Raw genomic sequence first — 72,089 nt, 5'->3', positions numbered from 1 at the left:
TGGTATGTCAACATGCAGGAGAAGGCTGAGAAGTGAGTAGCTTGCCTGACTATCCATGGAATCCTTGTAGCTGAAAAGTAAAGGTAGTGTGGATCTTCACAAATTGAAATGTAGCCTGTGTTGTTTTAAAACGAATAGCTATCTATAATTGAATCTCAGGGGATCTTTAGAAGAATAACTACAAGGAATAGGAGGCTGGGGAAAAGAGGGCAAGTGTTTGCAGAAATAACAAAGGGTGTGCTTAAAGAATTAGTATAGCAAAATCTTAAAACTATAAATTTTAATCTTAAAATTCTACCAATAAGATAAATACTACAATACCTTTCTGTCTTAAGTTATAACTTCTGAATGCATTGAACCGTATTGACCAACTGAAAAGGAAAACAGAAGAATCAGATGGAACCAAACCATATGGAAGGGAGGTGCCAAACCTTTGTTAACACCTTTATGATCTTACATACTGATCTGAAGAACTGTTATGTAGCTGTTTTTATTTAAACTCTCCTCGAGGCCTATGAAATTGGAGTTGTTATGGATAATCCCTGAGTGGTAAAAGAAAGGGATAAAATGTTAAATGATTTGCCTAAGATCAGACGGTAATTGGCAAGCCAGGCCTAAATTCCAGTGCTTGTACTATGCTTTCACCTTTTGTTAGAACTCTTTATCAAATTGTGTATAACTCATCATTTATATCATTTATTTGTGTATTCACTTTTTTTTTTTACTTAAGACCTTTTTGGTTGAGGGTCAGTGTACAGACATTTCAAATCATATAAAATTCCTAACACATACCCCCCCACACACATGTATACACACATACACACACAAACACACACACACACGTATGCATACATACACACATACACATATTCTTTTTATTATTTTGTGTATGGGTATGTTTTGCTGGCAAGCATATATGTGTGCCACATATGTGCCTGATTCCTGTGAAAATCAGAATAGGGCATCAGATCCCTTTGCTGGGACATTCTCTGGAAAAATAAGGTCTCTGGAAAAATAAGGTCATGTAGGAATGTATTGATTAATAGTTATGGGGTAATAACTGAGAGAGAGCTGGCCAGTAAGAAGCCAGAGCCATTGGCCAGTTTCTAATTTGGGGCTGAAGGGCAACAGAAACAAGCAAAAATAAATTGTCTTCAAATGGCGCCCAAATGTGAGACAAGAATTTCCACATAAAACCTGACAGAAGCTTAAAAACAGATTCTAAACACAAAAGAACAGAGAGAAGCATGGCTTCGGGTGCACTCTGTTTGCTAGAGGCAAGCAGAGGCTCAGCTTCTTTACAAGAGACTTTCTGACTTAGGGTTAGCAGCAGAAACAGCATGTCTCTTTTAAGAAACCCAGCCACCAAACAATTAAGTGATGTTTATGAACAACAGATGGCATGCTTCTTGGTGGTGACATGGACCTAGAAACTCTTTAGAGTTTCTAGCATGAAGCTAGAAATAAAGCTAGGCTCTCAGAAAGCCAAGTAATAGAATGGGCCCTGCCACTGCTTTAATCTTAGTTTTGCTGTTTAGCAGATAAAACACTCATGGTGAGAAAAAGATAGAGATATACCATAAAGGCAGATTCATATGGGAAAAGAAAAACTTATAAACAATATATAGTATCTTTAAAAATATATATAAGCTTGGAAGAGAAAAGACAAATGATATAGAAAGTCCTTATAAAATAAATAGAGTATCTGGTTGTGGTGGCACACAGCATTAATCCCAACATTCAGAGGCAGAGACAGTTGGATCTCTGATTTCAAGGCCAGCCTGGTTTACAGAGTGAATTCTAGGACAGGTTAAAAAAAAAAAAAGCAACAAAAACAGAAAAAAAAATAAAAGAAAAAGAAATAGGGTAATAAAAAAAGCCAGGTAAAAATGAAAAATATACAGAAAATCTGTATACTGTATGTTACTATGTCGTCTTTGAATTGTTTGCTGAGAAAGGAGCAACAGCTGCTAGTGGACATTTGATTATAAATGCTGTTGGATTAGTCCAATTTATATATTTTAAAAATGCCTTGACTTCAAAATTTAATTTTAAGGACATGTTACTTTGGAAAAGAGATTCTGCTTTTGTGTTTATAGAAGATTAAAAGCTGTGGATTCCTTCCAGACTAATATGGTTTGATCAAGTAAGGTCAAACTTGAAGCATTGGCCCAGATGATCAAACATTTAAAACACCTGAAACAATGCAGCTCCAACTACTACACTAGGATTTGATCAGGTTTCTAGGTTTTCTCAGGATCCCCATGGTATTTACAGTGCCCCCAAATAGCAGGACACAGTTTGGAGAGGACAACACCCAAATTCCCAAACATTGTTTTTAAATATTTCCTTTCACTTAAACAGGGTTGATTATAAATGATTAATGATCACAGTGAATCTCCTAAAGAAATAAAAAGGGCAATATGATATAGAAATGAATACTTGCCATTGGTATAGATTTTATTAATTAATTCAAATTTAAGGTCAAATTTGTTATAGGTATATTTCTATTCTTGTTTAGATATGGTGTTTATACAGCTCATTTTAAAATGTAATGCATAATTAAATACAGAGTATAGATAATCACCTATAATAGTCAAAGCTTAACAGTTAGTTAGATTTTCTACATACACAGTGATATATTTCAACTGAAGAAGTAGTCTTCAAATCCTTTCTAAGATCAACAGTTTATGGCATTTAAAATGATTTATTAGGGATTTTCATGACAATGAGACACAACTGCTCCTGGCAATACCACGTATGTCAGAGTACATACCATGTTCCTCTTTTTTTGCCTGGGTTACCTCATTCAGGATGGTTTATTCAAGTTCCATCCATTTGCTGCAAATTTCACAATTCCATTGTTGTTGTTGTATTATTCCATTGCATAAATGTGCCACATATTCTGTCTCCACTCTTCAGTTGAGGGGCATCTAAGTTGCTTCCAGGTTCTTGCTATTAAAAATAATGCCGCTATGAACAAAGTTGAGCACATGTCTTTGTTGCATGGATGTGGATCATTTGGGCACATCCCTAATAGGGGGATTGCTGGGTCTTGTGGTAGACTGATTCCCATTTTCCTGAGGAACGGCCATACTGATGTCCAAAATGGCTGTACAAGTTTGTACTCCCACCAGCAATAGAGGAGTGTTCCTTTTTCTCCACTTCCTCTGCAGCATAAGTCCTCATTGGTGCTTCTAATTTTAGGCATTCTGGCAGGGGTAAGATGGTATCTCAAAGTTGTTTTGATTTGCATTTCTCTGATAGCTAAGGATGTTGAGCACTTTCTTAAGTGTCTTTCAGCCTTTTTGATATCTTCTATTGAAAATTCTCTATTTCGTTCTGTACCCCATGTTTTAATAGGGTTATTTGGTGTTTGTTGACTAGTTTCTTGAGTTCTTTGTATATTTTGGAGATCAGCCCTCTGTCAGATGGAGGACTGGTAAAGATCTTTTCCCAGGCTGTGGGCTGCCGTTTGGTCTTGTCAACTGTGTCCTTTGCCTTAAAGAAGCTTCTAAGTTTGAGGAGATCCCATTTATTAATTTTCTATCTCAGTGTCTGTGCTACTGGAGTTATGTTCAGGAAGCTGTCTTCTGTACCAGTTTGTTCAAGGGTACCTCCCACTTTCTCTTATAAGAGGTTCAGTGTGGCTGGATTTATATTGAGGTCTTTGATCCATTTGGACTTGAGTTTTGTGTATGGTGATATACATTGGTCAATCTGCAGTCTTCTACACACTTTTATCCATTTGTGCCAGCACCATTTGTTGAAGATGCTTTCCTCCTCCCATTGCATACTTTTAGCTGTTTTGTCAAAAATAAGATGTTTATTGGTGTGTGGGTTAATATCAGGATTTTTGATTCAATTCCATTGGTCTACTTGTCAATTTTTGTGCCAATACCAAGCAGTTTTCAGAACTATAACTCTGTAGTAGAGCTTAAAGTTGGAGATGGTGATGTGTCCAGATGATCCTTTATTGTACAGGGTTGTTTTGGCTATTCTTGGTCTTTTGTTTTTCCATATAAAGTTGATTATTATCCTTTCAAGGTTAGTGAGGAATTGTGCATGGATTTTAGTGGGGATTGCATTGAATCTGTAGATTGCTTTTGGCAAGATTGCCATTTTTACTATGTTTATCCTACTTATCCAAGAGCATGGGAGATCTTTCCCTTTTTCTGGTATCTTCTTTAATTTCTTTCTTTAAAGACACAAAGTTATTATATAGATCTTTCATCCTTTTGTTTATTTTAAACAGTTAGTATACTCATGTTCTTGTTTCAAATTTGTCCACAAAGTTTCCTTAAAAAAGATCTCAGATAACTGTCAAATGCTTATAATCTTTACATTTTTCGTTTCAGTTTTATATCACACACATCATATACTTAAATTTCTTTCTTGTAGAACATTATCAAAATTGTTAGGAAAATCAAGTACTATAACACATAATTGTGAAATGGAAAGAAGCAACAAGTTTTTTGTTTTGTTTTGTTTTTCTTTGAAAATGTTCCTACTGAAAGCATGAGACCAGGAGTATTTCAAAATAATCTAGACAGAATTGCATGACTAGATTGAATTGTAGGTTAGTATGGTTTAGTACTGAAGATTATAAAACTAATCCCCTTTTGACTCTCAGACAATGGCACTCTCACTTGAATCATTATTTTCCTATCTTCTGGATATATTTAAAAAAAAAAACAGTGAATGGCTTCACCTCTTAAAATTATTTACCCTTAAAGATTGGGATGGGATGGGATTTCCCCCTTTAAAAAAATGTTTCTAGAGCTCCTAAGAAACTCACATTTAAAAATAAACATTCCCCTGACATGTAGAAAAAGGAAGATAAGACATCATGAGAAACATGACAGATGATCAGTTGGGCTTGACTTCTTTCTGTCTGCTGTAGAGGCTGAACTCTACTTTTCAGTGTCTTCATTTTAAGCAGATAAATCTTCTTTAGTTCCTAGGTTAGTCATTCCAGCCTGTTTGCTGCCCTTTTCCCTTTTGTTTGCATTTTTTTTAATCTGATGACTTATTCTGAGCCACATACTATATTGTAAGATTATGTTGACTATGCTGCCACAATTAATCCCTTGATTAATATATAAGTAGCTAAAACAATCAATTTTGAGTTTTTTTCATTTAGGTGTTTCCAGAATATTTCTTGATGTTCCTTGTCAGGAATGGCTTTGGCTTTATAGCATTGTAAGGTGGCACTTAGTATCCTCCTTTACTCTTTCAAACTGTCCTTTCTCGTGGTCATCATGGGGTTCGGAAAGCCTGAGTGGCTGGAGAACTATGTGGAACTGGAATAGAGTCATGTCTGTGACCCTTAGTTTGCTTACCCCACTGGCCAGATAACCCAGCCTTTCACAAAACTGACCCTTTCTTTATTTAAAGGCTGTACTTTCGTATAGTCATTACTTCATGCATATATCTATCAAGAAATATATTTCATAACATTGTCCTCTATGTGTTACACATAGACAGTTAAACAAACAATAAATTCAGAGGTTGAAAAGTAAGCAGAAATTACAACATAGTATTATAATATATGCATATATAATAACATTTTCATATATATATATATATATATATAACAACATGGTTATATATACATAGAGAGAGAAAGAGAGAGGTAAAATATGAGATAAGCTATATAATTATAACTATTTCACCAAATTAGGGCATCTTAACTCACTAAGACTAACAATTTTTCTGATATCTTGTTATGAACTAAATATTTAATTTATATTGAGAGTGATGAATATTTTAAAATTATGTTTGGTATTTGGTGAATTAAAATAATAATACTTCTCAGATATTGTGGTCTGGATACATACATACATACATACATATATACATACATACATACATACATACCACACACACACACACACACACACACACACACACAAACACACATATGTTCAAGGGGGTTGTGTGTGTTTACCTAAGTACTCTCTGGAACATGACATTTCTGTCAAGTTGTTATTTCTAAATTGTACTAATCCTACCAAAAGCAATGAAATCATACTAATCAAAGGACAAGTCTAAAGTGAATAAAGACCGAAGTAAAAATATAAGGTAATTTTAAGACTATTAAACTAAGTATAAATAGACGAATTGTGTAAAAGTCTTTTTTTTAATATGGGACACTGGAGAGATATCTCAGCACCAATATGATGGCTCACAACATCTGAAATGCCACCTCTAAGGGATCTAATGTCCTCTTTTGGTCTCCTTGGACACCAGACATGCACATAATACAAATGCATATAGGCAAATAATCTATGCACATATGACATATAGGTTTACTAGAGTTTTTAGGCACTAATGTAAACAAAAGAAACTAAGGCATATGTTCTCTATTGAACATATTTGTTAGGAGAGCATACCCTAAATCTGTGTAGGCCATTAGATCTTTCAATGGGAATAATCTTACATCCTGCACAGAATCCATTCATCTATAGAAGAAAAATTAATTGATTTGTGAGAAATATACTGCTAGACACTATAATGTATGCCTATCTGTATGTAATTGGTGCTAAACTTCATACTATGATTTCAAAGAAAAACTACACATTGATTAGATAACGAGAGAAGGTGTTACTACATATATTGGTGAGTGGAATTTTTATAAAAAAAAAGAGAAAATTATCTCAGGCTTTGACTTATAACTGTTTAAAACAAATTTAATGGGCAATTAGAGGCTATTTTGACAGGATTAGTTGTAGAGAGATAGGGTCTCACATGTATCTCTTGCTGTGTAGACGGAAATAACCTCAAACTCCTAGTAATCTACCTGCCTCTACTTCCTGAGTACTAGGATTAATGGTGTGCACTACCACTAATTGTTAATATATTACTTTTCAGAAAGGCAGGATCTAGTTTATAGAGCAGTGGTTCTCAACCCTCTAGTACTGTGATTCATTAATATAGTTCTTCATGTTGTGGTGATCCCGAACTATAAAATTTTTTCATTGCTACTTCATAACTCTAGTTTTACTACTCTTATGATTTGTAAATATTTATGGAACTAGAGATTTGCCAAAAGGGACATAACCCACAATTTATGTACTAGGCTAGGTAAACAAATGGAAGAGTTTGGACCTGACTGAGAAACAATATTGAGGAGAATTCATTTTTAGAGAAGTATAAACCTTTAAGTGCTTCACACAAAACACATGCAAACACACACACACATATACACACACACTCATGCATCCACACTCACACTCACGCAAGCACACATGCACGCATGTACACACACACACACACACACACACACACACCACACACACCACACACACACCTCAGATGAATGAAGACTAGAGAAGCAACAGTCAGAGTTGAAGAAACACATTGAACCTTGGCAGCAGAAGCACCACCAAGAGACAACCTGAAGTAGACAGCTTGGCTTCGGGTGATGTGCATAGTACGATACCTGTGTCATTAAGGAAATAATTTTGTTTAAAACAACATTCTCATCTTTAGAGGCTTGTCCCTATATGTCCAGGTGAGGTATTGACTAGAGTAGATATTGACATTTCCTTCCTTTGTTTCATCTTCTCCAGGAAGAAGGCAATCACTGATGACATCTCTTACCCTTACCATTATGACCTCTGGAGAGGCAGCTGATCTTTAAAAATCCTAGCCCAAGCCTCATAGTCCTTTCCTTTGTGGTTCCCACTAACAGCCGGAATAGGCTTAATTCTTTCTAAAGAGATTGATTAAATATTAAAGAAGAACAAGGAGAAATTAAAAAAAAAAAAAACAAGAAGTCTTGCCAGATTTTTTTAGCATCTTTGACATTACTGTCTACAGTGAAGCTATCCTCACCCCTTACTTCTTTTCCCACAGTTGCTTAATGATATCCTCTTAAAATCCAAATTAAGCCACACTATGACCACCCCACTTAACTCTTTCAAGTCATCATTTGTACATGCATGGATTCCCCTTTACTGTATCAACTTTTTCCTAATACCTTCCCAGAATAATTTCACTTGAATGGTCAGGAGACATCTGGGACTTCAAACTCTTGGTTCCTGAGGACAGCATATGCAGATGAATTCATGGTGAAATCCCAGTGAGAGGGATTTCTGGGGTAATTGTGTACCCTAATTTAGCTTGAAGAGTTAACCTTTTTTGACACATATTAATTATATAATAGTGGATGTTATTATGATAATTATATTTATGTATATAGTGCATTTTGATCATATTCACCCCCATTACCCTCCTTTGTTTCCCTCCCACTTCTCCAATCCTGTCCTCCTTCCCATTCATTCATTCATGCATGCATGCATGCATGCATTTCTATTTTGTTTGGTGTTTTTCTTAGGAGCTCACAAGACCAGATCTTTCCCTGTATAAGATTATTTTGAGGAACCTCAACTGATTTCAAAGGAAGATGAAATGATAAGAATACTCTAAATAGTCAAACCCTGGGAAATGTTGCTCATAATAAAATGTCAAATAAGTTGATATAGTTTTTGCTACATTTGTCATTACTTGTCTAAAAATATTAGATAATTTGATCTTATGTGCATGAATGTATATGTTCCATGTACCTGTGGAAGTCAGAAGAAGTAGTCTGATCTTCAGAAACTAGAGTTAAGGATAGTTGTGAGCCATTCTGTGGGTTCTACTTACCAAAACCTAGGTCCTATGTAAGAGCAAGAAGTGTTGTTTAATATTGAGCTATCTCTCCAGCCCATCATTGTCATTTTTAAGTATCTGAAAAGTTTGGTGAAAAGGAAATTTACATAGGCTTATGTCAGAATTTTACAATTTTTTTAAACAGAGAGTCTCTGTTTTGAATCACATACTTTTAACACCATACAGGGGACACAGAGTATACTTTGTGAATAATTTAAAATAGAAAATGGTTTAATTGGTGCCACACAACTAGGTATCAAGTTCAGTAATTTGTCCTTGATTTCCTCTACTGAGTTTCAATTAAATTTCTTAGTGGACTGACAGATCATATCTTTTCACCACACATACACATGCACGCACGCACACACACACACACACACACACACACACACACACACACACACACACACACCTGCATTCAGCTCTTTGTAACACATCAAGGGCTTAACAAATGACTAGCTTCATGGTATATACTGGTAAGAAATTTAAGCATTAATTATACACATTTGCTTCTGCATATGTTGTGTGTTTATGTTTTTTCCACCTATAGAGCAGAATTTTTGTTTCACTGTGCAATTGCAAGTTTTATATTTCCTTTGTTTCTCTTACACTTTTGTTGTCAGGATTCCATGGTCCCTGACTCAAGATGTTTATTGGAAATAATTGCTTTGCCTCAAGGAAAATTTGATTAGGGGCACTGCTGTTTGACACCATTTAGGAAAATGTTGCACAGTAAAGGGTATTGCACTTGTCATAGACTGCTAAAGAAGAAAAGGCACAGACAGGCAAGTTAATAATATGCTAGCCTGGTTATTAACATCCAACCTTTGGCATTGTGCCTGTCATCTGATGCTGATAAGGCTTTCCTAAAAGATAAGCATGTGGCCAATTTGGGTGAATTTTATTTGGAAAGGGCAAAAACTAATATCAGATAAGGAAGGTCATAGTTAAGTTGACATAGACAGTCCATGCTTTCAAGAATAATTTCTATTCTCTGAGGTTAGGTATTTGTGATCGAGAAAATAGTTTTTGTCAGAGAGCAAGATTAGAATGCATTGAAATGAAATGCTCACACTGACTACATCAGCTGTAATGGAGCTTATCTGATGTAGTGACTCAGCCTCTGTGAATCTGACTGTGTATGTGCTTTATTTTGTATAGAGAATCACCATCCAGGACCTGCCAGAAGCCACAAGAAAAAATGGGGAGGGGTAAGTTTCTCTTTCTTTTTCAAATGATTTAGATTCCCTTAACAGTAATTTAGTGTACCAGGAAAATTGAGAAAAGAAGTATGTTTGTAGACACCTAAATTTTGTTTTTTCTTGATGATGGAAAATTTGGTTTGGTCAACTCTGTGCAGAAAAAGACCAACGTATTATGTGTTGCACACGGATTCTTTTTATCTTCTGATATTTGGTTTTGGTGTGGTGGTGGTGGTGGTGGTGGTGTGTGTGTGTGTGAGTGTGTGTGTATGTGTGTGTGTGTATGTGTGTGTGTCTATACATCTCCCAGTACAGGGAGAAATATCTCAAATTTGATACTACACAAATCTTTCCAAAATACCCATATGCCTTTATATTATCTAGTTTTTGTTAATAATAACACAAACCTGGCCCACTAATTAAAGAGCTCTTAGTTTACTTATTGCTCCTTCAAGGACTTGGTTTTGGTTCCCTATACCAACACCAGGCACCTCAAAACTGACTCTAACTTGTTTTAGGTTTTCCAACACCTTGTGGCCTCTGTAGGCATGTGTGTGCATATTGAACTCAAAAATTCATTCAGGCACACACATATACACATAGATAAAGATAAATTGCTAAATATTTTTAAAAATTTAAAAGATAATAACAAAAATAAAAGTGTTTCTGGTTTCATTTAAAGTGAAAGAGTCAACACTAAGAATCATTACATGAATAGTTTGTGCTTATTTTTGCTTTTTCATGAAGTTATTAGGGTCAGTGGACAAAAGAGAGTTTTAAGATCATTTCATTACTAATATGGACCATCCATAACAATGAATTCAGTCAACATAAATCATAAAAACAACATCCTAAGCTAGGCTGTGGTGGCACACACCTTTAATCCCAGCACTTGAGAGGCAGAGGCAGGGAGGAGGATCAATGAGTTTGAAGCCATTGTGCTCTACAAAGTGAATTCCAGGACAACCAGGGCTTCCCACAGAAACCCTGTCTTGGAACCTCTCCTCCCCCTAACACACACACACACACACACACACACACACACACACACACACACACACACACACACAAAAGGAATGTACTATGAAGAGTATGGAGTACTATGCTAAGAAACATATGAATGCAAATTTTAAAGGCTTTAATTCAAGTTCCATCACCACTACTTCAGTTAAATCTCAGTTTCCCTACATCAGAGTTTTTTCATCTCTGAGGTAGAATTAATGCATCCTATGACAATATAAGTGAGTGTATAGAACTGTAAAGTCTAATAGCATACATGAGTGATAACAGGTTATTGCTACCATTGCTACCTTAATTGAATAAATGTATCTTTATTGGTTCTTGTAATGGGTAAAATGATGTTATTTCATCAGATGCTTTTGAAAGCAACAGAACTTGTAGTAGAGTTGTATAGTTTACTAAGAGTTCTGCCTTAAGTTACTGGCTCCACCATAATATGTATCTTTACAGGCAGCCACCAATGCATAAATCACTCATAGGAATGCTTTCTGTATCTTCTGGCTTCTATGTGCTCTGGAGCATCCTTTGGAACCTGATTTGTCTTAGAGATACTGGTTCTTTCCAGACTTTTATAGAAGGTGCCAATCTCTAACATTTTACAATTTTTAAATGAGTAAAATTTATAAATACATTAAGACATATTCATAGGATTAATCCATACTTGATGTATCGTAAAATCAGGTGCCAGTGGAAACTTTCAGTGTCAAATATTGCTTGGTCCTCACCCAATCCACAAAGACACAGACAAATTTACAGAATCCCCTAGATGTTGGCCTCCATTGTTACCATATGAAAAAAGAGCTGGGCTAAGTCAAGGAACCTATTCCATTTTGTTTCTTCTTTTATTTTCATACTGATCAGCAATTGCCAACAAAGAGATTGTTAGGTGCCTCCTTTAAAAGATGGTGAAACAAATAATAATTCAATGCCCAGGCAAGTAACATAACAGGGCATAAGTAATATAGTCCGCAAAGATGGGCATATTTCCAACCTAGAGATTGAAAACAGGAAATGTTTCACATAATGCTGTTTTTACAAATACAGGAAGCTTGCAATACCTGCTTTTTGATTGCTAGTAGTGGCCATTTTTAAAGCACTCTGGTAAATGTCAAAGAGACATTCTTTTTTTCTTGAATCTTTTCTTAGGTATGCTTGATGATATTGGTTAATTGCTGATATTTTTAGTGAAAAAAAGATGTTACTATGTGTGCTTATATTTTCATTTTTGGTGTTATATAATGAAATTTTCACTATTTTTGGTAAATTCTCACAAAATAACAATATGTCATACAACAGGACACAAGTCACCACATTTGTGTGAGAAATTAAAACTGAATTTAATTTATTTTATTAGACTTTAATAAGAACAAATCAATATTTCATAAATATATTAAACTTTTATTAATGGGACATGAATGACCATAAAGCTTAAATCTTTAAAAGGAAGAGCAGGGACTATATAGTACAGTTGTAGAGTGCTTACCTAGCACGTACAAAGCCCTGGATTTAGTCCCTAGCATTGAGTGAATAGTTGGTATATATAGGTACTTCTAACACTTGGGAAATGAAGGCAGTGAGACCAGGTATTCTGGGTTAAACTTGAATATATAGCAAGTCTGAAACCAGCCTGTAACATGAGAACTTATCACAATAAAATGCGAGGGCAGGTAAAGGAAACGATGTGTATATTTAATTTGTTATTTGACTATAGTCAGTGTTTATAGTCTTTATTATTGAAATTGCTTTTACTCCATTTTTATACTTTATAAAGTATTTAAGGACATAGTATTTAAGACTCAAGAATTTGTGGTTATTTTTATATAAATAAGTATTTTCAGCACGTTGTAATTTGCAGATGTTTCCTCTGCCATTTATTTATCTTATGTTGTAAGAAAACTCTTATTATAAAATAAGGATAATCATTACCTTTTATATACTTATATATAAACTGAAACTGATTTAGAAAATATCATGTATAGTGAATAGCCTATAACCGTTTACATATTAGAGAGCCAAAATGCAGAAACTGGGTCTTATTTCATCATAAGTTTTCATTTCTTCTGATAATCTCTGAATATTCTAAGTATTAATAATGTATAAAATTAATTACATCATAGGAACCATCCGTTGCTGAGAAAAGTTTGGGGGAATTATATTTTCAGGATTGTAGTGATTTTCTAATATCATAGGGGAATAGGGATATATTCAAAGTGAAACAGCGCACTGTCCCCTACCATTTTTGCTGACAACAAAATCACACAAGTGGTTCGGATAGTGAAGTGCCACAAATAAAAATCAACAGTTGCCTGTGCCTGCAGTAATTCATAGGTTGGCAGCATTTGTCAAAGATCATAGCAGATGTCAAGACATTTCACTTCACAAGCTTTGTTCTGAACATTCCACAGGGGAAAGCACCTTAAATAAAAGCAACAATGTATGAGTATATGTAAACTTCTAGTAGAAAATTAGCATTTTCAGACTCGCATCATGGCCAAGGAGACTAGAAAGAGGAATCCAGATATGGCTCATCCCTCACCCTCCTTCACCATGGAGAAAACCTAGCTGATATAGAAGCCAAGTTGGCCAAGCAGGCCGAGCACTACGAAGACATTGCACTTGCATGAAAGCCATGATGGAGCAGGATGCCGAGCTGTCCAACGAGAAGTGCAATCTGCTGTCAGTGGCCTACAGGAACGTGTTCGGGGGCTGCAGGTACACCTGGAGGGTAAACTTTAGCATCATGCAGAAGACCTACACCTCCTAAAAGAAGTTGCAGCTGATCAGGGACTATTGGAAGAAAGTGGAGTCATAGCTGAGGTTCATCTGTACCACAGTCCAGCAATTGTCGGATAAATATTTAATAGCCAATGTAACTAATCCAGAGAGTAAAGTCTTCTATGTGAAGATTAAGAGAGATTATTTCCGGGCTCAGACAGAATATCCCCACTTTATATTTTTTCTCTCTTTATTTCTTCCTATAGCTTTCATTTGAAGAGGATTCCTTGGCTAGTTAACTTTAAGATATCAGTCAGCACTTGCTTAAATGAATCTCAGAAAATGTTTTTTTTCATTTTAGATCCTGTGATGTATGAACACTAAGTTGCATCTACTGAATCGTTTCAGTGTGCAAAGAGAAAAAACGGTATCCACAATTTTGCTGATCAATTTGGCTTTAATGATTATTAGATTGTATCTTAGTAAATATTTGTAGTATACATTTGTTAAAGGCTTATAAGATATAGGCCTCTACATTCTCTACTAGCTTGGTCACAACTAAGGTCTTAGACCATACTTTCCTACATGTAGACTTTTAACAATATCTAGACTAGAAAGGTGGCTTAGCAGTTAAGAGTACAGGCTGGTCTTCCAGAGGACCTGGAATTGATTCCCAGCACAGCATGGTGGCTCATAACCCAATAACTCTAGATCCAGGGGATCTGTTAACCTCTTCTGGCATCTTTCAGCACCAGGCTTACATGTGGTACACAGATATACATGCAGGCAAAAACACCTATGTATATAAAATAAAAATTAATCTTTTGGTATATACTTGTTATGTGACTTGTAAATCCCCTGAAATCTCATTGTTTTTTTACCCTTTTAGATAGTATCACAATGTCTTATATGAAAAATATGTCTGAGACATGTGACAAAATTCTAGCAATGATATTTCTCTAAATCCTCTAGTTAGTTGAAAATGACAAGCAATACTCAAGTCAGTAGCTGTACAAAGGGCCATGTAAGCTTAATACTGACCCATCCCTCTTAAGAATAATGTGTTTAAGCTGAAATTCTATGCTATCATTTTTAGAGCAAATTAACATGTAAGAGCTAATTTCACCACTGAAATCATCCCTGAAATACATGTTGTAAAAGAACCAAGAACATACTCGTTACTGAAATTCCACTTCCCTGATTTGTTTTGGATGCTATTTGTAGGTTAGAAAGAAGTATAGCTGAATGATTTCATGGTATCTATGAAATGTGACATTTTGATTAAATATATTATGTGTCTTACTAGGACAGTTAATCACTATTAGAGTCTAAACTACAGCTGTCAAATAGAATGCATATTATACTGTCTATGTTGATGGACAGTAAAGCAAGTAAAGCAACCACTGTGTCATAAATCTATGTGTTCAGAACTGTACCTCAGATTTAGTTATCTATAAATATGGCTGCCATTTGCCTTCCCCCCCCCACAAGTAAAGGTAAATAGTTCTTCCATCTGGGATAGAAAAATAATCAGTATAGACAAGACCCACAAATCCAAAAAGAAATGTTGTTGTGGTAGTGTGTGTAAGTACTAAGACTACATAAATACTTTGTTGACATAACTGAGACATTAGTTACAAGAGAAATAGCCATCATATAATAGTGTTTTGATAACACAACACTATTGTGTATTTAATTTTGCCAAATTAAACCATTGAAATTTTATATTTGATTTCTTTAGGCAAGCTATTTTCCCTAGTGTAGAAATATCATTGCTAAAATACCGTAAATTAAAGAAATTTGACAGAATTGTTAGTGTTATTATCATCTGCCCTTTCATAAGGAGTTTTTTTTTTTTAAAGATTACACATTTAAAACTCCTTCAAAGGAAATTCAGCAGCTATTTACCTTCCTTTGTGGGAGAAAATATTAGACAAATCCTCTTTATCTCATTTTTCTTTATGCAACATAAAATCTTTAGACAAAAGTCATCTGAATATCTGACCTAAAATTTAGCTTTTATAAACCCTTATTGAAGTAGTTAGTCGCTGATGATGAACTATGCTTATTTTGCTTTTAAAGAATATTGACTTTTTAGATATCCATTACATCTTGTCTTTTTTGTTATTCAAATCAATTCCTGGCATATAATCTGGACTTATTCCAGGGAAATTTGCCTGTTTTCTGGTATTTTATTTTATGCCTCCTGCATTACAATGATAATTTTTGAAGTCTTGGGTAGTCATCATACCCATCGTGTCCTTAGGAACCAGCTTTGAGACATTAAAGACTTTAGTAACATTTTTTCTCTCATATTTTTTTGACATTTTGGGTTTATGAGCTCCATTCTACAACTTCAAGGTAGTTTTAAAATCCCTGAACTCTTGAATAAGTTTATGACAAACTGATTAGGTATAACAAGAAATTTTAAATTGTAGGTACACCAGTCATGTAAATCCCAATCTATAAATAGGTTATTGTTTTTAAAATAACTGAAAAATACTGTTTTTCTACAATGTAAATATTTCAGCAAAGGCTTCACCATCTCCAAAACCAACAATATATGTATATGGAAGGAATATAAACAAAAGTATCATCCCTATTTAATTCTGTGTTTAGAGTAGCCAGAACTGGTGTTGATAGTGAGGTATGGTGTTGCATGCCTTTAACCTCAGCACTTGGGGGCAGAGGCAGGCATGTTTCTGAGTTAGAGGCCAGACTAGGCTACATATAAAGTTCCAGGACAGCCCAGGCTACATAGAGAAGCCCGGTCTAAAAACACCAATAACAACAACAAAGCAACTTATAAAGTGTCACACATTTTGTGCAAAAAGTTCTAAATTGGATTGTATAAATGTATTGTCATTAAGAACATTATCCTGAACATGATATGGTCCTTTATTGGTGACTCATATTCACCATGATAAAAATAGTGATGGCTACTACTTTGAAACATGTCAGTGTGAGAAAATTTAGATGCTTCTCTAAATAAACCTTGAAGGACTTTATTTTTACCTGCAGTAGATTAATTGGCTTCCCCTTCTTATTCTTGTCAACATATTGATCTAGTTCAGTTTACTTCTTCCTGCTGTACTTATCAGTGTTATTGTTCAATGTATCTTTCAAGTCTCATTGTTTGTTTTGAGGATGTGGTTAGATTTAAAGGACTCTTGATTTGTCTAACAGACAAATCTTAAATGTATTATAGCATATTTGTATATGACCCCTTATTTAACTTCTTGAGAGTGGATTTATTTAAGTACTTCTAAATAATTGAGATATTATAATTAATGCCCAAAATTAGCACATAGAATATTTGGATACTGAGTTATCCACCTAAATTCAACCAAACCTAATTAGTCTACTATGATTTTCTTGTAATTCTATATGACTCTCAAAGATTACATACCAGTTGCATATTTGTTTTTACTTTCATAATAGGTACTTAGTGTGGGCTGTTGTTAAAATTCTAAAGATGAGTCTATTAACAAACAGCTAACAAAGAACCAGTGCTTAGGATTTTGCTTTTTTTGCAGGGGTTTGCTATGACTCTTTGTCTTTTGTTCACCATTTAACAACTATGAGGAATTAGTTTGATCATTTTAGTTAACTGAACAGTTGTATGCTTGCCATAATGAAAAAAATTAATTCTTTTCTTTCTATTTCAACAATATTCCTATAGAAAACCCTTGACGTCTAGAGTTATGCATTAAGCCTATAGGGGTAGGCCTTCTCCTTTTCAACAGTTTATTTGTAGAATGTTCTCTTTCTATGTTAATCTGAATTTTCTTGTTGGTGGTGCTGGTAGGCATTTTGTAACCTGCCTATGTGACAGGGACCTTTCTGAGTCTTTCCCCTTCCATTTTCTCCTTCCCTTACCCTTAATATCTTGTGTTTATGTATCTGGGTTTCTAGTATTAGACTAATACACCTTGAATGACTATCAAATACTTCAAATAGGGTAGCCTAACATTAATTGCCTCATCAATACAGCAATTTTCTAGTATTCCACTTTCATTTCCTAGCAATCTTCTAATAAACCCTACCCATGAGCTCACTGTGAATCCTTACAGCTTGTTTGCTCACTTCCAAGCCCTTCTTGTTCCACTTCTCTGTTTTCCAAGGTTATCTTTAATTACCATCTTCATGTACCCTCATCCTGCCACTTCTTACAAACCAGCTCACATACTTTTCAAGGGTCCTTCTCCCACCTCCAAAGCATATGCCTGTGCACACGCATGCGTGCGCGCGCACACACACACACATACACACACACACACACGGTGGAAATGTGCCTGTTTTCTGACCATCAACAGACACTATTGTGTTAAGTCTTGTAGTGCAGTTCATTATGTATTTCTTTAATCTTTCTCCTTGAGGGCAGACGTCACATGCTACTCATCTTCATTTGCCACACTCTCATTGTGAATACTTTTGTTCAGTAAATATGCCCCAAAGCAAAGAATGTTGTTCACTTTATAATATAAGTGTTAGAGACTGGCTCCTTCAGTAAAATCAGATCCAAGATCAAAAAAGCAATTAGGTAACTGGAGTAGAGATATTTTTCAGATGTGGGTTATATGTAGAGGGCCTAGGTCAGTCCCATGCAGGATCTATGGTTGTCAGTTCAGTCTCTGTGAGCCCCTATAAGCCCAGATTAGTTAATTCTGTGAGTTTTCTTGTGGTGTCCTTGACCCCTATGTCTCCCACAATTCTTCTAACCCCTTTATCACAGGATTCTCTGAAGTCTGCCTAAGTTTTGGCTGTTGGTCTCTGATGATATTTGGGCTAGGCACCCATCTATGAGTATAGCAGAATATCATTAGGAAACATTTCATTGATTGACTTTTTTGACAGTTGTATTTGGTTCTATCCTAGGACTCTGGGATATCCTTCCTCTGGGCCCTGTCCCTCCAGGCAGAGTCAGGGGTAAGCTCCCTCTCATTGTATATGTCAGTCATTGGTTGGCCACTCCCACAATTTCTTTGCCACTTTTACATTTTGTAAGTTGTAGGTGAAATGTTTTGTGGCTGGGTTGGTGTCCCTATCCCTGCACTGAAAGAAAGCCTTGCCTGGAGATGGCCAGTTCAGGCTCCATATCCCCCATTGCTAGGAGTCCTATCTAGGGTCACCCTCTATAGATCCTTAGGGGTTTTCATTGCACTAGATTTCTTCCCAGAGATGCCTCCAAATTCTACTTGTCTCTCTCAGTACTCTCTGTTGCAAGAGGATCTTGTCCCTTCTGGTCCCACCATTCTTGGTCCCCATATAAACACACAGATGCGATATTATTTATAAAACTGTTAGCTGGTGGCTTGGACTTCTTATCAGCTAGCTCTATCTTAATTATTAAACCATTTCTATTAATGTATTTCCATTGGTCTTGGCTTACTGGAGAAGGGTCTGGACTTGTACTCCTTTGGTGGGCTACATGGCGACTGTGTCTGCCTATGTTTCCCAGAATTCTCAACTCCTAGCCCTGCCTATCTCCCTTCCTCTATTAGCCACAATGTTTTATTCATCAGCCAATAAGAGAAACACATATACAGAAGGACAACCCACACCAACGCTCTTCCTCCATCCTCCCCCGCCACCCCCACCTGGTCCTCCCACCTGATCTCTCCTATTCCCATGCTCCCTCCACATATACCCCTCCCCCATGTACCAGTGATGTCTGTTTCCCCTTCCCAGTGAGATTCTTGTGCCAATACCCCCAAACCCTCCATTTTACTTAACTTTCTCTGGGTCTGTGGAGTATAGCATAGTTATCCTTATGGCTCATATCGACTTGTAACTGAGTATATACCACATTTATCTTTATGTGTCTGGGTTACCTTACTAAGCATAATCTTTTCTAGTTTCATCCATTTGCATAAATATACTACATTTCCATAATCCATTCTTTGAGTGAGGGACATCTATACTGTTTCCAATTTCTAGCTGTTACTAATGAAGCTGCTATCAATATACTTGAACAGGTGTTTTTGTAGTATGATTGTGCATCCTTTGGGTATATGTCCAGGAATGGTATAACTGGGTCTTAAGGTAGACTGATTCACAACTTTCTCAGAAAATGCCATATTGATTTCAAAGGAGGTCTTACAAGTTTGAACTCTCACCAGCAATGGAGGAGTGTTCCCTTTGCTCCATTCCTCTCAAGCAGGAGCTGACACTTACATATTTGATCCTAGCTATGCTGATGAATATAAGATGGAATCTCAGAGTCATTTTGATTTGCATTTCCCTGATGGATAATAATGTTGAGTATTAAGTTTTTCTCAGCCATTTAAGATTCTTTTGTTGATATTCCTGTTTAGATCTGTACCACATATTTTTATTGAATTATTTGGTATTTTGATGTCTGGTTTCTTGAGTTGGAAATTAGCCATCTGAGAGATTTGGAGTTTATGAAGATATTTTCCCATTCTGTAGGCTGCCATTTGTCCTATTGACAGTGTCCTTTGCCTTTACAGAAATTTTTCTGTTTCATGAGGTATTGATCTTAGTTACTGCACTATTGCTATGTACTTTAGGAAGTTGTCTCCTGTGCCAATGTATTCAAGGCTATTATTCCCTACTTTCTCTTCTATCAGGTTCAGTGTATCTGGTTTTTTGTTGAGTTCTTTGAGCTACTTGGACTTGAGTTGTGTGCAGAGTGATAAATATGGATCTACTTGCATTCTTCTCTATGCTAACATTGATTATTCTAGTAAAATTTGTTAAAGGGGCTTTCTTTTTTTCCCATTGTGTAATTCTGCCTTCTTCACTAAAAATGTAAGTGTTCATAGGTTTGTGAATTTATGTCTGGTTCTTCTATTTCTTTGATAAACCTGTCTATGTTATTCTAATACCATGGAGTTCTTATTACTATGGCTCTGTAGTACAACTTGATATGAGAGATGGTAATATCTCCAAAAGTTCTTTCAATGTACAGGATTATTTTAACTATCCTGGGTATTTTTTCTTTCCAGATGAACCTGAGTAATTGTTCTTTCACAGTCTGTAAAGAATTGTGTTGGAATTTTTGTGGGGATTGCATTGAATCTGTAGATTGATTTTGACAGGATGGCCATTTTCATAATATCAATCCTACTGATCGAAGAGCATGGGAGATCTTTCCAACTTCTCTGGATTTCCTCAGTGTCTGTTTTTATGCCCCCATTTCTGATTTTGTTAATTGGATAGTCTCCCTCTGCTTTTTAGTTACTTTGGATAGGGGTTAGTCTTTCTTGCTGATTTTCTCAAAGAACCAATTCTGTTTCCTTGATTTTTTTGTATTATCCTCTTTGTTACTAATTTAGTGATTTAAGCCAGCAGTTTGATTATTTCTTGCCATCTACTTGTCTTAGGTGTGCTTACTTCTTTTTGTTTTAGGACTTTAATTTGCTAGAATGAGAGCTCCTCAAAAATTTTTAGTCATGTGTTTGTTGGTTTATTATGTGTGCAGTGTTCTGCCCGTATTCATGCCTTCAGACAGAAGGCACAAAATCTTAGTATAGATGGTTGCTGGGATTTCAACTCAGCACCTCTGGAAGAACAGTCCATGCTCTTAATCTCTCCAACCCCTCAAATATTTTATGAAGTGGTATGATCTTTCCTCTAGCATGGCTTTTATTGTGTCCCATAATTTGGATATGTTATATATTCATTTTTATTTAATTTTAGGATGTCTTTGATTTCTTGATTTCCCCTTGATCTAGTGGTAATTCAGTAGAAAGTTTTTCAGTTTCCATGAATTTGTAGATTTTCTGTTGTTTTTGTTTGCACTGAAAGCCAACTTTAATGCATGATGGTTTGATAAGATGCAGGGGCTTTTTATCAATCTAGGACTTTCTGTATTGCTGGAATTGTAGATATATTTGTTTAAGTTTTACTTCATCATGAAATATCTTGTTTTCTCCATCTATGATAATTTACAGTTTTGCTGAGTATAGTAGTCTGGGTTGGCTCTGTGGTCTCTTAGAGTCTGCAATACATTAGTTCAAGCCCTTCTGGATTTTAGAGTTGGTTGTAATTCTAAGAGGCCTGCATTTTTATATGTTACTTGTCCTTATTCCCCTGTAGCTTTTAATATTTTTTCTTTGTTCTGTGTATTTAGTGTTTTGATTATTATGTGACACAGTGATTTTCTTTTATGATCCAATCTGTTTGGTGTTCTGTAAACTTCTTGTACATTTTTAGGCATCTCCTTCTTTAGGTTAGGGACATTTTCTTCTACTATTTTCTTAAATATGTTTTCTTGGTTTTTCATCAGGGATTCTTCTCCTTCTATTCCAATTCTTAGGTTTGGTCTTTACATAGTGAGCCATATTTCCTGGATGTTTTGCGTTAGGAGCTGTTGTTGTTGTTGTTGATGATGATGGTTATGTTGATGATGCAATGTTTTCTCTGACTGACGAACCTATTTCACTATTATATCTAACACCTGAGATCCTCTCTTCTGTCTCTTCTTGTAGTCTATTGGTGATACTTGCATCTGTTTGCTTATCCATATTTTCCATTTCCAAATTTCCCTAAGGTTATGCTCTCTTTATTGTTTCTATTTATTTTTTTCGGGTCTTGAATAGTTTCTTTCACCTGTTTGTTTCTTCTTGGCTTTCTTGGCATTCTTTAAATGATTTATTGCTTTGTTCCAATTTTTTACTTATCTTTTCTGATTTACTTAAGACAGCTTTTCATTTCCTCTTTAAGGGCCTCTATCATCTACATAAAGTTTCTTTTAGGTCATTTTCTTGTGCTTCATCTGCACTGAAGTATTCATGTCTTACTGTTCTAGGCTAGCTGGGCTCTGGTGGTACCACATTACTGTGGCTGTTGTGTATTGTGTTCTTACACTGGCATTTAGGCAATTTGGGATTGGGATGATTAGGTCTAGATCCTAATTTCTGAGTTTGTATTTTTTTGTTTGGTGTTTTGATTTTTGGTTTCTGTTTCCTATTTGGCCTTCTAGTCTTTGTTGCCTGGATTTCTGGAGGCTGATGTGATCTCTGACCTAGTGTGATGGTGGGGGGTAGTGTGTCACTACTCTGCACTTACTCCCTCAGAGAAGAGGACAGAGGAAATGTGAGTGCACTGTCCACCTGTTCCCCAGCCCCTGCTCACTGCAGGACAATCAGATGAGACAGGGAGCCTGGTCTTGGCAGGAATTCATTTTATTGATCTGAGCAGATGTTTAAGTAGGCTTCAGGGTAGGGGCAGGGCTTCAGCAGAAGTTTGATGATAGTGGGTAAAGAGACTAGTAAGGGCCTATAGCATTGTTTTTAATCACCAGTTACCAGGCAGAGGTTACTTTCTTTTGCACCCTGCTGAAACAGATCTCCAAACTTGGGGCAGGCTTGGGTTGTACCTTTAGGCTTGGCTTGGGCGCAGCCTGAGTACCATCCCCAAGCCTGATGTCCCCACAATCTAGTATTGAGTCTCTGTCCAAATTGGGAGCTGGCCTTCTGGAGGTTAGCTTGGCCTTTTGGGCAACATGACATATCTCGTCTTCTGACTAGTGTGGTCTCTATCTGAGCAGCGGGATTACTTTGGAGGCAGGGCCTGGCCTTGGGACTAGCAAAGAGGTTAGAGGGGTAGATGGTGGAATGGGTCATGGGGAACAAACTCTATGGATAGGACCAATTCAGCTGCCGGATGGATCACTTATCTCTTTTTCTGACTGATGTGGCCTATGCCTGAGCAGTAGAAGTTTGCCAAATTTGGGGGCAGGGCCTAGGGGTGGAGTGGTGTAGGTAATCTTGACTTATTTTTAAACTGAAGATTGACCACACAGCCTTACATTTGCTAACCATTAGCATTATGCTATACATTTAGCTTCTAGGATTGAATTTTAAATTACTAATGCACATTCATACAGTCACGAAATATCTCAAAGCAAGCCTTTCAGTCTGGATATTGTCCAGTGTTTGGCCTGCAGAGGTTCAAGCCAAACAGAGTCCCTGCATTGAGAGGGGAAGTTGACATCCCTAACAAAGAAGATATCTGTATTCTGCATTTCTTTGCAAAGGAAAAATTAGTTTTCTGTAATGGAGTATCTATCACTGGGCATATTAATGACTCTTATGAATAGGCTCCACATTGAACAGTGGATGGCCAACACAAATAAACTCAATGTATTTCGAAGACTTTTTATCTCATTGCTTTGTTTGAACATTTATTTTCTAATTGGTCTTTTGCTGTTATATTATGATTTTCAATTTTGTGTTTTTATGATTTTTCTTTCTGGTGTGGATGTGTTTCTTGGGCTTCTTTTTTTCTTCTTCTTCTTTTTTTTTTTTTTTTTTTTTTTTTGGTTGTTGTTGTTTGTTTGTTTGCCTATTTGCTGTCTAAAGAGAAAGAAAGAAAACATGGAATTGGGTGTCTAGGGAGGATCTGGGAGTCATTGTGGGAGGGAAAGCTGTATTATATGAAAAATTATTTTCAGTAAGAAAAGCATGATAAAAAAGATAATATGACTTCATCCTATAAGTCATAGCTTCCATATTCTACTCTCTTACAAAAACAATTAAAATTCTTATTTTACATGTGTATATATGTGTATGTGTACATGTTCATACATGTGTGCACACATGGTCTATGGAGTATGGATGTTTAAGTTTTCACCTTCCGCTGTGGATTCCAGGAATAAGAATCAGGTTGATAGGCTTGCAGGCAAGTACCAGATAACCTGTCTCATAAGTCCCCTAATTCTTTTATCATTATGCAGAGTCCATTTAATTTCCAAAACATTTTTTAAATACTATCGAATGTTCTTTTCTCATTTCTTGTTCCCTGATATATGGCAGATAAAACCTATGTATAATACTATTTTATTTTTTACCATTAGTTAAATTTTTACTTCACATAGTATCTTCTAATCAAGTAGATGTGTCAAGGAAATAAAACTTACTTGACAACATGTAGCATTCTTAGTATTATGTTACCTTGCTTCTTGGTAGAAGAAATACATAAGAGATGTTTATATGGAATGCTCCTGGTAATTTGATTAGTCTGGGATTAGAAGTTTGTGTTCTGATATATCATCTTTCAGTTAGCTTGCTTTCTACTTTTAGGAGTTAGCTAATTTCCTTAACACTCATTTTCCATTTAGCTTGCATATGAGAAGATAATTTCCCTCTTTATGGTATTTTGCTTTTTTCCTGTTGAAAGTTCAAAAATCACTTAATTGTAAATTATTTGATTTATGCTCAGGAAAACTGGTCTAAAATTTGGTGATATTTTAAAATGAATTGCTATATGTGTTGTGTTTAGAAATAAGGATGCTAAAAATTCTGATCAAATTCTCACTCTGACTGAGTACTATATTCATCATATCCAGTTACATAACAAACAGATGAAGAAGGAAAGTTATTCACTCTGGCTTATGTGACTGAACTTTGAAGATTGCCTTTTATGAAATTCAAATAGAGATCAAGTTGTGTCAATTAAAATATAAACCAGATCATGAAAACATAGTGAAAAAGAAAATAAAATTTAATATTACTGAACAAAGGATGTGTGTGTGTGTTTGTGTGTGTGTGTGTGTGTGTGTGTGTGTGTGTACGCGTGCGCGCGCACGCGCACTTGTTCAAAGAGAACAGAAGAAGGGATTGGAGGTTAGAGTCCCTGGGATTTAACTTTTAACTTACAGATAGTTGTGGGCCATTATGTGGGTGCTGGAAACTGGACTTGAGCTCTACAAGAGCATCAAATTCTCTTACCCCCAGAACCATATTTCCAACTCCTGTAATACTCTTTTTGCAATGTTAGAAGATTGTAAAATGGAAAGTTTCTAATTACATTAACAGAAATTATGGTGGCATTGTATTTATATACCAGTCAAATGAGATTCTTAGAAAAACATAAAGTAGAACTTAAATGTTCTTGTACATAAAAGTAAATGTACCCCATAAGTGTAAACATAGCAATGGCCTAATATGTATTTGCCTTTTTTCATTCATTCATTCATTAGTTCATTTGTTGCAGTGCTGGGGATTGAATCCAGGGCTAAAGACACACCATTGACTTGTATTTCCAAAGAACTTCTCATTTGTCTTTCAAGATCAGCCCTTACTGTGTAGCTCAGAGTAGTGTTGCATTTGCTGTTACTCATCTGTTCCACTGGGTTTCACAAGTGCACTTTGAATGTTTCTAAGGTATGCGTTTATAATTCAGGGAAAAAATTTCTTTTATTTAAGGATGATGAAGTGAGATTGAATGTCTTGGAATACAGCTACACTGTATTTAGAATGAAATTATTAATAATGTTTTTTTCAACTTAAGTGTAGATAAAATTATATTTTATATTTCACTGATTTCAGAAAGTTTTTTTTTAGAATATATTGTTTTTCTTTTACAAGCTTGAAAGATCTGTAATGAGACTTTCACCATGTTAAGTTGTTTCTTTAAGTAATGGTTCTCTAAGTTTATATTATTAGGTCAATTGGGTTTGTATTTATTTTTAGGCAGGCAGAGACTGGCTTTTGGTTTGGTTGCAGAATACCTTGTGGTATCCACTTACAGAAATGAATATAAGTAGTGCTATCATCATTACTATTTTTAAACATCTCCAGTACTCAGGAATGTGCTAAAGTCTGAATATAACATGGTTAATTATGTTACTGTTCCTGCCCAGAGCCACAGTGACTAAAAGCACATATTCCCATTATGAGGAAGCTATCAAATGCTTCAGTTGGAAGTTAAACATTATTTCAATCCTGGTTTACTGAAAGATGTTTAGTATGCTTTCTTTGTTTTCTCAGGAGCATCTGGCAGTTTTCATCTTGTATATTCACTTCCCACATGAGTTCCTTATTGCTTTTTTATACTTATTATTATATCTCTTTTTAGTTTTCCTCACAGGAGAAAAAGCCAACTCAGTATTAAAACGCTACCCAAGAGCCAATGGGCTTTTTGAAGAAATAAGACAGGGCAACATTGAGCGTGAGTGCAAAGAAGAAGTCTGCACATATGAAGAAGCAAGAGAGGCTTTTGAAAATCACGAAAAAACTGTAAGTATACTGGCAACTTAAAACATGTTCACAGAGGTGCTTAACTTTTGGTGTATTTTGAATTCCACATCCCTAAAGTACAGGTACTGATTTCAACAAAATGTTAATTTACTGAAGAAATCTCCATGTAACATCTAATGAATAGTGTTCTGTATAGGAGAGAACTAGATTTACTTCCATCTGAATTGGTCTTTCATTGACTGCCATGTTCCCACATTGCTCTGCTTAGCTATCTGTTATTATAGTGGCTAGGCATCCACCTCACACAAGACTTTCATCCAGAAAGTAGATGGTGTCTATTCCTTTCTATGCCTAGTGTGTTAGTGTTTTGATATTTTATTTCTCCTGGGCTGGGGTAAGATGTTTCCCTTGTATACTTGAGACTTCTGCGTCCAACTATTGTACCAGAGAAATTTTTTTTTAGTTCTCTCTACTTTTAGAATCCTTTTCCACATTTTATAAGACTCCTTTACTTCACTTTACTCTGATTTGTAGGCGATTCAGAGAGCAGGGCTGTGAAAGCAAAAGTAAGGCAGATATGTTCTAAAGAAGCAGCTATTGTGTAAAGATCCATGCCTGTGCACCAAGTGAATAATACTATATGCTAAATAAGTGGAATAAGATGTGCTATAGGGACATCAAATAAGCAACAGGAATAGTGAGTATATACATGTTTTAAAGAAGGAGGGTTTGATCTTTTGTTTGGTAAAGGAAGTTCTAGAGATTAGATGAAATAGCTAGATTCTAATGCCCAGAGCAAAAGCAAAATCTGTTTATAAATTAGAAAATTATAGTCTTCATCAGCTTTACTAATTTTACTCGTAGTTATTGTCATATACACAATGAATTATGAGTATGAGTTTTTAATGGCTGTCCAGTTGGTCCAAACAGCCCCTCTTTACCATAGTCATTTTTAGTTATCCTTAGTTATGCATTTCCTTTAGTTATATTTCTTTATCCTGGTTTCTTTATGTACTTCATCTATTTCTGGATTTTATATTCTAGTTTATCTTTCTCTTTCAGAAGATATATTGTATATTGTAATATAAATTAGAAGTAGATCTACATTGATATGGTATTCTACAGTATTTTATGAACTCTTCTTATGTACCCAAGAGACAATAGCCTGCTTTTTCATGTAAATTTTAGTATTAAATTATTTAGCATAAGAAAAATATTTTATCAGTATTTTTATTGGGATTTTTTTCAGTTTGCACTCCTTCCCAAATAATCTGCTCTTGCCATGGTAAGTAGTAACTTCACCCATGTACTTGTTGCCTCTTTACAACAAAACCATTTGTTATAGTTTGAATACTAAGTGATCCACAGGCTCATGTGTTGAATGTTTAGTTTCAACCTCTTGGAAACTTTGAAAGTTGGGGTCTCAGGTAAAAGAAATAGACCACTGCAGTGTGGCTTTGCAGGCTATTCTCTTCCGGTTTCCTACACTCTCACTCAGCTACCTGACCACCATAAAGTGAATAACTTCCAACACATGTTCCTGTTAATCTCCTTTCTTTAAACCATTTCTCTTGAGTATTTGCCATAACAACAGAATGTGTGATTAATATATATCTGCTACCATCTCAAGTGTATTTTTGTCTTTTCCACATAACTAAAAATTTTAAATTTATTTATTCATTAGTTCTTTGAGAATTTTGTACAATGTAGTCATTCCCTACCTTCCCAACCTTTTCCAAGATCCACCTTCCTTTCCAAGCCCACTCAAATTTGTTTCCTTTTTATTTATGTGTTTTGTAGGAAGAGGGGGGTCCACATGCCAGAAGGTCAGAGGACAGTTGAATTATTCAGTACTCTTTCCCCATCACATGAGTTCTAGGGCTCAAACTCAGGTCATCAAGCTTAGTGGCAAGTACTTTTATTCACTTAACCATCTCTGACATCTACATATTTTTAAAAATAACAGGCTAGATTAACATTTTAAATTTTCTTCACTATTAATGGTGGATCATACCTTTAGAAGCAGTACTCAGGAAATGGAGAAGATTGTGAATGTACAACTATGCTATGTTGTGAATTCCAGTATAGTCTGGTCTATATTAGTAAGAGCCAGTGTCAAAAACAAAACAAAGCAATGTTCTTACCTTTTCTTCAGTGGCTTCATATTTTCCTCAGTAAAGCCAAATAATTCAGAGTCACCTATAATGGACAATTGTTTCCAACCTTCAATATCACTTCCCTACAGAACAAATCTTCACCACATCTCCTACCATACTATCTATCCCTCATTGATATGTTGTGTCTTTCTACTTCTTTACAGAGCATGTGCCCTGGCATTGGGGCATTGACACTTGTTCTTTTCTCTTCCATATGTGTATATCTAAGCTTGATAATTGCACTCAGATAACTGTACAGTTTCATATTCTCAATAAGGAAATATTTCTCCCCCAGTGTCTATTACCATCTGCCTTTCATGTGTTATATTTATTAGTTTATTTGCCTTCTTCCCAAGATGGTTGTCCCTATGACAGCCCTATTTCTGCATGTTATTATCTAACCTTAGGAAAAAAAAAATTCAGATCAGATTTGGTGTCTCAAGTCTGCCACCTACTGACTGTATTGCTTTCAAATAAATATTTCACCTTTATAGATATTATGCAAACATGCTTTAGGTATGAGTTTATACACTATCATGCCTAGTACAGACAAAACCTTCAATAAATATATTTCATTCAAATTTAAGATGTTTTTTTTTCTGTCACTATGCTTCATGTTACCTGGAGATTCTGGCCATGTTCCTTTTCAGTCCTCCCCAATCACAATAGAACTGCTAGGATAACAGATGTATGTCATCACATTTGAATTTTTATGTAGGTGGCATCTAAGGATTGAGATTGGTCTACAGACTTCTGCTAATGCTTATACCTATTGAGCCATCTCTATAGCCTCTACCTGGGTTTGAGGGACATAAAGAATCTGTATGTGCTGAACTTTTTAATCTTGAGCTATTATGAAGAAAATTATAGTAATTCTTTCATAACTTTTATTAACAAACATTTTAAGGCTTATTTAGCTTGACTCTAAGATAGTTGTTCCCAAACTTCAAAGGACACAGGAATAGTCTATATGTTTATCAAACTTGTAAAGTCTTACCTCATACCTAGTTTTATGTTCTTTTTTTCTCTTTGAGGAGCTGAAGATTGAATAAAGGGTCTTGTACAAAATAGGCAAGCACTCTATATTGAGTGATTACACATCCCTAGCCTAGAAAAGAAATCAGAACCTTTGCAGGAGTGATTGATTCTAGGACTGGCACTTATTGTAGTATCAGAAAGTAAGGATGTGCCAAAGTAGTTAGTTTTAAGGAGCCCCCAGTGGGCTAAGGCTGAACACTTGGAGAAATGGGATAAAATACTATAGTATTATTACATTGTAACTCAAAGCATAAAATAAAAACAGACACTCAAAATCTGTTCCCAGTGACACACCTCCTCCAGCAAGGCTGTACTACCTCCCTAAATGGTGCCACCAAATGGGAGCCAAGTGTTCAAATATATGGCCATGTGGGAGACATTTCTAATTTTAAAAACTTCAAACCAAAAACTTCAATTTCATGTTCTTATTCCCAGTCCACTCCTCATAAGCAGCATACATAGATGACACACTCAAAGCAAGTGTCTAAGAGTTCAACCTACATTTCTTTAGCATTGGTTTTATTAGGTTTCTTTCTCTACCAGATATCCACTTTTAACAGTAGTAGGATTGTAGGCACACACCAAGTGCATATGCAGCCATCCCTGACTTTTTATGTGAATTCTAAGAGTTTGAACACAGGCATTTGATCTTGTATAACAAATGCTGGTTACTGGGCCATCTCCCCAGCTTGATTTATCTATTTTTAGTATCAAAATCTTAAAGTTTTATTTATTTCTCTATTTAATTTTCACAGAATACTATCCCTTTAAAAAAGCTGTTTTCTTTCTTTTAAGTGCATACTGCGTGGTCTTTTTTTTTTTTTTTTTTTAAAGTCTTACTTTTTTATTTGTCTGTGTGTTTATTTATTCATTTTTCTTCTTTTACATATTGATCACAGTTCCCTCTCTCTGCATCTCTATCACTGTCCCATGCCCCCCCAGACCACCTTCCCCTCCCATCCTACCCCCACTCCACATGCATTCCAGGAGGGGTCATCTAAATCTGTCAAGTCATTTGACATAGGGACTAGGCCCTCCCTCCTGTCTCTAGGATAAGGAAGTATCCATCCATAGGGAATGTGCTTCCAAAGTCCTTTTGTGCACCAGGGATATATCCTGGTTCCACTGTCAGAGGTCCCTTAGACTGCCCACACCTTCTAACTGAGACCCATGTTCAGGGGGGTTTGAATCAGTCCAATGCTGGATTCCCAGCTATCAGTCTGGGGCCCCATTAGCACCCCCTTTTTCTTCAGCAGTCTCTGTGGGTTGCTGTAGCCTGGTCTTGTCCTCCCTTTCTGCATCTGGATTCCACTTCTGCTCACTGTTTTGTTGTGGGTGTCTGCTTCTTTTTCCATCAGCTACTTGATAAGGGCTCTATGATGGTAGATAAGTTAGTCATCAGTCTCATTATCAGGGAAGGGCATTTATGGTAGCCTTTCCACTCTTGCTCAATAATTGGGGTCAGTCTTGTAGGTCTCTGGACATTTCTCTAGAGTCATTTTTCTCTTCAAACATATAATGGCTCCCTCTTTTATGGTCTCTCCCTCATTCCCTCCCTCCCTCCCTCTCTCTTTTTGTCTTCTCGTCTATTCCTCCCCTGACTCAATCTTCCTAGTCCTGCGTGCTTTCTTCTCCTCCCCTTCTCTTTTTCCTAGCTCCCTCTCCACTCACTGCCCCCCCCACTCCCAGTATGCTCAGGATATCTTGTCCCTTTCCCCTTCTGTAAGGGACCTTGTATGAATCTCTTAGAATCCTCCTTGACCTTTTTTTTTGTTTGTTTTTCTTTTTTGTTCCTTAAAGTAGCTTGATTTTCTGATTTGAGATGCTATTTTCTTTTCTATTATTTTATAATTTTAATCTTTTGGGATTAATTTATTCAATATTTTGGAGCCTCAGTACTGAAACAATGACTCTTCTCAAATAGTTCATTTTTACTTGAGAATATGCTTCTACAGAATAGAATATAGACTAAAGTTTCTTCTATACTTGAATATTATTTCTTTGTTTTTACTTTATCTCCTTATGAGCATATAAGTATGGCATGTGGTTGCCAGAAGGAAACCCCTGTGGCTTTTAAATGAAATATCATCTATGCAAGGAAATACGTGTACTTTTACAAATGTTTAAAATGATAATGAAATTGGAGATAAACACATGAAAATATCTATTCACACAGAAATCACACACACACACAGACACACACACACACATACACACACACAAGGATACCATTATTAGACCACAATTTGAGTGAAGAATTTATAAGCTTTTTACAGGGGATATGATAATGAACTATTAGAACTATTAATGAAGAAAAAACAGACAAAACACAGAAAACAGGAGAACGTTCAAAACTTCAATTTCATGTTTTTGTAATAATATGAAAAGTACCTATGATAGTGAACAATAAAGGACAAGAGAGTGTACTAAGATGATGCAAATATTTTAAAATTAAAATTTCAATAATTATAAGGCTGTGTGAAACCAAATAGGAAGCTGAGGGATCTCAGGCCTTGCCTGCCTCCACCTGTCCCAGACTCTTGACCTCACTTTTAGAAACATAAGTAGACATTAAAGTCACAGAGGAAAACTGCCTTTCAAATAAAGCTTTGTATTAAGTTAAGGGTATCAATACATTTAACAAAAGGATTATATTAGAACAGTATTCAGATGACTTGCATAAAAAGAAAAACAAACATGAAAGATTGCTGATGTAGCACAGTTGGTAGCGAGTTTGCCTCTCATGAAGAAAGCCCTAATTCAGTTTCCAGCATCTTATAAGCCAAGTATGATGTCATATGTCTGTCATTGCAGCCCTTTGGAAATGAAGACAAGTTGGATCAGAAGTTCATCGTGCCTAGTAGGTGGTGTCAAATCCAGTCTGAGTTACATAAGACCTTATCTCAAGGGAGGAGACTTGAGAGATGACTAAGAGAGATGGTTACATGCATGGTGTCAGTGGTTAAGAGCACTTGTTAACATTTGTGGTGTTATGTTCCTAGCATCTACATGGTAGCTCATAACTTTGTAACTCTAGTTCCATGCCATCTGACAGACACCCTCTCACCAGAACCAGGCGTGCACACATATACATATAATATAAACTTGTATACACTATATAAATTTTTAAAAAATAAGAAAGGTATTGAATTTGCTTTTGCAGGGCTGGAGAGATAGCTCAGTGGTTAATAGCACTGGCTGTTTTTAACAACTCTACATCTCCTGCATTTACCTGTCTGTGGCTACCTTCTGTGACCACAAAGGTTTAAACCAGAAGTACTTTACCTGCTTCTTCCTGAGGAACTCTCATTAATGGTTTGCACTCACAAGATGTTGCTGACACCTTATAATGAGCATGGAGGCCACATCTCCTGCCATGACATTGAAAAACCAGACCATGACAATTGGGCTAATGGTTTCGCATCCATGAAATGTGTCTTTCACCTGGGGATAACCATCAATGAGAGGTTCCTTGACTTGTACTGGCTGGCTTATAACAAAGGTGATGCCATCTTTGAAGCTTCCTGCAGTGCCACTCTCTGCAGCCTCAGTTCAAGGCCATTCAGGAGATATTTGTCCTTCTGTGTTACCTGTCCCAGGAAAAATGATATTAATGAATATCTTTTCAGTAAGTTCCACCTGAATGATAGAAGCTGAAAAGAAATGAGTTATGATTATATCTGGGTCACCATTCTAAGCAGCCATATTTCCCTTAGAGCAAGTTCACTAGTTTTTCCTTTCTGTTTGACAACTGTTTTCTATAGTTATTTTGTTCTCAGCAAAATAAAATTGTCAACTTGGCTCATTTATGGAAAATTCTCACCTTTGATGAATGAGGTCAGATTCCCTTAGTGTAGGTATCTAGGAGTCTCCACATTCTCATCCTCTTATAGCCCATATCTTTAAAAGGTGGGTAGGTATTGGAGACATTCTCTGACCCCTGGAACACCAAGTTGGCCTTCTTATACATCATATGAGCATGAGGGTTGTGGTGGGGAGGGGTAGGACGTGAATGGATATGTGGTCTGTGCCATGTGGTCTGGTCCTAGTACAAGCAATAACTGAGAGATTGTCTCTGGGCTCAAAATAGAGGAAACAAAATCAAGCAAAGATTAAAACAAAGGACCCATAATCTTCAGGTAGTTACTTCACCTGTGAATTCCTTGGTTCAAACTCCAAAACTAAAGAAATGATCTTCAACTTCCCCTAAATAAGTTTGCTTTAATAAAATATTGGTGTTTCACAATTCTAGGTAGCAAGAAAGAAGCCATAGAAGAGTAAGAGTATTTAGCTAAAAATTACTGTGATAATGGGTTTGAGACTTATAGCCTGATTTCTCCATAGGAACAGGTTTATTATGATCATGAGTAGGGCATACATATTACCTTCACAATGTTTCCATTGCTTTCGTTATAAAATACAATGTTTTATACTAGTAAAATGATCAAACTGATCCATGTCCCCTACACATTAAAATCTCATCTGATCAGTAGAGCTGAAAACCATGAGGTCATGAGTGAAGGTGATATTTACACTATTAAATATAAAAGCATAAATTCCCAGCAAGTGTTAATTAAGTCAGTTAACTGACTGCTTTTAATAATGTAGAAGGGTGAAGAGAATTGGAAACCAGTTATAGTTACATAATTGTAGGAGGGAATTTGTTAGGAAGAGATTGCAGGAGCAAAGACTAGATTTTGCTACAATGGCAAAATCAGGCTTGGGAGCTTTGGTTGCAGAAACATGTAGAAAAGGGGATCAATTAAGCTTTTATAGCCATCCCACACTATAAGTAAGAATGAAGGGACTGAAGAATCTGTAGTCTGATGCATGCAGGCCTTTGTTGCAGCAAGAAATTGTCCTAGTCCCTACTCTAAATTATTTGACAATTGTGTTGATCCCTCCTGGAAGGCATCACCCTCCCTGTGGAGTGGGGGGATGGGATGGGAGGGGGCCAGGGGGCATGGGAGGGAGGGGGAACTGAGATCGATATGTAAAATAAGAAAAAATAATAAAAAAGAAAATATTTTAAGAAAATGAAGTTTGTACAGACATGTTAACCTCTTTTGTCTTTTTAATTAAAATTATTTATTGTATGTTCATGGGCATTTGTCTGCACATATATCTGTGCTTACAGATGCTACTTTTCATATTGAAATGCATTCTCACCTAGTTTACTTACCCTCTCATACATTTTACCTATCCCCTCCCTGCAAATCCTTTACCCACATTATTGTCATTTTTCAAATTAGTATACAAAGGGTTAAATATAATTATGAAGTTTTTAAAGACTTTTTTTACTGACTTACTCCCCCCACATCCTCTGCTACTCTTCTACCTTTAGCTCCCTTGTAACTTCATGTAAGTCCCTTTTCCTCTTTCATGTTCTATACACCCATTTGCCTACCTCTCATCTTTCCTCATTGCCTGTTACTGTGTTACTGTTCTCTCAGTATTTCCATGTGTTTCTTTTTCTTTTTCTTTTTTTCTTGGTTTTGCGATGGGTTTTTTTTTATTTCTTCTTTACCCATACTTACACCTACTTATTTGTATACATGTACACATTATAGCATTAACTTATGTATATGAGGTACAGCATGCATGTTTTGTTTTGTTTTTCTTTCTTTCTGAGTTTGCATCATCTTGCTTAATATTGTATGTTACAGGCTCATCTATTTTCTTGCACATTTCATGATTTCCTATAAAGCTGATTACCATTTTTATATGTGCCACATTTTTATTATCCATTCACCTATTGAAGGACATCTTGATTGGTTCAATGATTTTTGCTTTTGTCAGTCTTTAGTGTTTGGATATTTTGACTTACATTTCTCTAAGTACTTTGTTCATGTGGTACCTGAGGATGCAAGAGGAGGGTATGGAGTACTCTGAAATGGAAGTTAAAGATGTTTGTAAGCTGCTGTGAGATTTGGTGCTGAGAATTAAACGTGGGTCCTGTAGAAGAGCAGTCAGTTCTCTTTACTGATGAACCATCATCCTTCCAGCCATATTAATCAAGTTTCCATAAAGTGTTCTTTCCACTTTGAAATTCCTAGTCTAACTTGGTCTTTCCTTAGGTGTTTGATTTGAAAACTTCTGTCTTAGACTTTTTCAATGCTGTAACCAAATACTGAGCAAAACTATTTCAAGGAGAAAGAATTTGTTTCGGCTTGCATTTTCAGTTCATTTTCAACTACCTTCACATTTCTGGGACTAAGGTGAGGCAGATTGTCACAGTAGATGGGCGTGGCAACTGTCTGGTTACATTACGGCTACTTGGAGGGCAGAGAAAGAAGGAGCTGGGAGCAATCTAAATATTTTAAAATCATACCACTAGTAATGTATTTCCACAACTGGGCTTGACCACCTACTTACCTTTTGCTACTTCCTAATAATTTCATTATAATTTGAATCCAACAAATGATTGGGACAGAGACTTCCTAGGAACTGTCAACCAAACCTCCAGTATATTGCGGTTAAATAAGGACATCTCCCATCACCAGTACATGAGCCAAGGGGCAACATTTGATATTCATATTTACATTCTCTCTCTCCCTCTCACCAGATTGCTGGGTGAATGTCTCACTTTAGCTACTTGTCTTCAGTAAGGCCGGATAACAAAAGTGTTAATCCATTTTCGTTATGGAGATTAGGCATGTAATTCACTTAGTTCACAGAATATTTGATTTCAGCCAATGTCATTTTACACTCACTTCTAGGTTTCTTTCTGATACTTAGGCTTTAGGAAATAGAGTACACATCCAGTATTTTACCACTGGAGGTCTCTCTTGTCTTACGACTAAGGAGATAACTGCACATTTAAAAGGAAAAATCCTTAGCTGTTGCTTTGCTCTTCTTGAGTTGTAGAAGAACAAAAAGTTGCAATGCTACCCGTGGTCTCCTGAACTTAAAACAAACAGGAGTGAATGGTCATGTTGGAAAGTAAATCAGCAAAAGGGACATTAGAGCATCAACTATTTTGCCACATAGCTTGTTTGGAAGGCAAACTCTAAAGCCCTGTCTTCCTGAATTAGAATCTACATCTTATCAAATCACTTGTGAAGTACTCTTTAGCATTCTGATTGTCAAGCATAATATACCTTGAGATAGCTTAGGATGCTTAAAAACAATAATGCTCAAAAGGATTATGTATTCAGGGCCTAAAGTACATACTGAACCTATTACTGAAAATTTACTATAATATAATTCAACAACAGATAAGTTAGCAAATTTACTAGAAAATATACACAAGCACTAACCATGAACACTTTTAATCATTCTGTTATAAACAGTTTGGCAACTTGTTTGTTTTATCATGAACATGAAATGGGAAAATATGGCCTAGAAGCCAAATGCAGCCCATCTGTTCTTGTAAATAAAACTTCATCAGAACAGATGTATGGTAATTTGTTAACATATTGTATGTCACTGTGTTCCTACAATGAAGATAAAGTCAGTAGGTAGACAGAGACATTTTGTTCTACAAAGTCGAAAGCACTGACTATATTAATCAAAAATGTTTCCTGATACTGGATTTAAGGGGAGCTCATGGACCCCAGACATAGAGCTTGGAAACCAGCATAGGATGACACCAGGTCCCCTGAATATGGGTGATATTTAGGAGGCCTGGCCGGTCTATGGGGCCCCTGATAATAGAACAGCATTTATACCTAATGTATGAATGAACGTAGGAGCCCACTCCCCATAGAGGGATGCTCTTTTAGCCTAGACACATGTTACAGGTGATGTAACATACTATGATGATCTGCTACAGAAGGCCTCACCCTTTCTATGGAGCAGAAGAGGGATGGGATGGGGGTTGGTGGGGGACATGGGAGAATGGGAGGGAGAAGAAACTGGGATTGATATATAAATAAGAATGTTTCTAATTTTAAAAGTTTGTTATGTAAAAATGAATGATTTATTCTTTATGTGTAGTGTACAGGTATTTGACATGCATGTATATTTGTTCATCATGTGTAAGCCAGTGTCTTCAGCATGAAAAAGAGGATGCCAGATCCTCTGGAACTGCAATTCCAGACAGTTATTATTTGCCATGTGGGTGCAGGAAGCCTAACCTGAATCCTCAATAAGAGCAGCAAGTGCTCTTAATAACTGCTGAGCCATCTTTTTTAGCAGATACTATTTTATAGAAAGATTTAACAGTATCCTAATTTTCCTGGTACTGCCAAATAATCCTCAGTGTTCAGCTGTTTTATCACTGTGATATGATCAAATCCATTTGTTCAGTGATTTGTATAACATAGCTATTATCTGGCAGAAAGAAAAGCAATGTATTGCATACATTTAGCTTAAGATGATACTACTGAATTACATGTGTACAGCCATTAGAAGTATGGTAGACAATTGGCTATTGACCTGTATGAGCTATTTTCTATGAAAATAAAAATTAAAAAAATACCAGATAGAAACAGTTTAAAAGAGGAAATTTAATTTTGACTTATGATTGTGGTGATATCTTTCTTGCACAAATAAAGCCTGTCTTGGAGACAGAGAATGGAGTTTGCCACTAGCTAACCATAGAGGTCTGGAGGTCTGTCTGTATGAATAAGCAGGAATTGACATAGATGGGCAGTAACAGTATATGCAGGGACAAACAGGAAATCATTCTCTTCTCTGTGGAGATGCTTAGGGGCTAAGGTGTGCAGTGGCTTGCTGATTTTCTCCGATCTCTCAGCATTTCCCTCTATATCTAACTTACAACTTTTTTATCTACACAAATTAAGAACTCCATTTTACATATGGTTTCAGATTTTAGGTTGTCATAGCCTGTAACTCCATCTCCATGAACCCCAATGTGTTCTCTGCTCTCCACATATTACGTATATTCACACATATACATAAGTAATCTTTAATCTTAAAAAGTATGAGCACTTCTGCTCTTTCCAATTATTTGGGTTTTTATTTTTGTTTGTTATGTGTTTGTTTTTGTATTTTTTGCTTTTTTCTTTACAAAGCTTTTTTTATTTATTATTTTTTCTTATTTTATATATTGATCCAGTTCCCTCTCATTCCCTCCCTCCCACCTATGATCCCCTCCCATCCTACCTACCCCCCACTCCACAGGGAGGGTGATGTCATCCAGGAGGGATCAACAAAATCTGTCAAGTCATTTGGAGTAGGGACTAGGCCCTCCCTCCTTCCTCAAGGTTAAGGGAGTATCCTGCCATCGGGAATATGTTCCCAAAGTTCTTTTGTGCACCAGGGATAGATTCTGGTTCCACTGTCAGAGGTGCCTTAGACAACCCAGGCCTTCTAACTGAGACCCACATTCAAGGGGGTCTGAGTCAGTCCAATGCTGGATTCCTAGCTATCAGTTTGGGGATCTATTAGCTTCCCCTTCTTCAGATCAGCGATTTCTGTGGGTTTGTGTATCTTTGTCTTGCCCCAATTTCTTATCACTCCTCCCTCTCTGCATCTGGATTCCAGGAGTTTGCCTAAGTGTTTAGCTGTAGGTGTCTACTTCTGTTTCCATCAGCTACTACATGAGGGCTCTATGATGGCAGATAAGTTAGTCATCAATCTCATTAGTAGGGAAGGGCATTTTAGGTAGCCTTTCCACTATTGCTCAGATTGTTAGTTGGGATCTTCCTTGTAGGTCGCTGAACATTTCTCTATAGCCAGTTTTCTCTTCAAACCTATAATGACTCCTGTTATGGTATCTCTCTTTTTTTCTCTCATCTATTCCTCCCCTGACTCAAGCTTCCTAGACCCATATGCTCTCCTGTCCTCCCCTTCTCCTTCTCCTAGCTCTCTCTCCACTCACTGCTCCCCCCCCACTCCCAATATGCTCAGGAAATCTTGTTCTTTTCCCCTTCTGTGAGGGACCTTGTATGAATCCCTTAGGTTCTTCCTTGTATCCTAGTTTCTCTGGCGGAGTGAATTATAGGCTGATCCTTTGCTCTATGTTTAAAATCCATATGTGAGTGAATACATATCATGTTCCTCTTTTTGTGACTGGGTTACCTAACTCAGGATGGTTTCTTCAAGTTCTATCCATTTGCCTGCAAATTTCCAGATTCCATTGTTTTGCCCCCCCCCCACAACTGAGTAGTATTCCATTGCGTAAATGTGTCACATCTTCTTTATCTATTCTTCAGTTAAGGGACATCTAGGTTGCATCCAAGTTTTGCTATTAGAAATAATGCGGCTATGAACATAGTTGAACAGATGTCCTTGTTGCAAGAATGTGGATCGTTTGGGTATATGCCAAAACTCAAGTCCAAATGGATCAAAGACCTCAACATAAATCCAGTCACATTGAACGTGTTAGAAGACAAAGTGGAAGGTACCCTTGAACAAATTGGTACAGGAGACTGCTTCCTGAACATAACACCAGTAGCACAGACACTGAGATTGACAACAAATGGGACCCCCTCAAACTGAGAAGCTTCTGTAAGGCAAAGGACACAGTTGACAAGACCAAACGACAGCCCATGAACTGGGAAAAGATCTTCACCAACCCCACATCTGACAGAGGGCTGATCTCCAAAATATATAAAGAACTCAAGAAACTAGACAACAAAACACCAAAAAACCCTATTAAAAAGTAGGGTACAGAACTAAATAGAGAATTCTCAATAGAGGAAATAAAAAAGGCTGAAAGACACTTAAGTGCTCAACATCCTTTGCCCTCAGGAAAATGCAAATCAAAACAACTCTGAGATAGCATCTTACCCCTGCCAGAATGGCTAAAATTAGAAGCACTAATGAAAGCTTATGCTAGAGAGGATGCAGAGATTGGGGAGTACTCCTCCACTGCTGGTGGGAGTGAAAACTTGTACAGCCATTTTGGAGATCAGTATGGTCGTTCCTCAGAAAAATGGGAATCAGTCTACCACAGGACCTGACAATTCTGCTCTTTTCAATTATTTGTAAGTTTCTAAAGGTTTATTTGAATCACTCATGTCCTATTCATAAATGGCAGTTAGGAATTTTAAGTAGAAAATTGCATATTTAAAGAGTCAAATATTCTTTCAAAGAACTGTTAACCTTCTGAATTCTCTTCTACAATTTCTCTTCCATAAGAAAATGCTTCCTCCATGGTCCTCTTCTTCCTGGAATGATTTTCTAAACTCTCTGATAGCTGTAGAATATATTTACCATTTGGTTAATTTTAGCCTGCTCTAAAATTATTAATTTCCATAGCTCGGATTGTAGTTTAGTGGTATAGTGCTTGCCTCATCTGTTCTAGGCCCTGAGTTCAGTCTCCAGCAATGCAAAACAAAACAAAAATCAAACAGAAAAATATAAATTCTCTTTAGTAATTCTTTCTTCCTCTGAACTAGGTCCTGGTCTCAAAGGCAAAATAATTCCATGCCCGTAAGAGATAAGTTGTCAATCTCTTTTTATTTAGATTATTGCTATATTTTTGAAAATATTTTATCTGTAAAATATGTTGGCTTGCTTGTAATTATAAATTGAATAGTCAAGAAATATTTAATTTTCAAAACGATGACAAAATTGGTTTAGAATACTTTACATGTGAACACAAACTGATTCTTAATTTACTCTGGTTCCAGGCCTCCTGGTTGAAATTCCAGCTAAAATTTACAAATTAAAGGTTTCTTATTATGTATCCATGATGTTCTTACATTTCCTTAGTTGTAACATGGGTATGATAATAGTACCTATAGTATTGGCTGTATGGAAAATGTTTACTATGTGTAATATATATATATATATATATATATATATATATATATATATGAGTGTGTGTGTATAGTAATATACACACACAAATCTGCTTTTGCCTGAAATTTTCTTTTCTGTTTTTCAAAATAAGACTTCGTTTTTTTTTTTGTTGTTGTTATTGTTTTTTAACTTTTCTAAATCAAGCAAGAATATTAGTCCCTGGATATTTAAGCTCTCATCATATTGAAAAAATGAGACATTGGTTTATGTTATATGCAATCTGCAATGTAAAAATGATTCATATCCATTGTCTTTCCTTTCTTGCTTACGTTTTAGTCTTGTTTTTTATGTATATGGATGTTTTCTCCTATACGTATGTCTGTTGTGCTCATGGAAGCTAGAAGAAGGAATAAAGTCCCCTGGAACAGGAGTTACAGGCGTCAGTGAGCCACTATATGGGTTCTGAGAACTGGACCCAGACTTGCTCTTAAACAGTGAACTATTTTTCCAACTTATTTTCATGTACATTGATAATGTGTAACTATTCCATAGTAATCTGGACCATGTTTTAGAAACACATTTTTCCTGGTGTCTACTCTTCCGGGGTGGTTTTGCTTCTTTTTGTTCTAAAGGTTTCAGGAAAATGGGAATTAGGTTACCACAGGACCCGGCAACCCCCCTCTTAGGCATATACCCAAATGATTCACATCCATGCAACAAAGACATCTGTTCAACTATGTTCATAGCAGCATTATTTGTAATAGCAAGAACCTGGAAGCATCCTAGATGGCCCTCAATTGAAGAATGGATAAAGAAGATATGGCACATGTACACAGTGGAATACTACTCTGCAGAAAATAAAATAATGGAATCTTGAAATTCGCAGGCAAGTGGATGACAATTGAAGGAAACATCCTGAATGAGGTAACCCAGTCACAAAAAGAGGAACAAGGTATGTACTTGCTCTTATATGGATTTTAGACCTAGAGCAAAGGATCAACAGCCTATAATTCATACCACCAGAGGAAGTAGGATACAAGGTGTATTCTAAGAGATTCATACGATGTCCCTCACAGAAGGGGGAAGGGACAAGTGCCCCAGAGCACAGGGGAAGTGGGGAGGAGCAGTGAATGGAGAGAGAAGTAGGAGAAAGAGAAGTGGAAGAGGGGAAATCACGTGTGACTAGGAAGATTGAGTCAGGGTAGGAATAGAAGACAGGGAAGAAGAGAGAGAGAGAGAGAGAGAGAGAGAGAGAGAGAGAGAGAGAGAGAGAGAGAGAGAGAGAGATTAAAAGAGGGAGCCAATATTGGTTTGAAGAGAAAACTGAACCTAGAGAAAGGTCTAGAGAACTACAAGACTGCCGCCAACTAACAATTGGAGCATCTGTGGAAAGGCTACCATAAATGCCTAACTTATGCATCCCTCATCTAATTCCTGTTGGAAACAGAAGCAAACACCCATACATAAACACTGATGCAGACGGAGAAGACAAGACAAGATTGCAGAAACACATAGAGACAGTTGACTGATAACTGGGAATCCAGCATGGGACTGACTCAGCCCCCCCCCTGAATATGGGTCTCAGCCAGAAGGACTGAGCAGTCTAAGGGACCTCAGACAGTGGAACCAGGATGTATCTCTGGTACACAAAAGGACCTTGCGAATACATCCCCCATGGAGGGATATTGCCTTAACATAGAGACAGAAGAGAAGTCCTAGTCCCTACTTCAAATGACCTGACAGATCTATATGACCCCCACCTGTATGACATTGCCCTACATGTAGAATTGGGGTGGGGGAATGGGAGGGGATTGTGGTCAGGGTGCATGTGAGAGGGAAGAGAGGGTAAAAGGGAGGGAGGGGGAGGGAGGGGGAGGGAACTGGGATTGACATGTAAAATAATAAATTAAAAGAATGCAAAAATTAGAAAAACATTTTATTGTTTTTTATCTAGGTGACAGGTAATTTCTCAAAATCATATTTGCAGATTTGTATTCATTGATAAGATAAAACAGAAACAGAGGATGTGATAATCTAAGGGAGTAGGAAGCAAGGTCAAACTAAACTCTCCCTGGCCTGTCATTTAAATAGCCTGAGTCATTATCCTTGTCCAACCCTACCCTGCCAAAAGCCATCAATTGGGAAGAGCCAACCTCAGCATCCTTAAAACACTTCCTAACAGTTCTTTTCAATGGTCTTATGTTTAGGTTGTCACCCTTCTTTGGGGGTAGGGTGGAAGGGGTTTTCACAGAATCCGTCGCTGTCCCTCCCTTTCAACTGTGCTTCAGCAATCATCTATATCGTTGCAAAAGTGTTCTTTACACTTGGTGGGAGTATGGGTCATTGGCTTCCACATGTTTTCTGGTGACAACACAGCCCCAGCTGCAGTAGGACCACAGACCCAGACAAGGCCCCCAGAGACAGCCCAGACCAGGGACACCAACTTGACTTCAGTTGGCAGTGTAGGCCACCCAGATCAGTATGGCTCCTGGAGGTAGGAGGGCCCACAGAATACAGCATGGCTTTAGGCTGCAACACAGAGCACAGGCATCCACATAGCCTTTGGTGGTAAGACAAGACTAGGACATCACCACAGACCTCAGCTATAGCAGAACCCAAGGTCCAGACACGGTCCTTGTCAGCAGCATGGATGTGGATATCACCCTGGCCTCAGGTGGCAATACAGACCAGTCATATCAATATGGGCACCAGTGGCAGCACCAGCTTCCTGATTTGATTACTTTTTTGTTTGTTTGTTTGTTTTTCTTTTGGTCTTTCGAGACAGGGTTTCTCTATGGCTTTGGAAGCTGTCCTGGAACTCGCTCTTGCAGACCAGACTAGCCTTGAACTCACAGAGATCCGCCTGCCTCTGCCTCCTGAGTGCTGGGTTTAAGCGGGTGTGCCACCACTGTCCAGCCAGCTTCCTGGCTTTTAAAAATCTATTTTAGATGTATTTATTTTATTTTATGTGTATGAATGTATTCTCTCTGTACACATGTGTGTGCTTCATGTCTATGTGTGATGCCCTTAGAATTAAGAAGAATGTATCTTGTACCCTGGAACTAGAGTCAGGTTAGGCTTTAAGGTAACATGAATACCAAGAACCCAACCCAGTTCCTCTGTAAGATAAACAAATGCTCCTAACCACTGAACTACCATTCCAGTCTCCCTTCTGATTTTAAAGTGAAATTAATTATGAGTATTTATATAACAATTAGTAAATATATTGTTCGCAATGTATCCAAGTTAATCTTAGAATTACAAAAGTTTACAGTAACCATGTACCTAAGAGAATATATCACTTTGAATCATTACTATGTCCATAAGTACTTTAGAAGCTGTATAAGATTGTAAATCATCCAGTTTTATAGATCAAGAATCCTTTATTGAAGGTTTGATATTTTATGTAAATTCTATAAAACCATGGTGTATCTGAGTTTGAAATTCTAGATATTTGTAGTAAGTATACTAAAAATATCAGAACAAAAAAGGTACAATTTAGATATGAAGTATCTTTCAGAAGGCTCCCACGTTGAACACTTGATCCTTACCTGGTAGAGCTAATCTCAAAGACAAGATTAGGTGACACTGTGGTGACGATGTGGATAAAGACACTTACTGCCTCATAACCTGAATTCAGTATCCAGGACTCACTTGACAGAAGAAAACTGAATTCTAAAAGTTGTCCTCTGTCTTCACATGTATGCTGTGGCATGGACACACACTCACTCACACACACACACACACACACACACACGCACGCACACACACACACACCAGGTATACTTTTTTTCAGGAAGTGATTGGATCATCAGGGTTCTGACCTAATCAATGGAATGATCTGTAGGTAAATTCATATTATTGGAAAGTTAGCAGAATTTTTATGGGGTAGAACTCCATAGGATCTATAAATAGTGGTAGATACTTTCCTCAATTCTTATTTGCTTCTCAATGCCATAAGGTAAGAAATTGTTTAGCACCATACCTGTCATTATAATGTCCTGTTTCAGTATAGTGCCAGTGACACTCAATGGAGCCAGTGGCAATGAACTGAAGCCTCTGAAAACAGAAGCTCAAACATTCTTTCCTCCTTTTAAATTATTTTTCTTTGAATTTCTTCTCCATGACAACACAAAAGTGACTAACAAAAAAAAAAAAAAATGAAGAAAATAAAGACAAGGAAGTAAATTACATTAAAAAGGGGTCCCTGTATGAAGTGAAGCAAAAGCTTAAGTAGACATAAACATCAATTATAATCATGACTATTGATAATTTATATACCAGAAACTCAATTACATGATATTCATGTGCTATTTCATTTAATGTTTAGACAGTTTGTATTACCCCAATTTATAGATCAAGAAATTAAAGATCAGGGACTATGATAGCTTATAATTACATGAAGTTTCCTTTATTATGTTCTAATATATCCCAACAAACATTAAATGCTTTAAATACTGGATATTTTTTCATTTGTAATTTAATGTCTAGGTACCAGAATATGGGGACAAAATTTTAAGACTACCCCAATATCTTTTGTGGGAATAATACATTTTCTTTTCACATTTAACAACTGTGTATAAAGTATGGCATTTTGTAAGGTAGATGAGGAGGAGGAATGTCTGTTGTGTCTCCTAAACAGAATCATTAGGAAACACAGTGCTTGTCTGCTGAATGTTTGGGTACTAAAAAACCTTAACTGGCCTTATCCAGCATGTATTATTAATCACAATGGGTCTTGTATAGTGAAAATCTCAGATATGGATATGGAGGGTGATAGTTCATAATCACAGGTGTATATATGCTTATATTTATAACCATATCCATATTGCAATACTCTAAAGCATCCCCAGCCCTTGGCTTATATTTGTATGAGTATATGATTCGAAATTTTCTAAAAAAGAAAAAAAAAAAACAGTTCTTAATTATCTTTTACTTTGTATATGTGTATGCCTGTGTACATGTTCTTTGTGTATAGTATACTAGAGATTGAACTTGGGTCCTTCTGCTTGCACAAGCACTTCTAATGAGCCATCTCCCTACTCTTTTAATTTCCACTCTAAAACACCACAGCTATACTCTGATTCTCTTCCAACTGTATAACTCTTTCATAATTTTTTAAAACACTACAGCTAAAAAAACCAAATGACTTTAAGTATTATAGAGCGTTGAGTTACAACTTTTATAGGCAGCACCCAGAATGAATATGGTGATCTATACAGAGATAATCCCTGACCAATGATGGCTTCACTTAAAATTTTTCAATATTGCAGTAATGTGGAAGAGATATGCATTCAGTAGATGCTGTATTTCAGTTTTTGAATGTTTAGCTCTTCCTTGTCAGTAAATCACTCTTTACAGATGGTGATCAGCTCAAATAGCTAAAGCTCTTCATTACCTCTGTCAGCCATGCAATCATAAGAGACCTGAAACTTCAGTGTATTTACCTATAAGCTATAATGCTTAGTAGTTAATATTATTAAATGCAGCAGATTAATGATGTTTTCAATTGATAATTATTTTCTTTGGGAATAACGCCATTCTAATGAGGGGCTTCTATATTTGATTTTTGCTGGTATGGAAAATAAGGCTCTGCCACTTGAACCAATACATCTGATTCTGGGTTTTTGTCAATATCAGATCATAGGTACTTGTTCATAATTACCATGTTTTGACCATACTGATTTTTCTTTTTCTTTCTTTCTTTCTTTCTTTCTTTTTTTTTTTTTTTTTTTTTTTTTTTTGTATTTTTCAGAAAGAGTTTTGGAGTACCTACACAAATGCACAACAAGGAGAGACCAATAGAGGAAGTGACTGGTTTCAATTTTATCTTACATTTCCATTAATCTTTGGCCTCTTCATTATTCTACTTGTCATCTTCTTAATCTGGAGATGCTTTCTAAGAAACAAAACTCGAAGACAAACAGTTACTGAAAGCCACATTCCTTTCCCTCAGCACCTTAACATTATTACTCCACCTCCTCCACCAGATGAAGTTTTTGATAACAGTGGTTTGTCTCCAGGCTTTTTGGAATATGTTGTTGGGCGCTCAGATTCTGTCTCCACTCGCCTTTCCAACTGTGATCCTCCACCGACCTATGAGGAAGCTACTGGCCAGGTGAACTTGAGAAGGAATGAAACAGAACCTCATTTAGACCCACCACCAGAATATGAGGACATAGTCAACTCTAGCTCAGCTAGTGCCATTGCTATGGTGCCTGTGGTCACCACCATCAAATGAAGCTGCAAACCTATTTTTACTCTAATCATTTGTAACAAACTAACAGAAGAACTTTGTAGCACTTTACCACTACATAAATGTGCATTGACTTATTTTATTAGACTCTTCCAGTATACCACTACACATTTACTGGTTGATTTTTATTTAATTTTCTTTCTTATTATTAAAACATTATCCATGTTCATTTTTATAAGAGGAAACATGAAGGAAATACATGCTGTGTGTGTGTGTGTGTGTGTGTGTGTGTGGGTGTGTGTTGTGCATCAAACAGTATGTGTATAATTCTTGTAAGATGAACTAACAAGTACCGTACCACATACCCATAAAGACAACATTATTCACCAAAATTGAAAAGGTGGGGGACACCAACAGTTTATGTGATAATCAACAACATGCAATGTTTTCTAACTATTATTATAGGTGTTGGTTAATCACCCATTTCTTTCTTGAAAGGAAAAAGCATACATGGATTTATTCTCAAGTTTAGAGACATCTCACACGGAAAGACGGAGAGATTGTAGAATATAGCAAGGAAATCATTGATCATTCGTGGCATTTAGCTCATTTTATATTAGGGTTTTTCTTCTTGGCTGATTACCACACATTGTCCCATTAAAACTTGTGAGCATCTTTGAATGTTTCATGCCACTCATTATTACTATCCTGTTTGTAAGAATTTCTAGATAATGGAATAAAGAATGTGTTAATGACAGGGAGTAGATATTGACTACTCCTTTGCCCAATGTAAGGTAGGCAACATTTTCTTCTTTTACACCAATTTTAATTTTCTCATTGCTACCATAGACTCTTCATGTACTCAAGAGTTTAGCTAAAACCAATTTTTAAATTATTTTCTTAATGTTTATGCAGACATAAATCTTATTCTCAAAATTATTAGTACACAATTTTCCATTCAATTATAAGTTGTGACTTTTTTGTTGATGCTTTGTTGACGGAAGATGATTACACAGTATCTGCTATAGTAGATGCACAATTAATCTAATTTAGTATCATATGTTGATGTTTTATTTTACATTATTTTTTTAGCTACAGTAGTTTCACTTCTTCCCCTTGGAATAGAGGGAATATGTTGGGAATGAACTGCCAAAATAAACTATTTCAAAAGACTTTTTTAAAAAAAGTCAAGAGATGGTGTATGTACAAGTAATTTGTGCAATGTGAAGATCTATTCAAGTGTAAGACCCCAATATTATTATTGTGCTCCAGGTGGACATTTCTCCCTGTTTTTGTGGAATTGATCACAGTTTTCACATAATGGGAAATAGAGCAGTGTGCTCCATAAATAGCTAATAGCTAATATTTCCTAATCTAAATCTATGGGGAATTACTTACCTTCTGACATAATTTGGACTGTACAAAATCTGTTCCAATTTAAGTACATTTGTCAATGCAGTGTAAGATGAAATGCTGGAAATTACACGAAAGTACATGAATTAGTTAGTTGGTCTGATAGATGAAGAAATATCATATCTTGGTTATGGTCTCAGCACAACAATATTGCTTTGAATTTTTTCTGACTATATTTACTTTCTAATTATATTTAAAGTTAAAGATGTTTGATTCAACATGCAAGAGGAGTTATGGGTTGTTTAGAACTGAAAATTAAGGCTATTTTGTGTGTGTGTGTGTGTGTGTGTGTGTGTGTGTGTGTGTAACATTAGGCTTTAGATGAGACCAGTAGTTTTCAAATTGTGACCTACAGGCCCTGGGAGTTCCCTAACAGACTTCCAGGTAATCTGTGAAATCAAAATATTTTTATCCTATCTGAAGACATTACTTATGTCTTTATTCTAATGCTATCAAAACAGAGTTGAGCAATGGGAAACAATACAGTCTTTCCATACATCTTTTTTTTAGAGAAATAAAATATAGCTATTTTTCATAAAAATGTGTTCATTTGTATTAGCATATATTATTTTAATTTTAGGTGAGCTAGTGCTTTAATTTTTCAGTTCATTTCTAACATGCTAAGTAGGACATCCTGTCACTAAGTTAGGATTTTTTGTTCAGCCAGGTGTTGGTGGCACACACCTTTAATCCCAACACTGGAAAGGGAGAGGGAGGCAGATCTCTGTGAGTTTGAGGACAGACCAGTCTACAGAGCTAGTTCTAGGACAGGCTCCAAAGCAATACTGAGAAACCCTCCCTGTCTTGAAAAACAAAAACAAAAGTTAGGATTTTTGTTTTCGTTTCGTTTTTTGTTTGTTTGTTTGTTCTTGTAACACTATTTTATATTTTGAAGTCTGAATATTGGATTTAACACTTCCTTTACTGAGGTATTACTATGAGTGATTCAAAAACCAAATGTTTTAATGACAGCTGTTTAGATTTTTGATTGGAAAAAATACTATTCATAGTAAATAATAGCTATACTAACCATAAATTTCATGGCAGCTTTTCCATGATAATGAGAGAATAATCAAAATACTTTCATGAAATTTTGTTTTACATATTTTTGTTGTATTTGAGTACAGTTTAGGTCTCATCCATTTAAAATCCACTTTGCTAACCCTTCTGGTTTTATAAACTGAGTTTGTTAACATTTATTATAATTAAGGGACTTATCTGGAATAATATATATTTTTATGCTTTGCCTTTCCTACCTGATTGATACTGCATCTTTCTTTGATCATTTTTAATGAAGATTTATTTTTGCAGAATATACTTAATACATTTCTAATTAGTAAGTAAATGGAATTAAATGGAATTAAGCAGTTTATATTTAAATAAAAGGACCCGCTCATGGTTTCTTCAATAGAATGATTTTCAAACCTTAACTTGCAGTACTTATGTCTGGAACCCTTGAACTGGCAATTTTTGCTTCCCTGCTCTAAATGCCACAGTAAATTATATATGTTTTAAATAAATAAAATGATGGCTTCTTTTCCTATTGAGCAATAAAAGTGGTTGATTGCTAATGATAACTTCTTCAAGAGTGATAATCTGATCCAGTAACTAGAGGTAGTTTTAACTTAGTGTTATGAAATAGCATGTATTTTATTACAATACTTCACATTTTCAAATGCTTGGTTTACATTAAATTATGATATTTAACTTTTTATGTTTATAGTAGATACAATATTCTTATGTTCCTGTGTATTTAGTATGCTAAATAAAGCTAGTTTTAAACCAGATTATCTTTTTTTATCATGTATTAATCATGTGATTATGTAGTAAAGACATGCATAAGCTCTCATAAATAATATTTTACTTAGATAAATTATTACATTTTTCTTATGAATTAGCAGAATATCACTGTACAGAAATCAGGATTAATCTAGTGAAAACCTCAGTGTTTTCTCAGCATTAAAAAACTTTCTAAACTATTTTTAATGACAAAATGAAATGGAAATAACTGCTTCATGGGGATGGAATGAGATGCTCACTATGACATACTTTGTCAATTCATGCAAAAAGAGAATAGTGTCTACAGATATAAAAAAAAAAAAGCTGGCTTTACCCTGCTTAAAATAACTTTTGACACTTGCCATGAGAAAAAAAATAACACATTTTAAAAATGTTGTGATCACATGACATTTGTAAGTGTAGCTAACTTAACATAGTAAAGACTGATACCAATAACATTTAAGGAAGCATTGTAGATATGGTTTTATTTTTCTGCTATAGAATTTTATTATATTTGGTGTGAAATTTTGAAAATAAATTCTAAGTATATGTTTAATATTCGAGAAAAATCTTTCAGCTTGATTATGGCAACCATGAGTCATGTTTTGATACCACCCCCCCCCAAAGATTTCCTCATATCCATAACACTGGGATCTCCCTATACATACACACTCTCCCACACTCATTCATTTACTTACTAGTCACTTGAGCACATCTAAGATCCTTTATGCTTTCATCTTCAGTTTGGCTTTAGGACTAATATGTTGTGGGATTGGTTTCTGACAGTACTTGCCCTCAATCTGTTTGCTTCTCAGCCTCAACAATTTCAAAAGAGTAATTTTTTTTAGCTCCCATAGAACTCATTTTTGCCTTCTTCTTTATTAGCCTATCCTGACACCATCCAATAGCTTTACTCTGACATACAACATATATCATTTTAACTTGGTCTTTCTGTTTTGTAAATAATATACATACTATCGTGTTTTTATTTAAAAAATATGCTTTTATGTGCCAGCATACCTGCTCCAGATTTTTCTGTTCCGTAGTACTACCTGACTTTAATTTAGTATCTATGATATTAGCAAGTTTAACACATTTTTATCAAACACACATACTGGTATAATATTTTTGTGCGCCCCAACATTTTTGTAAGTAACGTTTTGTTCCTGTTTCCCCCCCAAATCTGAGAACCAAACCAAGGAACCCTAAACTAAATCCCCAACCCTAAAACTAGGTTCTTAAGGGAGAATCTTTTAAACAATAACACTATTCTTATGTCTATCATAAAATTATATTTTCTCTGAACCATTTTACATCCTTAATGCTGTTTTCAGGCAAGAATTTTGTTTAGTCAATTTAATTTCTCCCAAATTCATAAAACATTAAAAATAAGGGCCTTATATTTTTTAGGATATCAGTTTATTAAGCTCATCAGTTTCCCAGCTGACATTTATATGTAATTATTATGGTTGTTTCCTTTTATGCTGGGGATAAAACCTTGGACCTTATACATGCTCTACTACTAAGTTAAACATGACAAATTCCCACAAATGTTAAGAGTAAACAGCTATTGGGGGAAAAGTGCTGGATTGCAGAGCAGATGAAAACCGAAAGCTATGAAATATGAAGACTAAAAGCGGGAAGCTAGTTGAACAGCAAATGTGGCAGACAAAACACATCCCTGCTTCCCTTGGCCTAGTCTGATTGAATGGCACAAAACCATGTGAAGGATCCATGGATAGAGCCAGGAAAACAGTCTAAGCATTGCCCCAGAGCTACAGGATTGTGTAGAGTTAAATGAAGTAATGGCTTTCTTACACATCACTCCACCCAACATTGCTGGGTTTTGAGAATTCTTTCTTTCTTTTCTTCCTCCCTCCTGCCTCTCTCCCTTCTTCCCTCCCTCCCTCCATCCCTTCATTCTCTCGCTCTCTCTCTCTCTCTCTCTCTCTCTCTCTCTCTTTCTTCATTTCTTCAAGACAGGGTTTCTCTGTATTCCTTTGGAGCCTCTCCTGGAACTAGCGCTGTAGACCAGTCTGGCCTCAATCGAACTCACACACAGATGTTTCTTATTAGCCAGTGTGAAGCTGAATCTTGGCTGTCAACTTGGCTACATTGGAATCAACTAAAACTACGAAGCTGGGCACACCTGTAAAGAATTTTTCTTGATAGGTCATTTGAGGTAGAGAACCCACCCTTATTCTGAACATCTTGTGGTAGCAGCCTTCATAAAAGAACATAGAAGAAGGACATTTTTACTGCTTACCCTCCCTCTGACAAGTAAATCTATCCTGCTTCTGAGGCATTACTTCCATGCTGTTAGAACCTATATCAGGATTCCAATATAGACTAAAGACCAGCTATGACATTCAGCCTCATGTACTGAAAGACTACTTGATTCTTGGCCTTTCTGTCAGGAGACAGCCATTTTAAACTAGCCAGACCACAGCCCATATGACACTCTAGTAAATCCCCTTCAGGAATTCATTCTATCCATGGTGCACCTCTCTAAAACTCTAGCTAACCTAACACATATAGGTTGAGATGGAACTTAACTGTAGTTGAAGATGACTTTGAATTCCTGTCACTGATTCTCACATTGTGGGACTGCACAGTTATGTAGTCATGTACAGCTAGGCCTCTTTTTTCACCATGGTTTACTGACTGAATAAATGTAAACAAGTGATGATACATCAATTGCATGAGTACTTACAACAGAAGATTCCCCTTCAGACATCTTGATAACTCTGTAAAAGTTTTATTTACATAATACTAACTTGAGTGTCTTGCAGATTTAAATAGCATCTGAAAAAGTATACATACATGATAGACTGGCAATGTAAGAGCTATAGCTTACCTACCCCTCGGCTAGCAGGGTTGGCTTTATTGTGCTGCCCTAGAGAGGTTTAGGGTCTGCTTGTGTGGGGCAGGGACAGATTCCCTACCTACCTACCTTAGGCAATAATGGGTGGGGCTTGAAGAAGGGTAACTCTCTGGAGCCCATGCTGCCATGTGGAAGATGAGGGTTGGGGCTAGATCTCCCATTCTCACATTCTGCAGGTTGGCTCATCTGTGCACTCTTCAACAGGATGATCTCTGCTGTGCTGCCCAGACAAAGTGCAGTGCTTACTTTCCCATGTGTTGCAGCTGGCCAATGGATCACCAATCTCACCATCCCAGCCTGCTCCCCTCATCCCCTCTTCTCCCATCTCTTCAGATATGCCTTTGTCCACAGGACCTGAACCATTCTCTCTCTCTCTCTCTCTCTCTCTCTCTCTCTCTCTCTCTTTCTCTCTCTCTCTCTCTCTCTCTCTCTCTCATCTCTGTCTCTCTCTGTCCCATACCACACCAAGGCATGCCTCTGCTCATTCTAATTGTGCCCACCTGGCTGGTGCTGCAAAGTATTGGGTAGGCCTGTGTTTTCTTCTCAGAGCCTGGGGCAGCCAACCCCAGACTTTCATGTAGATCTATTTGTCCCACTCAGGTCACCATGACGTTGGACTCCACCATCTCTTCATCACTAAGAGATCGTTATAGTGCCCAACTGCCTGGTGCCTAAGACTATGGGGCCTATGCTGGAGTCTGGTGGCAGGCTGGGGTTAGATTCCTCAGCCAGTGTTTAGCTATGTTCCATACACTCTGGCCAAATGCCATGGAATTTTGGCTTTCTGAAAGTTCACGTTAATAGTACCTGCATTTCTTATTTGCATTTGATTTTGATATGCAAGACATAAGGTAAATTTTGTATGCATCAGTTAAATATTCCTTGAGAAAATCAGACATATCTATATCTGTCACAAATCCCACCACTTAAATTAATATTTAGAGTCAAACATAGTTTTAGCTCAGTAAATATTAGACAAATAAAAAGCAAATTAACAAATCAACAAGTAAAAAAAAATCTAATTATGTATCCTATACTTGATGTCAAAATACCACACATGCCAGCAGAAATGCACCCTAATTTTGCTGTTTTTCTTGTTCTCTTCTCACAATAAACTTCATATAGAACCTAAGCAAGTTTGGACTAATCTTGCATAATAGCAATGTCTTTTTTTTAAGTTACAGTACTTAGGATTCTTCACTCTTGAAAAGGCAGGCACTGGGAAGATAATAAAATTAAAACATAAAATATGAGTGTGTGTTGAGGGGCCTTGATGGTCAGAGGTTGACATCTATCATGTCCTGGCAGTTCTCTCCAAAGCAACATGAGGGACTCCCTCCTCAGTGAGACTTTCTTCTCTCTATATGCTCTTATCTAGATAGTTGTCCCTATGCCCAGATGTGTGACCTTATCTGAAAGCTCTCTCTAAGCCATGTTGGCTGAATTATCTCTAGTGCAGCCTTTGGAATCCTGATAAAAGCCTTTCCCTCTACTGCACATATAGTAACTAAGACTTGTATTAGGAGATTTCCTATATGACCCTGCTGCCACATAGGAAACATTCTGATCAGAGCATGCCACTTAATGCAAATTAGGGTTTGTCTCCAGACTCTCCAATACAATTCAGCTGATTCACCAAACTATCTCTCATAGGGCTATGTCTATTGTGTTCACAGGTGATCAAAGAAACTCTGTCATTACTTCTGCTCCTTGATTTTCCTGTGGAATGATAGCTATTCAGACTGTGAAAATAAAGAGGACCCCCACAAGTAAACATGAACAAAGTTAACTTGACAAATTTGTTTTCAATTATTTAGAATAAAGGAGCATCCTTTAGAGCCTAAGGACAACAACACATGCTTTATTTACATAGGAAATATGTAAGGAAGGAAATATAAAAGACATATCTCCTAAAGGAATATATACGTATAGAGCCTCCAAATATGCATGCATTTAATAGGTCATTAAATAAAACAATAGATTCAAAGTACTAGAGAAAGTAAGGTATTGGACAATTTGAACTTCCATAAATCAATTAATATACAAATTTATTAAATGGGTTAAAACAACAATTTAGTTCCAGTGATGTCACTGGGGCTAGAGTTTGGACATTCTATTCTGTTCTGATTAACAAGGTACATTGCCAACCTTCTGGTGCCCAGCTTGGAGGCTCCTGAGGACTGGCAACGGCATGGGGGAACCTGTTCTGGTGGACTAGGCTATCCAGAGTCTGCCATTGTCCTAGTACTGCCTCCACACACAGGAGGAGGTATGCATGGGCCTGTTTCCTCCCCCAATCTAGTGCCATGTTCAGAGACTTCTGAGGCCTGGAGACTCTGAACAGGAAAATGGAAATCAAATTACCACAAGATCCAGCAATTCCACTCTTAGGCATATACCCAAAAGATAGATATTCATACAACAAGGACATCTGCTCAACTATGATCATAGCATTATTTGTAACAGCCAGAACCTGGAAGCAACCTAGATGTCCATCAACTGACAATGGATGGAGAAAATATGGTACATTTACACAATGGAGGACTACTCAGTGGTTTGGGGGTGGGTACACAATGGAATCTTGACATTTGAATGTAAATGGATTGAACTAGAAGAAACCATCCTGAGTGAGGTAAACCAGTCAGAAAAAGACAAACGTGGTATGTACTAACTAATATATGGTTTTTAGACATACAGCAAAGGATTGCCAGCCTACAATCCATACCTAAGAAGAAGCTGGGAAAGAAAGAGGACCCTAAGAGAGACATGCATGTTCCCCCTGAAAAGGGGAAAGGGACAAGATCACCTGAGCAAATTGGGAGCATGGGGGGGGGCAGAGAGAAGTAGGAGAAATAGAAGGGGAGAAGAGGAAGGGAGAGCAGATCATGAGGGGGCAGGAAGATTGAGTCTGGATGAATAGAGGAGAGCAAGAAAAGAGATACCATAATAGAAGGAGCCATTATAGGTTTAATTAGAAATCTGACACTAGGGAAATGTCCAGAGATCTACAAGAATGACCCCAGCTAACAATCTAATCAATAGTGGAGGGGCTACCTTAAATGCCCCTCCTGGATAATGAAATTGATGACTACCTTATACACCATCCTAGAGCCCTCATCTGGCAGCTGATGAAAGCAGAATCAGGCACCCACAGCTAAGCACTGAGCTGAATTCCTGGAATCAAGTTGCAGAGAGGGAGGAGTGATGAGCAAAGGGGTCAAGACCAGGCTGGAGAAACCCAAAGAAAGAGATTACCTGAACATAAGAGAGCTCATGGAACCCAGGCTGATAGCTGGGAAACCAGCATAAGACCAATCCAGACCCCTTGAACATGGGTGTCAGTTAAGAGGCCTGGGCAATCTAAGAGGCCTCTGGTAGTCTCTCAGTATTTATCCCTAGTATAGGAATGGACTTTGGGAACCCATTCCACATAGAGGGATACTCTGTCAGTCTAGACACAGTGGGGGAGGGCTGGGCCCTGCTCCAAATAATATGGCAGACTTTGAAAACCCCAATGGAAGTCCTCACCCTCCCTGGGTAGCATAAAGGGGAAGTGGATAGGTATGGAGGGCCTGGGTGGAAAAATGAAAGGAGTAAGTGATATAACTGGAATTCAATTACTTTTTTTTAAAAAAATTGTAAAGTAAAAATGTAATGTGTTTAATAGGCATACACCACCCAGTTCTGAACACCAAATAGAAGAGTTCCCAGAATATCCTTGCTGGATTACAGCCATGACAAATGAGAATTCTTGTCGTGTTTCATTGTTATTTCCTAAATTAGCATCTCTGCCTAAAGAGTATCCTTCATTATTCCAAAACTGAAGGAAGGACACTAACTTATACCCCTCCATATACTTCACTCCAATTTCTGCCATAAGTACTTTAAAAAAGCCCCTAGAGTAGCGTCCTAATATTATACGTGGTAATTTGGAAGAAAATGACCTTGAAATGTAGTGGCATTATTGGCAGGTATGGTTTTGTTGCAGTGGATATGGTGTTATTGGATATGGTGATACTGTGGCTCAATCTTCCATCACTAAGACAGTCCAATTCTTGTTGCTTTCTAATGAAAATGTAGCCAGCATTTTTTGCCTGAACCCTGCCATGATCCCCAACATGATGCTAATGGATTGAACCTCTGAACTATAAGCAAGCCTCCACAATTATATATTTTCTTTGTAAGAGTTGCCATAGTTAAGGTGTCTTGTCATAGCAATATAAACCATAACTAAGACACTACACTACCCTGCCTCTCCTTCTCACCCTCCCATCTATGAATTTATAATAGACTTCTATTTAAAACTCCCTCTCTATATTAATTAGAGTCACAAGACCAGAACCACTGGCTTCAGGCATGCTTGATGCCTCAAAAATTTCTGTGATACTAACCAGCTTCCCAAGTATGACTTCATAATTCTCAGAAACCCCAATATTCTCATATCAGTATCAGCAAATTTATCTCACAGCTAAACTTATATGTCTTCTAGCCTGTATCTAGGGGATTTGCATTAATTATTAGGTGGCCACTATATGAGTTCAGGGTAAGATACTGGATCCCTCTCACCTGGTTTAGCCAAGCTATGAATGATTCTACTTTGCTTTACAGAGTTTTGTCTCCTAATTTCATAGAAATAGCTAGGCATGGTCTCATGCCTTTATTTCCAGCACTTGTGAGACACAGGTAGTAAGATCTCTGTGAGTTCAAGTCCAGCCTGGTCTTTTACAAAGTGAGTTGCAGGACATTTATGACTATTACACAGAGAAACCCTGTCTCAAAAGACAAACAAGAAAAAAGAAAAAAAGAGAGGGGGAAGGAGAGAGAGAAAGAAGAAATAAAGGAAGGAAGCAAGGAAAGGAAGGAAGGAAGGAAGGGAAAGGGGGAAGGAAGGGAGGGAGGAAGGAAGCAAGGAAGAACGAAAGATGAGGCAGCAGGTTTACGTACCTAAGTGATCCATATCACTTTTGCCAGTCATGATAAAGAGCTGTGAACAGTGAAAAACAAAAAAGAATGAGATTATTTAACACCATGTGTGAAAGTTGCTGTAATACTTGGGTCAATTATATGAAAAGGAGTCACACTATAGCACCATAGATAATTTGTTTATTCCTAATATGGTTGTAAGACAGGAGGGAGCCTCCCATAGAGAGTAAGAACAAAGGCTGGTGATAAATTAAAAGACAATCCCAAAGGTCAAAGAAAATAAATTCAATAAATAGCTTAAGTAATGGGAGAAAGACAGAGAGAGACAGAGAGAGAGAAAGCCCTTGACATGTGACACATGATAGATGAACAACACCTGTACAGTTGGATCAAGTAGGCATGCAAACACTGAATGGATTTTCAACTGATTCTGCTCATGATGAGAGCAAAGAATGACCATGTTCATTAAAGGTGACCTTATTCTCCAATGGACAGGACAGCAATGTAATAGCCCTTATTAGACATGACTCCTTCTACTCCATATTTGTTCTCACTTTTACATAGAAGTCTACATTTAGCTTTACTTATTCCCAGTCCATTTTTATTCCTCTTCTTGGGTTCAAGGCAATGAAATGGAAAACCAATAACTAAATCACATTGGTGACTCTTATCCATTACTTAACCTCCCTAGGTTAAACTAAGAGCTAGTATAGGTTCTGTTACATTCAAAGAACCCATAACAGCTGGACAAGAAATGCCATGTGGTTGTATCTGTCCAAAAAGAGGAAGGGAAAGAGGTGAATATATAATCAAAGTGAGAGAGGAATGAAAATATAAACAAAGAGTCAAAACAATGATGGGGAAACCCACAGAATCAGCTGACCCGAACTAGTGAGAGACTGACTCAGGGCTGACAAATGGGGAACCTCTATAAGACCAAACTAGACTCCCTTAATATAGGTGACAATGGTGTGGCTGGGACAATGTATGAGACCACTGGCAGTGGGTCCAACATCTAATATTAATGCATAAACTGAGCTACTGGAGCCCATTCTTTATGGAGAGATACCTTGCCAAACGTAGACACAGAGTGTGGAGAGGTGCATTGGTCCTGCCTCAAATAAATGATGGGGCAGACTTAGTAGACTTCCTAGGGGAAACCTTACCCTCTCCATGGAGCAGAAGGGAGGAAGGGAGGAAGAAAGCTGGAGGAGAAGGGGCAGGAACTGGGATTGGAATGTAAAAACATGAATTATTAAAAGGAAGTTGGTTGTCATAAGCTTATGTTTTGTTCCATGTGAGTGATAATACCTAAGAGACCAATTTGAGTAAAGTGGCAGTTAACACAAAATACAGCTACAAACTGAAATAGCCTTTCCACTCTAACTACATCAATAAGTCTTCAGAGTTACAGGCCAGGATTCAGGGAGATTTCAATTTGCTTTCTCAAGTTGTTTGTTTAGTTTAAGGCAACTTGTAATTCTCATTTGTGAAAAATAAATCATCGTGTAGAACTGTTTCAGTCATTTAGGTGTACCAGGCAGATTGGTTCTAGAAATTTCATAATTCTGGTACAAGTTTACAAGACTTCTAGAATAATGATTTTCAAAGTTGCTGGACTCACATATATATATGTGTATATATAGTAAAAAAATATATATATAAAATAAATATTAAAATATATATATAATTTAAGTTTGAAACAAGCTTGTTTTACATGCCAATCCCAGTTCCCCCACTTTCCTGCCCTCCCCTGTTCCCACCACCAACCCCCATCACATCCCCTTTCAGCTCCCAGGGAGAGTGAGGCCTTACATAGGGATTCTTAAAAGTCTGTCATATCAATTGGAGCAGAGACCAGGCCCTCCCTGATGTGTCTTGGCTGACGGAGTATCCCTCTATGTGGAATGGGCTCCCAACGTCCATTTATAAACTAGGAATAAATACTGATCCACAACCAGAGGCCCCATAGACTGCCAATCCTCCAAACTAACACTACCTCAGGGATCTGGGTCAGTCCTATGCTGGTATCCCAGATATCAGAATGGAGTCCATGAGCTCCGCCTTGTTCAGGTCAGCAGTTTCTGTGGGTTCCTCCAGCCTGGTCTTGACCCCTTTGCTCATCACTCCTCCCTATCTGCAACTGGATTCCAAGAGTTCAGCTCAGTGTTTAGCTGCAGGTGTCTGCTTCTGCTTCCATCAGCTACTAGATGAAGGCTACAGAATGACATATAAGGAAGTCATCAATCTCATTACTGGGGAAGGGCATTTAAGATAGCCTCTCCACATTGTTAGTTGGGGTCATGCTTGTAGATCTCTGGACATTTTCCTAGTGCCAGATTTCTCTTAAAACCTCTAATGGCTCCCTCTATTATGGTATCTTTTTTTCTTGCTCTCCTCTATTCTTTCCTGACACAATCTTCCTGCTCTCTTATGCCCACCTATCCCCTTCTCTTCCTCCTAACTCCATCTCCCCACCCCACCCCATGGTCCCAATTTTCTGTGGAGATCATGTCCCTTTCCCCTTCTCCAGGGGACCATGCATGCCTCTCTTAGCATCCTCCTTGTTTCCTAGCTTTTCTGGTGGTGTGGATGGTACACTGGTAATCCTTTGCTCGATGTCTAAAAACCATATATGAATGAGTACATACCATGTTTGTCTTTGTTCTGACTGGGTTACCTCACACAGAATATTTCTAGTTCCATCAATTTCCCTGTGAATTTCAAGATTCCATTGTCTTTCTCCACTGAGCAGGACACCAATGTGTAAATGCATCACATTTTCTCTACCTATTATTCAGTTGAGGGGCATTTAGGTTGCTTCCAGGTCCTAGTTATTATAAATAATGCTACTATGAACATAGTTGAACAAACATCTTTGTATTATGAATGGAGTTACTTGATCATGAAGTAGACTGATTCCCATTTTCCTGAGGACCCACCATATTGATTTCCAAAGTGGCTGTAGGAGTTAGCACTCACACCAGCAGTGGAGGAGTGTATCCCTTTCGACATATCCTCTCAACCATACACTGTCTTTGGTGTTTTCGTTTGATTTTAACTATTCTGGCAGGAGTAAGATGGTATCTCCGAGTTGTTTTCATTTACATTTCTCTGATTGCTAAGGATGTTGAGCACTTTCTCATGTATCTTTCAGTCATTGCAAATTCTTCTATTGTGAATTCTCTATTTAGTTCTGTACTCCGCTTTTTAATTGGATTATTTGGTGTCTTGCTAACTATTTTCTTGAGTTCTTTGTGTATTTTGGATATCAGTCCTCTGTCAGAAGTGTGGTTGGTGTACATCTGTTTCCATTCTGTGAGCTGCCATTTTGTCTTTGACTGTGTCCTTTGCATTACAGAGCTTTTCGATTTCAGGAGGTCCCATTTATAAATTGTTGATCTCAGTTTCTGTGCCACTGGTGTTAGGTTCAGGAAGTAGTCTCCTGTACCAATTAATTTTCTCTTCTAAGAGGTTCAATGTGGCTGAAATTATGTTGAGGTCTTTGATCCATTTGGACTTAAGTGTTATGCATTGTGATATATATGTATCTATCTGTAGTCTTCTACAAGTCAGCATCCAGTTATACCAGCACAATTTTTTGAGGATGCTTTCTTTTTTCCATTGTATAATTTTAGCTTCTTTGTCAAAATTCAGGTGTTCATAGGTGTGTGGGATAATATCAGGGTTTTCAATTAGATTCCATTGGACTTCCTGTCTATTTTTGTACCAATACCAAGCTGTTTTCAGGACTATAGCTCTACAATATAGCCTGAATTCAGGGATGGTGATGCCTCCAGAAATTCCTTTGTTTTGGTTATTTTGGCTATCCTGGGTCTTTTGCTTTTCCATATTAGGTTGATTATTATTATTTCAAGGTCAGTGAAGAATTGTGCTAGGATTTTAATGGGGATTGCATTGAATCTATAGATTGCTTTTGGCAAGATTGCCATTTTTACTATGTTTATCCTCCCTGTCCAAGAGCATGGGAGATCTTTCCATTTTCTGGTATTTCCTTTAATTTCTTTCTTCAAGGACTCAAAGTTCTTATTATATAGGTCTTTTACTTGTTTGGTTGGCATTAGCCCAAGATATCTTATATTTTTTGTGCTATTGTAAAAGGTGATGTTTCTCTGATTTCGTTCTCAGCCCCTTATTGTCTGTATTTAGTAGGGCTACTTATTCTTTTGAGTTAATCTTGTATCCCGCTGCTTTGCTGAAGGTGTTTATCAGCTTTAGGAGTTCTCTGGTAAATTTTGCGATCACGTATGTAAACTATGATATCATCTGCCAATAATGACAATTTGATTTCTTCCTTTCCAATTTTTATCCCCTTGATCTCCTTTTGTGTTCTTATTGCTCTAGCTAGAGATTCAAGTACATTATTGAAGAGAGTCTTTTTCCTGATTTTAGAGGAATTGCATTGAATTTCTCTTCATTTAATTTGATGTTGGCTGTTGGTTTACTGTACGTTGCTTTTATTATGGTTAGTTATGTTTCTGTTATCACTGATCTCTCCAAGACCTTAATCACGAAGGGGTGTTGGACTTTGTCAAAGGCTTTTTCAGCATCTGGTGAAATGATCATATGGTTTTTCTTTTTCAGTTTGTTTATATGTTAAATTGCATTGATAAATTTCCATAGGTTGAACCACCACTCCTGCATGCCCTGGATAAAGCCTACTTGGTCATGATGGATGATTTCTCCGATGTGTTATTGGATTAGATTTGCCAATATTTTACTGAATATTTTTGCATCAGTGTTCATGAGGGATATTGTTCTGTAATTATCTTTCTTAGTTGTGTCTTTGTGTGTCTTGGGTACTAAGGTAATTATAGCCTCATAAAAAGAGTTTGGTAATGAACTTTATGCTTCTATTGTGTGGAATAATTTGAGGAGTATTGATATTAGCTCTTCTTTTAATTTCTGGTAGATTTAAACACTGAAACTATCTGTCTCTGGGATTTTTTTTTGGTTGGGAGACTTTTCATGACTGTTTCAATTTTGTTAGGGGTTATAGGTTTATTTAAATTGCTTATCTGTTCTTGATTTAATTTTGGTAAGTGATATGTGTCCAGAATATTTCCCATTTCCTTTATTTTTTTTTTAATTTTATGGCATATATGTTTTCAAAGTACGACCTTAAGGTTCTCTGGATTTCCTCTGTGTCTGTTTTTATGTCCCCTTTTTAATTTCTGATCTTGTTAATTTGCATGTTCTCTCTCTCTGCTTTTTGGTTAGTTTGGATAAAGGTTTATCCATCTTGTTGATTGAGGGAGAGAACCCACCAATATTCACTGGAAGAAGGGATGGTTAGATGACAGTATAAGAACACAGTCAACAACATAACCGTCAATATCATGCCCTCAGAGTTTAGGGACTTCACAACAGCAAGATCTAAACATTCCATCACAGATGAAGCAGAAGGGAACAACCCTAAAAAGAACATCAAGAAAATGATAGAGACCCTAAAAGAGGAAATGGCATAATCCTTAAAATATGAAGAAAAGACAAACCAAAACTTGCAAAAAAAAAAAAAAAAATTCAAACAGTGCAAGGTTTGAAAGCTGAAATAGAGAAAATAAAAACAAAACAAAACAAAAACTAAAAAACAAAACAAAAAAAACAGTCTAAGGGATTTCTGGAAATAGAAAAGTTGAGTAAATGATCAGAAACTATAGATGTAAGCATAACAAACAGATTCATCGACCAAAGAAAATCTTAAGTCCAACAGATCCCTAACACTGAATATACAGGAAATTTGGGACACAGTGAAAAGGCCAAAGCTAAGAATAATAGGTGTAGAAGAAGGTGAAGAAACCCAAATCAGAAGTGCAGAAAATATATTAAAGAACATCATAGAAGAATACTTTCTCAACCAAAGAGAGAGAGAGAGAGAGAGAGAGAGATCCAATGAAAGTACTAGAAGCTTATAGAACACCAAATAGAGTGGAGCACAAAAATGGTCCCTTGATATATAATAATGAAAACATCTAACATACCTAATAAATAAAGAATATTAAGTGCAGCAAAGGAAAAAAGCCAGGTAATATGTAAAGGCAAGCCTATCAGAATTACACCTAATTTCTCCAGGGAAACTCTGAAGGCCAGAAGGTCCTGGATAGATATTCTACCAACACTAAGAGACCACGGATGCCAGCCCAGACTATTAAACCCAGCAAAGCTTTCCATCACTATACATGGAGAAACCAATATATTCAGTGACAAAACCAGATAACCAGATTTAAGCAGTACTTATCAACTAATCCAGCCCTACAAAATATTCTGGAAGGAAAACTGCAACCCAAGGAAGTCAACTATACCCACAAAAACATAGGCAATAGTTAATCCAAACTTACCAACAGCCAAAAGAAAAACAGGGGGAAATCCACACATAATGCCATCACCACCACCACCACCAATTCCCAAACCAACAGGAATTAACAACGGTCATTAACTGGTTTTGAGGGAGCTGGGCTGGCATCTGATGGGATGAAAGGCTTCTGCCAGAAATGTGGGCTGGCATATTGTAATGAGAATGTGAGTGAGTGCAGGTGATGTGGGGGCCACTCTTAACCTGTGGTTCAAGATGCTGGCCTGGCCTCTGATGGAGTAGGAGGCTTCCACCAGCAGTGTGGATCAGGACAATGTGACTAGGAGAGGAGGAGCACATGGGGCCTCCAATTTTCTCTGTTTTAAAAAATGTATTTAAAATTTTACTCTCTCTCCTCCCCCCCTCTCTCTCTCCTGTCTTCTACTGTCTTCTATTCCTACCCTGACTCAATCTTCCTAACCCTAACCCTACTTCTCTAAAAGAGGGAGCCATTATTGGTTTGAAGAGAAAACTAAACATAAAGAAAGGTCTAGAGACCTACAAGACTGCAGCCAACTAACAATTTAAACAACTGTGGAAAGGCTACCATAAATGCCCTTCCAGGATAGTGAGATCAACAACTAACTTATCCATGGAGCCCTCAACTAATGCCTGTTGGAAACAGGAGCAAACACGCATACATAAACACTGAGTCGAAGTAGAACCCACATGTAGATGGAGAGGACAAGACCAGGCGGCAGAAACACATAGAGACAGCTTACCTGAACAAGGAGGAGCTAACGGGCCATTAGACTGATAGCTGGGAATCCAGCATGGGACTGACTCAGGCCCCCCTGAATATGGGTCTCAGCCAGAAGGACTGAGCAGTCTAAGGGACCTCAGACAGTGGTACCGGAATGTATTCCTGGTGCACAAAAGGACCTTGTGGACACATCCCCCATGGAGGGCACTGCCTTAACCTAGAGACAGGAGAGAAGTCCTAGTCCCTACTTCAAATGACTTGACAGATTACATGACCCCACCTGGATGGCATTGCTCTACATGTGGAATTGGGGTGGGGGATGGGAGGGGATGGTGGTCAGGGTGCATGTGAGGGGGCAGACAGGGTAAGGGGGAGGGAGGGAGGAAGGGAGAGAGTGAAGGAGAGGGAACTGGGATCGACATGTAAAATAAAAAGTAAATAAAAAATTTACTTACTATTTTTAACATGTTAGTGGGTGGGCATGGCATGGTATGACACTGCAAAGTCATGGAAATCAGAGGCCAAATATCTGGAGTCACATCCCCCCTTCTGTCTTCACATGCACTCCCATGATTGAACTCAGATCATCTGGCTTGCAAAGCAAATGTTTTTACCTTTCCAACTTAATCAAGTTTTGAAAAATTTTGTATGATTTATTTTTAGGTGTTGAACTGGGCCCTTTGTGTTGGTCAGTGCAAGCAGCAGGCTTGACAATATTCAATTTATTTTATCAGTTTCCTGAGTATCCTTTTCAGGTGTAATCACAAATACATTTTAAGAAAACTGTAGTTGCTCAGACTGGCTGTACATCACCAAACAATGACCATAGCCAGGTTTTGGTGCAAGTTGGAGCTCTGGAGCATCTTCTCGTCTAACAACCATTTCTTTTAGGTTGCTATGTACAACATAGTGTTTTATCGTGCATCACAATGTGTTGCAAATATGGCTCTTTGTTCTTCAGTAAAACCTGTGTAATGTTTATGTAATCAGATAGAAACTTCAAACAGAAGAGAACTCAGATTTGTTTTGTGATCAAATGAGGTCAGGTATGTTCAGAGCGATGTGGCCATAAACAGAGGAGCCATATTTGTATTAAAATTAATGAAGTCTTCAACAATTACGTTATTATCAGCACAGAGCAGACTTTCTCAAAGTATGTTTTACAGTAACCAAATTTTCAGTAGTACTTGGGGACATTTTGTCTAAGAAAATTTGTGAGGATCAAAATTCAAGATGATTATTTTAATATGATATCAGCATCCTGTCACATTTCTGTAAGTCTTAACAGCTCATTGTAGAATATGTTTTTATCTACCCCGCCTATATGCAATGTAAATTCAATTTTGTTTAACCTACCATCAGAAAAGTAAAACCTTCATTGCTTAAAAAAAGGGAGCATTATACCACAGCAGTGGTGGCACAGGCCTTTAATCCCAGGATTTAGGAAGCAGGGGCAGGAAGAACTCTGTGAGTGAGAGGCCAGCCTGGTCTACATAGGGAGTTCTAAGATAGCCAGAGCTACACAGGGAAGCCCTGTCTTTAAAAACTGAAAAACAAAAACAAAAAAAAGCATTATTTCCTTTCGCTGCTTGGGTGTGAGAGGATCACATGAACCACCAGCAGATGTCAGTGTAGTACAGGATTTCAAGTAGTTGAAGCTGTCAAATGCCAAGGCTGATGCTGAGTGTGAATTTGCATATATGTTGTTTATATTACTTCTCAGTAGTCTGTAGTAAAGTTGAATGGGCCTGAAGTTGATGATACCATGATTGCTTTCAGTATATGAAAATCCAGGAAGCTTATAGTTTTATAGTTTTATGATTCTTTTCCCTGTTCTTATATTATATTTCAGTAAGAATTCAGAAGGCAAAAAACAGTTTTCATCTCTTGGGGCAATAGGATACCAACAAATGTGGAATGTATAAACAATAAAAATGTTTTTATTACAGTATTAGGGGCAATGAAACATGAAATTGTGTTAAAGGCAGAAACTTCACAGAAATTTTACTTACCATTTCAGAATGCCATGCAGGTAGACTGTGTCATGAATAGGTTCTGGTATTCATTGTGTGTGTGTGTGTGTGTGTGTGTGTGTGTGTGTGTGTGTGTGTGTGTGTGTGTGTGTGTGTGTTGAGAGTCCAACAACCACAACTCTAGCTCTCTAGGAAATGGACATAATAAGAATGGAGGGGACGTGTAGTTTTAATTCCTGGTTCCTGCATCCTTGCTTAAATGTGGCACAGAAAAGTTCTCAGGGAGAACATTGCTTGTGAGTAAAATAGTTACTATCTGTAGAGCTCCATACCTGCCTTTCCAGTCTGCTTCATCCTGAATTAACCTAGACAATGTTATTCTGTTAGTAGCCAAGAACCCAGAACCTCAATCACTGTTTCCTGTCCCTCAATCACTGGACCTATACTACAATACTGTTGTATAACAATTTCCTCTGAGATTAAAATATTCCACCCAGCAAAGAAACTTCTATAGCAGGAAGGTAATCATCTCAAAATAACTTCAGGAAATCATTAAAATTGACCAGATTCACTACTTCCCCCCTCCCAGAGTAAGCAATAAAGCTGTTCAGAGTCCCTCTCTGACAATTCAAGCTGCAAAGAGGCTGAGATGAGACCAACTGCTTGAAAAGCATAAACAAGCTGAGCCGCCTAAAAGAGGTTTAGCCCAACAGTCACTAGAAAAGGACACTCTGCACTGTTTGTTCAGTGTCCTCCAGGTTTCAAGATTTTTGGGCTGTCACCCATGTTCCAGGGGACCTTGATGACACAGCTGTCTTTGAGTCATTTTTGCTCCTGTAAGTAACCACTCACCCATATTCCTGCAAGGAACCTCTGTAAAACTCATTGATTCACCTAGTTGGACTTTAGTGGTATCTGTACTTTGATGTATCATGAGTTTTCTCTCCAGGGCGAGTAGATCTATGTGTTGTATTTGTCCAGGAAAAGTTGTGATGCACAATTAACATACATATTTCAAAGGCCCCATAAGGAGCATGTTCAAAAAAACACTGCATGAATGACTGCATCTCGGGCAAAATCTCATTGCATGATTTGCTATTGCTCAATTTACTTAGCTGAACACACAGAGCACTTGAAGCTGAAGAGAGTGTGGCCATGAACTCTTTATTGACCTGGTGCAATTTTGTTGTGAAGTGACTCTAAGGACTCTTCTTTTAAGTTGTTGAGTAGGCATACCCATGTATAATGTTCCACACTGCTCCCTACCACTATGTGATTTCAATTATATGGGCCACAAAAGCACTAGAAAAGCAAATCAAAGTATACCATTCATTAGTCAGGAATTCAAGTTTTTTATCTCTTCCCTTAAGTCTTTTTATCATACTGTTTGTCCAAGCATTCAAATTACTGATTAATTGACATCAACTTAAGAATCTTCAGACATTCCAGGTGTATGAACTAGTGAGCATACTGACCTCTTTGGAGGTAGCCAATTGAATGTGGGTTGTAACTTAGTATTGACTGTCCCATAGTGCTCTCTCACTATGCAGAATAAAACCTGCCCTAATACAAGTAGAGTTTCAAGGAAGACACAGTTGTGAATGTATTCAGCTAGTAAAAACCTCAAAACAAGCACAACTGAGACTAGGAATGAAGATCAGTTGATAGAAGGCTTTCTTGTCATGGGATAAACCCTGTGCTTAATCCCCAGCATGTCACAAAATAGGTGTGGTTATGTGCAACTAAGCAAGTGGGTGCAGAAGGCAGATGTGGTCGAGCTTCTCCTCTGTGGGAGACACACCTCTGAGCTGTCTGCTTCCCAGCTGTCATCCTTCCACCTGAGTATTATGCTCACATTTGATGTTTCTGTGCATTGACTGGATCTCAAGGCATTTTGGACAGCAGGTAATCCTGCATACGGACCCATGTGAGATTCTCAGCAGTGAGTTCACAAAGGAGACACCTTGGACAACTTGTGTGAAGTCAGATGTAAGAAGGAATGGAGAATAATGTGCTTCATCTGCAGGCACCATCCCCACCCTGAACTACACAGCAAGATCTAGATTCAAAGTTCTATCTGCATCACATGACTTTCTTTTCTACCAAACTTTGGCAGTCTGGCATCGAGGTTCAAAAAGGACATTTTCCTATCACTTGGCCTGGCATCTCACCCAGACATCCCATTGCAAGTCTGATCTCCCATGGGCAGAAATATGAGTCAGGGGGTTAGGGATTGGAGGGATTCATGTTGCACTCATCCAGGACATTTATCCTTCTGGCTCCATCCTCAGCATTTGTTTAACTGAACTGGAGGGAAGATGGCAAAAGCAATGCCAGGCTGCAAATGCCCCATTTTCCCAGAGTTTGGAGAAAACCCTTTCGACTGCCAAAGAAACTTCCAGCAGCCTCTTAGAGAACATTTTATGCCTTATTCAGTTCTGTGTGTTTGATCCTTTGTCGGTCCCTTTGGTAAGGGATATGTTCCTCAAGCCAGCCAGGGAGAGGGTGAGGTATTCCATGTTGCCATATAGCCAGCAGTGGTGAGACTGCCTGAGCAACTGTGTCTAACCCTGTTCTGACCTGTAGGCATAGGCCCAGAGGGACCAGTGAATTGTCACCAACCATTGTCGGATGGCAAAAAACACAAGAAGCCATTATGCATATAATTTGTTAAAGTAACAAGAACCAGGAACTAAAGATATGAAGTGTCCCTGTTACTCATTTCCTAAAAGTCTCCTTATTATATGTCCTTCCTAATGGGAGCCAATGCCATTCCATCTAGATGGGTTTTCAGAGACCGGCCTGCCAGTAACAGGCTAGGGAAGCTGCTCCAGTCTACATTTCTGCCCAGGTTGGCAACAGGATTCAGAGGCCCTGTGGTGTGTGTACCTAATATAAGGCTAAGCTGAGGTTAACACGGGAGCACTGGGAATTCTCTGGGCCAATTTTGGGAGCTGATGCTGTCCAATATGGGCAACCTTGAGGATGATAAATAGGTGCTTTGTGGGCGCTGGTTTTTGTTCACAGCAGAAGAGGCTTTCAGTATCTATTTTTATTTTGTTTTGTTTTTGAGACTGACTCATTTATCCCAGACTAGTCTCAAACATGTAACTGAGGGCCTTGAACTCTTGATCCTCCTGTCTCTACCTCCTGAGTATTGGGATTACAGGTCTGTACCACCACACTTGGTTTATGAGAACCTTGTGGATGCCAAGCAAGCATCCCACCATTTGAGCCACATTCTCAGCCTCATCTGCTATTTGGTTGATTGGTTGATTTTCTTTTTAAGACAATTTTCTCAATTTCTTGGGGTGATTGAAACTGTCATCCGATTGGTCTCAAATATACAACAGAAACTCTGGTTTCATACGAGTAAGCACGAGTTTATATATAAATGATTTTTAATTTCTACTTTCTGAGGTTAAAAAAAAGAAAGAAAGTGGGTGCAGAACAATCAGAAGTTTAGATCCTCCTTGATTATACAAGTTCTAGGATGGCCTGTGTTGCCTGAGACCCTTTCTCAAAAAAAAAAAAAAAAAAAAAAAAAAAAAAAAATAGGGGGTGGTGGAATAAAAAAACCAACACAGTGAATCACATTGAAGCAAACTAGGCCAGAAATTTGTTTATTGGTTCTTTTTTCATTTTATATTTTACATACCAACTGCAGTTCCCCCTCCCTCCCCTTGTCTCGCCCCCCCCCCACCTCCTGCCTTCCCACCCGCTCCACTCCACAGAGGTGACAAGGCCTCCCTTGGGGAGTTATACCAAGTTGAGGCATGACAAAGCCTCCCTCCCCACCCCCATACATCAAGGCTGATCATGTTAGTCCATCTAGTACAGCTGCCATTAGGTTCTCCCAATCTTCTTGGATAATTCTACTCTCTGTACCACAATTATTTAAAACCTGTCTTAGATAATAAAGAGAATGTATTCCACAGGCCACCACTACTTCTTTAAATCATGTTAAATCTGTCACATCTGTATGTCTCCAACTAATGTGAACACAGCGCTGAGATACTGATTATTTGCAGGCGTTTGATGCATAGTAACTGGAAACACCCGTGGAGCTGACTTTATGACCTTAAGCAATGTTTTCTCTATTCCCTCATAAGGTGGCACTGCAGGTCTTTGATTAAATGCTCCCCCCACCCATTCTTTTTACTGAAGTTTTTTTTTTTATTTTAAAATTTATTTTCCTTCCCTCTTTTCTGCTGGGAAGATTCATGTTTAAATTTCTCTTATTCTTTTTCTCTGGAGTTTTCAATTTATATCGTAAATTATTGCAACTGTGCAGCTAATATTTAACCCTTCTCATTTCTAAGTTTGTTTCATCTAAAGAAGGAGGAGGAGATTCGTCTCCATTATCTTGGCCCTTCTTCTTGCTCTGAAATGGCATTCCTATCTTTCTGTGTGAAAACATTCTCCTCTACTGACAGTTACTAGTCTGAATA

At 37.2% G+C, this 72,089-nt stretch overlaps 1 protein-coding gene across 1 annotated transcript; it reads left to right on the top strand.

Moving 5' to 3' along the window:
• Positions 1-13,512: 13,512 nt before the first annotated feature.
• Positions 13,513-47,759, top strand: Prrg1 (proline rich and Gla domain 1). The gene is made up of 3 exons (XM_051179240.1): positions 13,513-13,605; positions 26,336-26,584; positions 47,150-47,759. The coding sequence occupies exons 1-3, from the start codon at positions 13,513-13,515 to the stop codon at positions 47,633-47,635; spliced, it is 828 nt and encodes a 275-aa protein (XP_051035197.1). The 3' UTR covers positions 47,636-47,759.
• The last annotated feature ends 24,330 nt before the right edge of the window (positions 47,760-72,089 follow it).

Source organism: Phodopus roborovskii, unplaced genomic scaffold (genome assembly GCF_943737965.1).
Source record: "Phodopus roborovskii unplaced genomic scaffold, PHOROB, whole genome shotgun sequence".
Lineage (NCBI taxonomy): Eukaryota > Metazoa > Chordata > Mammalia > Rodentia > Cricetidae > Phodopus > Phodopus roborovskii.
Note: the sequence above shows the minus strand (reverse complement) of the source record. Positions and strands in the feature narration are given on the sequence as shown.

Bases quoted from the DNA above. Each gene is read 5' to 3' on its own strand.
- Prrg1 (XM_051179240.1), top strand. From the start codon at position 13,513: ATGGAGCAGGATGCCGAGCTGTCCAACGAGAAGTGCAATCTGCTGTCA. The intron at 13,606-26,335 runs GTAAACTTTAGC...TTGTTTTCTCAG, and splicing joins GCTGCAGGTACACCTGGAGG to GAGCATCTGGCAGTTTTCAT. The intron at 26,585-47,149 runs GTAAGTATACTG...TGTATTTTTCAG, and splicing joins TTGAAAATCACGAAAAAACT to AAAGAGTTTTGGAGTACCTA.